The 56,394-nt window shown below is 53.6% G+C and overlaps 2 protein-coding genes and 1 pseudogene across 2 annotated transcripts; 1 reads left to right on the plus strand and 2 right to left on the minus strand.

Annotated features, from left to right (window-relative positions):
• Positions 1–5,637: 5,637 nt before the first annotated feature.
• LOC130258152 (hemicentin-2-like) lies at positions 5,638–7,636 on the plus strand. Its single transcript, XM_056501320.1, has 4 exons — positions 5,638–5,986; positions 6,065–6,151; positions 6,753–6,843; positions 7,546–7,636. Exons 1-4 carry the CDS (start codon positions 5,677–5,679, stop codon positions 7,634–7,636), a joined length of 579 nt encoding a protein of 192 aa, XP_056357295.1. The 5' UTR covers positions 5,638–5,676.
• Positions 7,637–12,912: 5,276 nt separating this feature from the next.
• LOC130257857 (Fc receptor-like protein 4) lies at positions 12,913–16,242 on the minus strand (annotated as a pseudogene).
• Positions 16,243–29,895: 13,653 nt separating this feature from the next.
• Positions 29,896–33,956, minus strand: LOC130259086 (Fc receptor-like protein 3). Its single transcript, XM_056503082.1, is given in 10 exon segments — positions 29,896–30,421; positions 30,500–30,814; positions 30,905–30,955; positions 30,958–31,173; positions 31,634–31,912; positions 32,349–32,351; positions 32,415–32,666; positions 32,925–33,147; positions 33,244–33,264; positions 33,927–33,956. Coding segments are annotated over 10 exon segments (1,485 nt in total). The 3' UTR covers positions 29,896–30,326.
• Positions 33,957–56,394: the final 22,438 nt, after the last annotated feature.

Genomic DNA, 56,394 nt, shown 5'->3' on the forward strand with positions numbered 1-56,394 from the left:
ACAACATGTTACCACCTATCACAAAACCCTAGGTAACTCAAGAGCTGTTATTCCTTTTTTCACCTTTCTCTCAATGCTCTCTGCCCCACGTCTGGGCACCAAAATCTGTCCTGGTTTTAAGGAAAGGTATTTTGCCAAGAAAGGCAGGAACTCCTCCTGAAATGGAGAATGTAAGCCCTCTCCCTCCTTATTATTATAATTTTGGAGTCAGAGACTTTCAAGCAGAGATATGGGAGTGGGAATAACAGCTCTTCACTAATATATTTAACCAGACAAACTGAAACAACAGCAGCTATGAAAATTAACAACAAACAGAACAAATAACTCAGTTCCAGCCCCTTTTCAGCTGCAGACACTTCCTTCCTGCCCTCAGTCCGGGTGGTGGAGAGCAGGGCAGGGCTGGCGCAGCAGCGGAGGTCGCAGGCTGGAGCGGGGAAGATGGCAGGGCAGTGTCCAACAGCACAGAACCTGGCTCCTGGTGTTGGGCTGGCACACAGGCTGGAAAGCAGCAGCCCCCAGACTGCCCCTCAGATCCTGACAGAGAGCTAAAGAGCAAGACAGCCCCCGCCCATCCCCTTGTCTTGAGCCATCAAGAGCTTGGGTACAGCCTGCCAGGCTTAGCATAAAAACGGGAAAAATTCTCCAGACAGAAGGAAGAAAAAAAGTAAGGGAAAAAACCCCACCCGCCAAGAGGCCTCCAAAATTCCCTGTATTCAGAGATTGTTCCTAGACAAAAGCTGCCATTGCCAACAAGTCTGGCTGCCTTTGGCTTCCTGACAGTCAACTCTCACCTGCCTTCAAGCACTGGGGCCTGAGCTATCCTTCCTATGGAAAAGAGCTGTCCTTCCGGCCCCGATATCCATGGCCATAATTGGTATTTCTCCTCCAAAATTCCCTATATCCAAAGGTTTCTCCCAGATGGAAAAAGCTGCCAGGACAGACAGGCCTGTCTGACCTTGGCCTCTAGTGGTCGCCTCTAATTTGCCCTGAAGTACTGGGGCTCTGTGCCTTCCTTCCTATGGGAAAGAACTGGCCTTCTTATCCAGGTGCTAATGGATGAAAATGGGATTCTGCCCCCAAAATACTGTACATCCAAGGGTTGCTCCCAGATGAAAGCTTGCCAGGACAGATGTGTCTGGCTGGTCTTGCCTCCGGTGGCTACTGCTCATCTGCCTCTGAAGCACCAGGGCTCTATGCTTGCCTTCCTAAAAGAAATGTCCTTCTCTCCATGTGCTCGTGGCCAAAATTAGGATTCCACATTCCATATTCTGTACATCCAAGGATTGTTCCCAGAAAAACCTGTCAGGAACGACATGTCTGGTTGGCCTTGGCCTCCGGTGGCTGCAGTTTCCCCCTGAAACAATGGGGCTCTGTGGTTTCCTCCTATGGAGTCCATGGTGACACTGTGGAGATGCCGTGGAACCAAGGACATCACTGTAGCTCTGCTGGGCTGCAGGGTCCCAAGGGGCCAGTGTGAAGCAGCAGGGCTTTGTGGAACCAAGAGGCCATTGTTGCATTACAGGGCCTTGTGCAGCCAAAGGGCCGTTGTGATCCTGCAGGGCACCGTGGATCCATGGAGACTATTGTGGCATTGCAAGGCCCCATGGAACCACGGAGACAACTGTGACACTGTGGGGCCCCACGGAACCAAAGGGCCATTGTGACCCTGCAGGGCCTCATGGAAGCAAGGGGCCATTGTGACACTGCAGAAGCAAGGAGAGCACTGTGACACAGTGGGGCCTCATGAAGCCAAGGGGAGATGGAACAGGTCTGATTGGTTTGGTCTCCCAGGAGTGAGCTGACAGATCCAGCTGACATGACATGTCGACGGCTGCCTCTCATTAGCCCCTGGAGCACTGGGGCCCAGTGCTTTCCTTCCTACGGAGAAGAACTGGTCTTCTCATGCAGGGGCCATGGACAGAATTGGAATCTGGCCTCCTAAATTCTATCTATTCAATGATTGCTCCCAGACAAAATAGCCAGAACAGAGAGGTCTGGCTGGCCTTGTTCCTGTGGTGATTTTCTTACACTATGAGGTGAATGTTTTCATTTGAAAACACCTTGGAGAGGGCCCAGAGATCTCCAGAGGTGGGGTTTGGAGCCACAAGCAAATATAGGGACAAAAGACCTCAGTGCTCAGTGGAGTGGGGACTGAGGACAGCAGAGGAGAGCCCTGAGAGGGATTGAAAGGCCATTTCAGAGATGGTGGATCATTTTGACATAGTGGAAAACAGAGAAAGAAAAGACTGATGCCAAGAACTGCTGAGGCAATCCAGACTGAACAAAAGGAGAAAGGAATTTCTCTCCAAAGGCAAGGCTGTGGTGCAACACGTCCCCCAGAAGGAGTCTGGAGCAGCCCAAGGCTTTGTGTGGCCAGGCAGAGGCAGGCAGGACACAGAGCTGTAGCAAAGGAAGGGGCCAGCCAGGTGGGGCAGCCGGGGGATGACGACAGCCTGCAGGGACAGAGGCGCAGGGCATGGACACCGTAGGACAGCCTGGGCTGCAGAGGGCACAGGGATGGGCAGCAGCTGAAAGGCCCTGCCAGAGCCAACTGCTGCAGCACTTGGGCCATGGCTGCTGGCCCTGGGCCTGAGGCCAGCAGGGGACAAGTGAGCCTTGCTGTGCTGGGGCCTCATTGCCTCCTTGTCCCTGCTCAGCAGCCTGGCAGGGGCCGCCCCATGGTCCTGCCCTTGGCATTGCACATCCCCAGAGCCCAGTGGCCCAGGAAGAGCCCTGAGCAATGAGGGAGGGACAGGATCTGCCTTGCCACGGGCTGGGGCTCACGCCTTGGTCCTGTGGATACATGAGACACATCTTTACTTTCCTTGTTCCTACCTGTCACCAGTGCCTCCAGTGTTCTGCTCTAACTGGAACCTTGGGGAACTCTCTCAGTCCTGTCTCTCAGTGGGACCCATTAAAAGTTCAAGAAACTTTGAAGTTTCAATTTAATTTTGATTTCTTGAGAGGATTTTTGAAAAACACTCTCTCAGGGAACTGAATCTGACTTTAAAAAGAACAAACTGCTGAGAGGGTCATTAAAGTCGTTGTGTTGTGTCTCCTGGCACAGAGGGAGATAATGGCAACCAGGAAAAGCTTCAAAAAGACATTTCTGCAGAGGAGCAGCTCCTCTCCCAGCCCAGCAAGGCTGAGGGCACTGCCTGCAGGCACTGAGGGGACAGGAGCCAGGCACAGACAGGCTAAAGGCAATCAGCACTGGAAAGACATTGAGCTGAGACTTCATTTGGGGAAACATCTTCACAGCCCTGGGTATGGTGAGTCTGTGGGTGCAGGACAATGTCCCCTGTGCTCCTGGAGGGATCTCCTGGAGCCAGCACAGCCCACAGCCTGGGGGATGTGTCAGGAGGACTCTCCCAGTTTCTCTGAGGCACAGGAGGAGGAGGATTTGCTGCAGAGTGGGGCTGCCCCATCACAGGGACAGGGAAGGATGGCTCCTGCTGCCAGGGACGGCTGCAGGGGCTGAAGCTGGGGCTGCAGCCAGGGCTGCCCAGGGCTGTCCTGCAGAGCAGCTCCTGCAGCCCTCAGGGCTCTTGGCCAGCCCAGGGGATGTGCCACCTGCCAGGGGCTGAGCTTAGCCTGCCTGGGAGCACCCCATGGACTGTGGGGAGAAGTTGGAGGTGGGAGGAGTGACCCCCATCAGGGCAGATTCCTCCTGCTGTGCAGATGGTGCTGCATGGCCAGGGCTGCTCTCAGCTTTCCCCTCAAGGGAAGGGAAAGGGGCTGTCAGGTGTGTCTGTGTCACTGAGACTCCTGCACTGTCCCACTGGGCATCAGTAGATCTGCCTCACATCTCCCTCACAAAGAGCCTCCTCACCCTCCTCTGCCTACAGACAGCAGCAGCAGCACCTTGGCTTGCAGCATCTCAGTTTGTCTTACCAAAAACTGAGATGCCGGGACCAAACTGGATTTTTCCTGGGCTTCCGACCAGCAGATGCACAGGGAGAGGGATACCGCGGTTCCTCCCGTCCGAGATGAGCCTGGCAGCTGGTTTCTGGCCGCTGTTCAAGGTCTCTTCTCCGCAGTTCTCTTTCTTCAGGTAGCTTCTTTCTTCAGGGAGTTTTCTGGATCGGAGCTCTTCTGTATCTACCTTTGTAGATCACAGCAGGAGCCTGGACGTCTGGGGCCGACGCCCACCCAGGGACGCCAGATATCACTGTCTGAGGGTCTCCTTGTGCCCAAGACCACTCAGATGGACATAGGATGGTGGTTTAAGGTGCAGGGTATTCTTGAAGCTGCCGAAGAAAGGCTGCAGGAGACAATCGTCCGGTCTCAAGGTCTGTTTTTTATTTCTTATCGATACAGTGTTCACACTCGCGAGCAGCAGTCTGATCAGCACCGTGTCCAGGACGAAAGTCTGCCCACAAAAGGCAGGACTTATCTTTTATACCTTAAACTATGTATTCTATGTTTACACGATCTTTCCAATACTACAATATCTTATTACTATGTCTAGTTTTGTCCCCAACCAATCTGTGATTCCCAGCATCCCTCACCAACATGGAGAACAAGAAGAAGAAGAAAGAAGACACCACACTTCAAATCCTCCATCTTGGCCTCGTGGCTGCTACTATAAACAATCCCAAAAACTACCTTTTCTACATGCTAACTATCTAATTCACACTCTAGATTCACTTAACAGTTGCATTTCTTCTCTGAGAGAAGGCAGATGTTCCCATGGTGCAGGACCCAGCTCTCTGACCCCCCTGGCTCTATTCGGGGGTCTTTCAGGGGTCTGACAGGGGGGTTCTCTCACCCACAGAGGGTTCAGAGGGACTCCCTGGACCCCCACACCTGTCAGTGCAGCCCCCCAGGGAGCAGGTGGCACTGGGGATCACCTGGTGCTGAGCTGCACAGTGGCCATTGGTGCAGGTCCCCTGTCCTTTTCCTGGCACCAGGGGGACTCCTTTGAGCCACTGTGCACCAGCCCCCAACTGGAGCTGCGGCATCTTGGGGACAATGACAGAGGCCATACCAGTGCTGGGCCAGTGATGGTGACAGCGTGGCTGAGAGCCCCATATTGAACATCACTGCCCTGGGTGAGCGGGACCATTGGGCTAAGGGTGATCCCACTCACAGCATCCCCAATTCCACACATTCCCATTCCACCTCGCCCCCTCACACCATCCCCAGCCCAGCCCAGCTCACAGCCCTCAGCACTGGATGTCACAGACCAGGGGAACTGGGACCGTCTGGCTCCAGGTATCCCCACCCAGGACATCCAAGGCATGCATCCCTATCCCAGCTTTCACATCCCCTACTGCACATCAGGTCAAAGTCACTCTACTCAGCCTGACTTTCCCAGGGCACTGAGACCCTTGGAATTGGGGTGATGCCCCCGTTGATGTGCCTCATGGCACCCATCACATCCCACCCACGCCATTCCACGCCCCCCACCAGGTGACGGCCATCCCCACCCTTGGACACAGCATCCCTCATCCCACCCTCACCTCACCCTCATCCCACCCTCATCCCCCACCCCTCATCAATCACATGCCCTCATCCCACACCACACAATGACCCCCAGCACCATGGGGTCACTGTCCTGGGTGAAGGAGGCTCTCTGTCACCAGGTGCCACCATACAGACTCCCTTGTCTCCCCACACTGGGTGCCAGCCCCTGTCCCCGGCCTCAGCCCTGTCTGTGTCCCCGCAGTGCCCATGGCCAATGCCACCATCACCCCCGGTCCCCCGGCACTCCAGGTGCGCCCAGGTGACCCCGTGACCCTGCGCTGCTCGGTGCAGGTGGGCTCAGCCCCTGTCACCTTCACCTGGCTGCACAACGGGCACGAGGTGGCCCAGGGTCCCCTCCTGGAGCTTGGGGACATTGATGTGGGACATTCGGGCACCTACCAGTGCGTGGCCACCAACCAGCTGGGACAGGACGGGCACCGCGTGTTCCGGGCACTCAGCCCAGAGCTGGCCCTGGAGGTGACACCACAGGGAACCACTGGACACCACTGGAGCACAGGTGGGGTCACACGGGGTCACTGGGGTGTTCATGACCCCCGGGGTTAAGTGACCCAGATGTGCCCCCCTCTGTCCCCAGTAGTGGCTGTGAATGTCGGCAGGACCCTCCTGTACCTGCTCCTGCTCCTGGCTGTCATCGGGGGCTGTCACTGGTGGCACCGCTGGGGTGGGCAACAATGGGGGAGCATGGGGGTCCTGGAGGGAGGGGAAGCCCTAGAATGGGGACAGAGATCAGGCAGCACCCAGGGCCCCTGGGCTGGGGGAAATTGAGCCCACAGTGACCTCGGCCGGGGGTCCTGGGGATCATGGGTGGAATTTGGAGAGTCTTGATGGGCTCCATGGGAATCCCAGGGTGCACTTTGAGGAACATTGGGGTGACACTGGGACCTCCTGCAGCATTTGGGGAGTTCATGGAGGGCTGTGCAAGCATGTTGAATGGATCTTGTTTGGATCCTGGGGGAGTGTCTGGGATGCCCGTCCTGGCCGGGTTTGGGGTTCAGAAGTTCTGGGACTCTGGGGGCATTTGGGGCATTCTGGTGGTGCAGAAATTCTGGGGGGCTTCAGCAGTCCTTGGAGTGTCCAGGGGGAATGAGAGATGTGGTGGGAATCAGGGCTGCAGTGGAGATTTGGGGGTCCTGTTGATGGTTGGAACTGCTGAGGTCCCAGGAAGGTTCAGGAGTCCCAGGTTCCCCACAGTCACCCCCTCCCCTTTTCCAGGACAGGTTAGTGGGGGGCCCCAGCTGGGACTCCCCTTTCTTTCTCTCCAGACATCACCCAGACCCCCCCTTATCCCCACAGGACTCCCCTGAAGGAGAGGGTGGTGCTGGACCCCCACGTTGTGTGCATCAAGAGTATGGGGTGGGGGGTGAAACAGGGACATGTCACCCATGGGTGTCACCCCCACCCAGGTCCCCAAGTCTGATGTCTTTCTCAGGGCCCTCCCACCACCCCCCCAGGTGACCCATGTGGAGCTGCCAGGACCCCACGGGTGACAGCAACACCCCAGTGTCATCTAGTGCTGTGACACTGGGGGCTCTGGGGGCACTGGATGTTCCTGCCCGAGGGCACCCCCCGTGTGTCCCTACCCCCCCTGCTCCCATGGATGTCCACTGTAGCAATATATTTGAACATCTTAGGCCACAGTGTGCTCCAGCCAAACCATTTTTAGGTATTCTTATCATTCACTCAGGAATTTGTCAAGGCTACTGAAACATAAATTTTGCTAAATTGGGAAAGAAAAGATTGAAAAACAGAATGCCAAGATTGCAAGAACTAAGGTACAGAAGGGCCTGGAAGCACTGGACTGTAACCAATCGTATTTCATGAGAGATGCGAACAGAGCGCGGGGACAAGTCAGAGGCACCAATCAAGAACTGCGTGATCCCATGGACAGTAGTTTTGGAATGTGTAAGTAGAGCATAATGTAAACAATAAAGTGGCTTCTGCTTAATCACACTGGTTAGCTGTTCAGAAGTCCTGAGTTCCTGCGTGTTGGTGACTCCACAATGTGATCAGCACTGTGATAATGAAGCAGAGCATCGCACCCTTTGGACTCTGCAGGGTTCTGTGGAGTGAACAGGCGGGAGGCCCGGTCGGAGACCGGCACTGCAGGACCGCGCTGGGGGAGTCGGAGGGCAGCTCCAAGGAGTAGGGGACAAAAACGGGTCCAGGGACAAAGGCTCTGGAAAAAATAGGTACACTGCAGTGGGGGCACTGGGAAAAGGGGAGCGGCCGGGGCTGGAAGGGTGGGAAAGGCAGTGTCAGAAGAAGAAGAGGCCATGCTGAATGTCCTCCAGCTTATTCTCTCAAAGAGAGCAGTGAAGTATGACACGGAGGTCTTAAAAAGACTCTTGTAATGGGGTCAGGAGAGAGGATTTTTTGCCACGTCCAGGAGTGTTCTCGACACCCTCAAGTGGGAAAGACTGGGAATAACTCTCTGGCATGCTGTAAGCGATGGGTCGAAAGAAACCAAGGGACTCAGAAACGGAATATACAAAGTAGCCAAAGGCTACGGCTACAGCCAGCCGCAGGATGGCAAGAAACGAGAAAAGGTCACTAACCGGAAAATATATCGCATCCTTGAGCGTGGGAGCACGGCCGAACGAGTTGTGGGGACAGTGGTCTCAAGAACCGTGGTGAGGGAACAACCGAGAGCCGGAAAAAAGAAATAAAAAAAAATAAAAATTAGACAAGACGCGGGGCACTGTCTAAAGTAGCGGGGAACATATGAGCAAAGCAGCCGTGGAGCCGTGATCTGGAATCGTGGGAGAAATACGGCCAGCGAGCCGGTGAGTCAGCGGCCATAGGGGATGACATGGTAGCTCCAAAATTGCTACCTGCATGGTGTGAAAAAAAATAATAAATTACAGACCACTGGAGGGAGCACGGTTTCCGCGGCGGCCCTCGCCGCACCCCCCCGAGGGTGCCGGAAAACTTTCAAAGAGTGCCCCCCGTATCTGTGGCTCTGTTTCTGTTCCCTTCACCCACGAACGATGGAAAGCTTACCTTTGAAGTCCGTTTTTCATGTTAAAAAGATTGTAGAAAATGGTATAGTCGCTTTTGAAGCTGCTTCTAATCCAGCCATGTGCAAACGCATGGAGAGGGTCAAAGAAACCGGGATCGGGAATTCAGTTGCGTGCGCCTGCAGAATAACTGGGGCGCGGTTTCGTTCCCCCGAGAGCGCGGGGCAGCCGCTCCCGCCCTCTGGGAGCCGCGGCGGTGCCGCAGCAGCGTCCGGGTCAGTCTTGTGCTCCAGAGCCCCCGAAGCTGCGCCTGGCCGCGGCTTTGCGCGGGCTGTGCGGCTCTGGAGCTGCTGGGGCCGGCCGGCATTTCCTGCGGCACGGCTCCTTTCCGGAGCTGGGGGCTCCGCTCGCCTTCTCTCGTGGGCTCGGGCCGCGGCTTTTCGGCGGAGCCGGCGGCTCTGCCGGGGCGGGTGTGGGGGGTGTGGGTGCTTTGTGCCTTTTTAGCTTTGCTCTGCATCCGTTTTCCGGTGTTTTATCCCCTCCTGTATGCAGTTTTAGGGTTTGTTTTTTTACTGCCTTTTCCCCTCCTCTTTTCCCCGCTCTCGTGCTCGGGGGTGCAGCAGCCCCGGGAGGGCTGCGCCGGGCTCGGTTCGGGCTCGGTGCCGTGGCGGCTCGGCGCGGCTTCCACCGCCACCTGCTCGTTCCAAATGCGGGGATCTAACCCCTACAAATATAGATGCCATACAGCAAAAGTTTCTTTTTCCCTTCCCCGCGCGGCGGCATTCCCCACTCTCCCCCCGTTCTCGGAGCGGCTCCCGTTTTCCCCGCGGGGGTCCCGGAGCTGCCGCCCGCCGTCTGCTGCCCGACTGCTGAGCCGCCTCTCTTTACCACAGCCCACAGGCGCCTGTGTCTTCAGATCCCTTCTAGCAGAAACAAAAGAAAACACAACAAAACAAACATCCCTCCCCCCGACCCCCCCCCCCCCCAAAAAAAAAAAAAAAAAAACCGAAAAAAGGGAAAGAGTGATTTTTTATTGTTTTTCTGGAGGAATTCAAAACTGTGTGCACTATGGCACAGTTATAATGGTGTTGGCTTTTACTATAATAATTAGAAACAGTATTTACAGACAGATAATGTTTCTGCCCCCTTAATTCGGGGGACCCTTTCTTCACTAATGTTTTTAAGTAAATGCCTGTAGAACAGCAGTTAATATTTAAGCCAAGGCTGAAAATTCTTTTTGCCATAAAACATGTATCAATATTTTGATTATGCATAGCTCTTTAGTAATTTAAGAATTATTAAAGCTGTACTTTGGAAAATCCTAATAAGACCTATACTTAATAATTGCAATTGCCATGATCTGTGCTCAAATCCCAATTACATAGAATCACAACATACTTATCATATCCTTTTTAATCCCTCCATCAAAATCATCCTGTTCACAGATCGTACGAACGTTTTACTGACCTTTTTTATTAACAGTATTATAATAAGTTACGTCTATAACTTGTAAGAGATGTTGGTTTCTACTCTTGTTAAGGGCCAATATTTTAATGTCCACATACATTCTATTAAGATTGACTAAGGCTCAGTTCTATTAGGTTAATTCTGCTCAAGTTCATTTCTGTTGAGTTTCAGTATCACTAAATTTAGACAACGTTCCAGTTTTATTTTGATCACGTTGTGTTTGGTATTAATACCGATTAACTGAATTCTCTTAAGGGTGCTTTTTGTTCTACTGAAGTGATGAGTCGCTTTGACTTGGCAATTTGACCCTATCAATATGAGAGCTGGACCTATTTTTGAAGTGCACTTGGGAATCCTTTTCCAGACATCTTTGTCTAGTTCTGCACTGATTTGACATTTTTCAGCTGTTGCAGAAACTGGAATGATGGTAAAATGTTCTAGTGGTTGGTAATTGTTATAAATGGATGTTTGGATATGTTCATTTTGTTTAATTAATCAAAACAACAAGGTTAAATTTAGCGGCAATTCATCAATAGCAACAATTGTATATAAATGAATACAATCAGAATATATTAGTTACAAAGATTTAAGTAAATACAAAATTTAGCAATGGGTAATTTAGTATAATTGAGGCTTGGTTCGAATCAAGTGTAAGCAAAACTGACTGGAGGATACCCTGGCTGGGGGTACGGGTAGGACCATTCCTCTCACAGTGTACAATATGCTTAGTGCATTATGCTTAGCATTATATAATTAAATATGTCTTCCCACAACAGGCCTTAGTCCTGTGTCCAATGCTTTGGAATCACCCCAATTTGGCCCAATTCAAGGCTGAAAGTTTTATTTCTAGATGCTGTTCTTAGGCCTATACCCTTACCATCCTCATTGCCACCAAACATCAGGAGGATGATTCTACCTGCTTTGTTTAACCATTTCCTTTATCCCTTTTTGCTTTATAACAATTAAATACAATTTTTCTATTGATTATAAAGCAACAATTTTGCTAATATTGTTCCAATTTAATTAGCACGAATCACATACATAACAGTAATCGTCTAATTTCATATGTTATTAATTATGTCTGTTATTGGAAATTTTTTTGGTTGATATATCCGAATTCTTCCTGACTGCTGTAAGTTTCTGGTCTCACTAGAACACATTGTTTTGCTATTCCCTTCATGTTCTTAGCAAAAGTCATATATGCTTTTAGGAAAACAGAAAGAAAGTGAAATGAGCTTCGAGAGAAGTCTGAGTAATGCAATATTTATATTAAAAAAATTTAAATGATTTTTAGGTAAGGCTCCTCAATTGAATGTATTGATAATTGCTAATCCCTAATTGATACACTAACTTAAAGAGAAAATATGCATGTATTTTTATCATCAGCAGGTTCAGAGTAGTCATCTATGCAATTGCCTCCAAGAAAATGAGGCACAGCCAGAGGAGAAATTACAGAACCACCATGCAGTTTTCATGACCCGAACAGGAGCAGGACTGCCAAAACAACCCTGTCTGGAAATTTACAAAAGCAACTTAGCAAGAAGCCTGCACCCACCCACTGCCTCTGCCATGTTTCCCGAGTTAGTCACAGCCAGGAGCTGCACAAGCCCTGCAGCCCCAACCTGCAGCACCAGCCCACAGCTGCCAGCCCAGAGCCACCAGTGCTGCACCACCAGCCCACAGCCACCAGTGCTGCAGCACCAGCCCAGAGCCACCAGTGCTGCAGCACCAGCCCAGAGCCACCAGTGCTGCAGCACCAGCCCACAGCAGCCATCGTTTGATGATGCCAGAGACATGCAGGTGCCACCACTTGGAAATCCAGGGAATTTGGGGAACCCTCTGGATGTAGTGTGAGCACTGGGGCCAGGGAATGGGGATGTCACTGAGGGTACTTGGAGCACTCGGATGGGGGTTGGGGAGTCCCTGCATGTTATAAGTACAGATTATATTATTGGCTTTTTGCAAGTATTAAAATGAATGCTATGTGTTTAATGTTGGAAAACTTTGCTGTATGAATATAGTTTATTTTAGATCTGTTATTAACAAATCTTCGAAATAATAGTGTGCTAAGTTTTTTTTTTTTTTTTAACTACAACATGGTGATGTAAAAAGCTTTTGTTTATGTAAGTAACTCAGGGAATGGTAAAAAGATAATCAGAAATTTCTTCACATTCTTGGATTATACTATCTGGATGAAGATAGGGATGACAAACACCAGAAGTCCAGGGAAAGAATTTGTGGAGCCAAAATAAAAGCTGATTTACAGATTGGGGAAATGATTTTGAATAATGCATGAAGGTCTATGAATATTCCACATGTTGATGCATTTAAGGAAGTGTTTTCTGAGTTAGTGTGTGCTCTTGGCTGAACTTCAAGCACTGGGACATAAGTATCTTTTGCTTTATTGACTTTGTCTCCTATTTGACTTTTTTTAATTAAGCCTTGTAAAATCTACTAGGAAAGTGAACCTCGTTTTTCCCACTGCAGATATGGGCAAGGGGATGGGGGAGCCTCTGGGGGTACTGGGAGAGGAAATGGGGAGCACAGGGTGCCCTGTGTAGCCTTCTCCTGGCTCATGACACCTCCCTTGGAAGGATGGACAACCACAGGAGCCATGGAGGGAGCACCCCGTGTCACCCAGTGCCTCCCCCTTCTCAGAGTGTCACAACTTTTGCTGTAGATTGCCATAGATGTCACTGGGTTCCCATGGTTGCCCATGTGGCCCCTGCAGCTCCATGTAGGTCGCCTGAGGATCCTCCAGTGGGGGGGCCCTGTGCGAATAAAGGGGTGTGTGGAAGGAGATGGGGGGATCTTGAGGGTTTGGGGAAAACCCAAATCATGGTCAGAGCCTGCACTCACCTTTCCTGGTGCTTTCTGGCATCTGCAAAGGAAACTGGAGGGGTGACTTTGATTCCCCACCCACCCCCAGAACCCTGAACCACGACCAGACCCTCAACTCCCTCCAGATCCCCCCAGTATCCCTGATGCACCCCAGGAACCCTGAACCACCCCACTGCCCCAAGACCCTGACCCCTCGGAACCCCAAGCCTGGCAGGGAGGGGCACCCTCAGAATTCCCAAAAAGCCCTGATAGAACCCCCAACATCCCTGCATGACCCTTCAGCACCTCCCAGACACTCCAGGGTCCTGAGCCCTGGTCACTGGGGGCTCGGTCCCTCCCAAGTCAGGCCCTGTGGGGGCCACCCTCCCCTTCTCTGGGGCCTTCCCAGCACTCTCCAGGACCCGTGTCCCCCATTGTCACCCACCCATGTGGATCCACCAGTGAAAGGCCACAATGACACCCATGAGGATCAGGAAAAAGAGGGACCCAATGACCAATGCAGGAAATACCCAAGGAGCCTCTGCAGGAAACAGAGGGGGATACACTGGGGTCATGGGGGTCACCCCAGAGGTTCTGCAATCCCAGTGACCTCATGAGTTCCCCTCCTGTGCCCTGTTCCATTTGTGTCACTGCCAGGGACAGAGCGGGGCTGACCCTGGGTCATCTGTGATCCGGGGATCTCAGAACCACGTAGGAACCCCGTGTGACCCCACCTGTGTTCCAGTGGTGTCCAGTGGTTCCCTGTGGTGTCACCTCCAGGGCCAGCTCTGGGCTGAGTGCCCGGAACACGCGGTGCCCGTCCTGTCCCAGCTGGTTGGTGGCCACGCACTGGTAGGTGCCCGAATGTCCCACATCGATGTCCCCAAGCTCCAGGAGGGGACCCTGGGCCACCTCGTGCCCGTTGTGCAGCCAGGTGAAGGTGACAGGGGCTGAGCCCACCTGCACCGAGCAGCGCAGGGTCACGGGGTCACCTGGCCACACCTGGAGTGCCGGGGGACCGGGGGTGATGGTGGCATTGGCCATGGGCACTGCGGGGACACAGACAGGGCTGAGGTGGGGGGGAGGGGCTGACACCCAGAGTGGGGGCAGGGAATGGGGCGAGGGAGTGTCAGATGGGGGGATGTGGGAGCCTGTGCATGGTGGCACCTGGAGACAGAGGGAGCCTGTCAGCCAGGAATGTGACTTATGGTGGTGTTTACCAGCCACCCACTGGGGATGTTGTGGGTGAGGCATCCAGAGCCAGAGGGTCCCGGCCACCCAGAACTGTGACCTGCAGTGGTGGGGCTGTGGCTGGTGTGGGATGGGGATGCCGTGGATGAGGTCACACCCAGGCTGAGGGTCCTGCTTACCCAGGATGGTGACATTCAGGGGGACACTCTTGGCCATGCTGTCCCCACTAGTAGTGGCTGCTGTCATTGTCCCCAGCGTGCCTCAGCTCCATGCGGGGGCCAGTGCCCAGTGGTGTCCCTGAGCCTCCCCCGTGCCAGGGGAAGGACAGGGGACCTGTCCCTTTGGCCATCACACAGCTCAGCACCAGGCAGTCTCCCAATGCCACCTGTGCCCCAGGGGGCTGCACGGGCAGGGACACCCCTGAGAGCGGGACCCCTGCTTGGGGACATGGGTGGGATGGGGGATCTGGGAAGGGTGAGACATATGGGGAGTGGCAGGAGGGGAGTATGATGGAATGGGAGGGGATCCCATTGAGGGAGAAGGGGACCCAGAGAGGGGTGGGGTTGAGGCAGGCAGAGATGAGGGACAGGGATGAGATAGGACAGAGGGGACCAAGGGAGGGATGTGGGGTGGCTCAGAGAGCGGTGGGGGGAGCCCAGAGAGGGACTGGGCAGAAGCAGGGAGGGTTGAAAGCAAGCCAGGTAGGAAAGGGAGAGCAGAGGATGGAGCTGGGAAATCAGAAGGGGTATGGGATGCCAGGCAAGGATGGGGGGGATCTAGACAGGGACCTGGACAAATATGGAGGGAACCAAGATGGACATGGGAAGGTCTGGGTGACCCAAGGATGGAAGGAAGGAGGGAGGAGGGACCCCGGCAGTGGTGGAGGAAAGCTGGGAAGATGCTGGGATTTCCCGTTCCCATTCCCACATTCACCATGTACTGTCACTGTCACTGTCACTGGTGCTGACTTCTCCCAGCACGGTGATGGCCCAGAGCTCACCCAGCCCCCGCAGCGATAGCGGCCACTGTGGTGCAGCTGCAGGGGGGACAGGGACAGCTCGGTCCCACAGAGGGGCCCCCCCAGATCCTTGTCCCCGTGGTAAAATCGTACTCCAGTGACCGTGGCATCCTGCCAGCCCCGGCAGCGCAGTGTCACCATGTCCCCCTCCATCAGCGCCCGTGCCGGCAGCTGCAGCACAAGACGCTCTGTGAAACAGGAAGGATCTGTCACATCTGGGGAGTCTGGGGGATCCCAAAAGCCTTGGGAGGCACCAGGGGTCCCCCACTGCAACAGGGGATCTCAGGACAATGGGATGCTCTGGGATGTCCCTGTGTGCAGGGGACGGGCTCTGGTCACATGAGGGGAGTGACCTGGGAATGGAGCCCACCCAGAACTCTCGGGGACCCGAGGGTGCAAGGGCAACAATCCCCCCTCACCATTTAACACCATCACAGGGGGGCTGAGCCCAGTGCCAGGCCTGTCACACGTGTAGGTTCCACTCTCTGTGACAGTGAAGTGTTCGGGTCCTTTCTGCCACCAGCGCCGCCTGTCCTTCTACCAGGTGGTGGCACCGGTGGTCCCTGAGCCCTGGCAGGTCAGTGTCACCCGGTCCCACAGCACCGCCGGCATCCAGGGGGGCTCCACCAGGAGCTGGGTGCTCTGGGCACCTGTGGGTGACAGGGGACACCAGCCTGCCAGGGCCACCACGGGGCTGGGGACAGCAGGGCAGGGACATGGAATCCCCCGAGGACTCACCAGCGAGGCCGAGGGTCTGGGCTGGAAGGGAGAAGGGACAGGGCTGGGTGGGGGTGGCCCTGCAGCGTCAACAGCACCTGGGGGCCACAGGGTGTGGTGTCTGTCCCCAGACTGTCCTTGTGTGGCACAGATCCCTCAGGGACAGGGACACCAAATCACCCCATGCTTCGGCAGGACATGGGGGCACGCTGGGCACCCCAGAATTTGGGCTGCCATGGCCACCCCGTGCTGGCACACGTCCAACAGCTCCATGATGCCTTGCCAAATCCCTGTCCCACCATTATTGTTCCCACACTCCTGTCCCATCTCTCCTGTCCCTATGGCCACTCCACAACCCCAGTCACCTCACACACTGGCTCTGCAGGCCTTGGGGACCTCATGAGACCCCACAGTCCCCCTGTGCCCCCTCCCCACCGCTCTCTGCCTCACCAGGGCCCATCCCCGTGTTGTCAGGCCCGTGCTCGGGGCACTCACCCCACAGGAGCAGCGCCACCTTCCCGGCCATCCCGGTGTCCCCGGCCATGGGCACTGGCTGTCACTCGCTGCTGTGGCCACCTGTCCCCTGGCTGGCGGCTCTTCGGATGAAGGGACAGGAAGCCAGCTCAGCTCTCATCCTCATGTGTAGGTGGCCCTTGGTGGGGGCAGGGTGGCCACAAGCTGGGGACAGGCTGTGGGCAGGATGGGGACAGGCTGGGGACAAGGCTGGGTGGCACAAGGTGGGACATGGAGTTCCCATGAGTGGAGGGCTCAGAGGATGTGGGGAGCCTGGGATTGGTGTCCAGAGGAATGGGTGTCCTGAGGAGTGGGAGTCACCAGAGCTGGGACGACTCAGCCATGGGAGTCCCAGGGGCATAGGGGCTGCAGGGATTTGGGGTCATGGATGGGGATCCCAGAGAAGATGGTGCCAAGGGAAGTAGGGGTCCTGGGAGAATCAAGGTTCTGAGGAAAGGGGGATTGTAAGGGCTGGAATTTGGGGAAAAGGGTTCCTTGATAATGGGGTCCTGGTCCATGGAGACCCTGGGGAATGGCAGTCCTGGGATGGGGGTCCTAGGGAAGGGGAGTCATAATGAATTGAAGTCTCTGTATTGGAGTCCCAGTAGAATGGGGGTACCAGGGATGGGCAGTGGCTGGGTGGGCCCATGGGTCACAGCTCCTTCCCTGAGTGCCTCAGTTGTTGTGGTGACCCAGGGCTCAGCAATGTCCCCCGGGGCACTCATGGTTTTGGGGGTTCACACAAACCCCAAAGGCAGATTCCAAGGGGCTCTTGGTCTGTGCCCCCCCCTCCCCTTGGCCCCCCCACACCCAGGGGCTTTTTCCTCTTTTCATTTCAATTTCCTTCTTTTAATTCCTCAGTTTCACAACACTACAGTCTGTGCCTTGGTGATCCTGGGGGACACCAGAGTAGGCAATGGGTTGGGGGAACCCCAGGGTAGGAGAAAAAGGGGGTACAGGGGGTGCTGGGAGGGTTGGGGAGGCTGTGGGGGACAGAGGCATTGAGCTGTGGTCCTCCCCCACACACTTTCACTTTCTCTCTCCTGTAGCAGAAGGAAGAGGTCCTGTCCTGGGGGATGGTGGCTTTGGGCGATTCCAGACTTCCCCAATCTTGCTCCTCCCCTGCAGGATCTGAGCCAGCAAGAGCAGCTGGGGAATGGAGCCCCAGGCAGGAAGGAGCTCCCAAACTCCTGCTCCTTGAAGCCAGTGGCCATCCAAGTGTGGGGCCCAGCCATGGCCCAGCCCCAGTGCACAGGGATGGGCACTGGCCAGCCCTGCTCTGGCCAGCCCCAGGTGGCAGCCAGGACCTGAGGCTCCCCCCACCCCCTTGGCTTTGATTCTCACAGCTTTTGAGCTGCTGCAAAGTGAGAATTCTTTCTGTGGGGAAAAGGCCTGGCTGTGGTTTGCTCAACGCTACAAGAAGCACAAAACCCAGTGAGAGCCCAAGCAGTAGCTCTGTGAGGGCCTTTGATGGTTTTCAGAGCAGGGCTGGCTGGAAACCCCCCTGCAGGGACAGCTGTGAGGGAACCAGTCCGGAAATGCAGCAATTGATCATTTGGTGCCTGTCCCCAAGGCACTGAGAGAGCCCCAGAGCTGCTGCAAAACCCACAAGGATCTGCTCAACAACCCGACTGGGACCCTCCTCCTTCCTGTCTCAAACTTGCAGACCTTTGGAACCTCCCAGAAAGAATGTTTGGGCTGCCAGATAAGAGGGAAAAGTGTGGAAATACCGAGCAGGGGCTCTGCCCTTGGCCTTGGTGGGGCTGTGGGGAATGACCCTGTCTGCATTGCTGGTGTCCCCAAAGCTGCTCCATCTCTGCTCTCCTCACCTGCACAGGACAGGGGAATAGCCAGGGTTCTGCCACACCCCTGCTCCTGCACCCTGGGGCTCCCCGGTGTGGTTCCTGTAAGAGCCTAAAATGAGGGATGCTGAACTCCAGGGGGCTCTTTAAAATGCTGTTTATTGTATCCAAATGATGCAGCAATTCACGGGTAGTGGGTGACATGAGCCCAGCCCACGGCCTTTTCAGACTTAGCTGTGGGTTTGTCTGAAAGCTTCTTCTGGTTACAATGCATTATATACTTTTCATTACAGAGCATCTTGAAACATGATAACCAATCAATACCTTTACTGTTACCTATAGCCTAACATAACTACTCACATTACCATATTCATGTTACTATTTTCCAAGCACAAAAATTTAGTATGTTACAGTTAAGCTAGAATTGTTTTTCAGTTTTCTTGCAGTGGAAAATTCTGAGATCATATCTCTACTTCCAACATGGCATTTTTTTTTTGTCTGTGAAAATCTTTCTGCTTGGTAAAAACAACATCTTTTGTTTGAGGTGGATTGATCCTTTGCTCTGAGTCATAAAAGGCCCTTCCAACTCACTTGCTCTTTGCCTTCTTAGTTACCCAGTAAGACTGGCTCAGCAATTCTACTACATCAAAACTTGCTATCATTTCTATATCTTCTTCAGATTCTACATTCAAAGATTTTTCTTGTATACATACATATCTGTGAGCCTTTCCTGTCAAATCCTTCTCCTTCCCAGTGCGGTCCCTGTCCCTCCATCCCGGCCCCTCGCACCCGGTGCCCCCCGGCCCCTCCGGCCGCGCCCCCGACAGCGCCGGCCCCGGCAGAGGCTCCAGAGCTCCGGGAGGATGAGACGCTCCCCAGGCAGCGCCGGCTGAGCCGGGCCCGGCTCCCTCACGCCATCCTTGCCAGCAGCACTCGGGCTCCAGCAGCCCGGGCTGATCCTTCGGGATGCTCCGTCCGCCCCAGAGTGCTGCCCTTTGTTTGGAACAAGCCAGGAGCACCCGAATCATCCCCAAGGCCGGCTCTGGGACCTCCTCTGAGGCTGTGCCTGAGTCCTGAGCGGCTTTGGAGCCCCATGGGTGTCACTGCTCTGTCCCAAAATCTCAGGGGAGCAGGAATGGCAAGGGATGCCCCACCATGTCCTGGCCCCCTGGGCCTCAGCACCCTGTGGAGTTCCCGGCGCTCCTGCTCCATCTGCATGGCCAGGTGCTGTTCCCGTGCAGCACCTGCTCCAGCCGCTCCTGCCTCAGCAGCTGCTCCAGCTCAGCCTTCCTGGCCAGCCAGAGTGAAGCACCGGCCACAAGCACAGGCTCTGAACCATGCCCAGCACCAGCAAAAAGCTCCAGGGAACCTCCCCGGCAGCCAAACCAGCTCCTTGTGGGCAGAGCTGGGGGCACCTGAGCTCCAAAATGTGTCCAGTGCTGCCACAGGGGCCCAAAATCCCCAGGAGAGGTAACAGAGTTGTGTGCGTGAGCACAGGGATGGTTTAGCAGCACGGCTGAACTTCAGGAGCCCCGGCCCTAATTACACAGCTTGTTAAGGGTCTGCTCCTCCTCCCTCTCTTCCTCCTGCCCCAGTGGCTGCTGTGTCGGGACCAGCAGTGACCCAGGAAGAGCAGCAGCTCCAAACATGCTGTGGAGCCCCTGAGGAGCCCTGGCAGGGTCAGCAAGGAGCACCTGCTTTCCTCAACATCCCAGGGAATTCAACATTCCCAGAGCTGCTGTGCCAGGGCTGAAGGAGGAAAAGGCAGTGAAAGGCTGAGGGTTTTCAGGAATTGTGGTGGAAAGGCACGAGAGGTGCTGCTGTGGGCCTGAGACCTGCCTGGGGTTCGGTGCTGCCTTCCTTGCGTTCCCATCGGGGAGAGCGGTCGCGGGTGTTGCGCAGGGTGTGTGCCTGGGCTGGGACACTGCTACGCTGCCACCGGGCACCAGGATCCAAGCTGCTGCCTTCGTCTCTTGTGCCCGGGCGCTGCCGGTGCTGGTGCCGGGACCGATTGGTGCAAAGCGTGAGTTTGCCAAAGGAGCGATTTGGCCTCGTCCCTCCCGCCTGAGGCCGCCATGGCCCCTGAGGGGTTGGAGCTGGCACCGGGGCGCCCCCTGCTGGCCGGGAGTGCTCCCTGCAGAGCCCCCTACTGGCTGTAGCCAAAAATGCACCCTAGAAAAACAAAGCCCTGAGCGGGTTGGAAATTTCTGTTCTTGTCCTGCTGTTTGTTCTGTTCTCTTCTATACATTTCCTAGTAATGAACTGTTATTTTTTTCCTTAACGTTTTTGCCTGGAAACTCCTTAACTTTCACAGTAATAACAGTTTGGAGAGACGGGTCCTCTTTCCATTCCAGAAAGGTTCCTTCTTTCTTTTTCACATATTTTTCTTTAAATCCAAGTTTCCAACTCCCGGTATCATGCATTGATGCGCCAGACACACCAAGAGAAGACAGGGTCAAACACTTGGCCACCTCATGCTCTGCATTTTAAGCTTTGGGGCCACCTAGGGCCTTCTGCCAAGGTGAGATGCCTGGTCACTTGGCCCCTCAGGACCAGGGATTTGCAGAAGAAAAGAGGAAGGGGTGACCATGGGAACTCCAGGATCCATGAACGTTCGTGGGACCTCAGGCAATCCAACCGCATACAACACACCCAAATCCACCTTGGAAACCCGATTCCCACCACACCCCTGATTCCCCCCAGACACTCCAAGCATCCCTGTACCCCCTAGAATTTCTGCAGCACCACAGTGTTCCCAACCCTGCCGGTGTCCCTGACCCTCTGAGCCCCAGAACCCCAAGCTCGGCAGGGAGGGGCATCCCGAAAATAACCCAGGACCCCAAACAGATCCCCCAACTTTCCTGCACCTTTGTCCATGAACTCCCCAAATGCTTCAGGAGCTCCCAGTGCCACCCCAATATTCCTCAAAGCACATCAGGGATGCACCTGGAAACCAGCCAAGGCCCTGCAAATTCTCCCCACAACCCCCAGGACCCCCAGCTGAGGCCACTGTGAGCTCAGTTTCCCCCAGCCCAGGAGGCCTGGGTGCTGTCTGATCTCTGCCCCCACTCTGGGGTCTTCCCCTCCCTCCAGGACCCCCATGCTCACCCATTGGCACCCCCCCCCAGTGGTGCCACCAGTGATAGCCCCCGATGACAGCCAGCAGCCAGACCAGGTCCTGCCAACATTCAGAGCCACTGCAGGGGACAGAGGGGGAAACACAGAAGTCACCCTGAACCCCTGGGGTCCTGAACACCCCGGTGACCCCATGTGACCCCACCCTTGAGCCAAGGTGAGCCAGGGGTCATGTCCAGGGCCAGCTCTGGGCTGAATGCCCGGAACACGCGGTGCCCGTCCTGTCCCAGCTGCTTGGTGGCCACGCACTGGCAGGTGCCCGAATGTCCCACATTAACGGCCCCAAGCTCCAGGAGGGGACCCTGGGCCACCTATTGCCTATTGCACAACCAGGTGAAGGTGACAGGGGCTGAGCCCACCTGCACTGAGCAGCACAGGGTCATGGGGTCATATGTTACCTGTTTCACTGCCACCCATGCACCGCATCCATGTGGCACAGATGCCTTGGGGACAGGGACACTGTGGCCACCCTGGGCTGAGGCAGAACATGGAGACACTGTGGACACCCTGGGCACAAGGACATCACAAACACACCCCATGCTAGCCAAGGTCACCCTCCCCAGCTCATGATCCTATCCCCATGACCGCATCCCTACAGTCCTTGTCCCCCTACTGTCCTTGCATCCCAGTTCCCATGTCCCTGTCCCCAGAGCTACCTGAGCCCAAAAGTGCCAGTTCCCACATTTGTGTCCCCACATCCCCATTCCCAAAGTTTTGCTCTCCATTCCTGTCCCCAAAGCCACCCTGCATCCCTGGTCTCACTAAGGTCCACTGTGGGTAACACAGACTGCCTTTGCCACCTTTGCCGCCCCCCTGTGCCCTCTCCCTGCTGGTCTCTGCCTCACCAGGGCTCATCTCCAGGGTGTCAGGCCTGTACCCAGGGCACTCACCCCACAGGAGCAGTGTCACCTTGCAGGCCACTCCAGTGTCCCTGGCCATGGGCACTGGCTGTCACTCACTGCCATGGCCTCCTGTCACCTGGATGGCGGCTCCTTTGCCAAAGAGGAAGGAAGCGAGGTCAGGTCTTACACTGATGTGTTGGTGGCCCTTGATGGGGGCAAGGTGGAGACAGGCTGTGGGCAGGGTTGGGATCATTGTGGGGACACGGTGGGACATCATTTTCCTAGGACTGGGGTCTAAGGGGAGCTAAGGAGAGGTATCCAGTGGAATGGAATTTCCACAGCAATGGGGGTCAGGTGAATGTGGGTTTTTTACCAGACAGGTTACAGGGGATTCGGTCCAAGGGAATGGGGGTCTCCATTGTTGGGGGTGCTGTAGGATGGGGTAACAGGTATTTGGGGTATGGAATGGTGTTTTGGGTGAAAATGCTCTGGGAGAACTGGGGTACTGGGGTCCTAGCAAGGGGGATGTTGAGAATGGAGGTCCTGGGAAATGGAAGTCCCAGGACAGGGGTGTCAGGGAAGGGAGGCCTAAGGAATGGGGATCCCATACTAGAGTTCCCAGGAGAATGTGGGTCCCACGCTTGGGGAGTGGCTGGGTGGGTACATGGGCTGCAGCTCATTCACCAGGTACCTCAGATTTTGGGATGACCTCAGGGTCAGGTCAGCATCCCTCAGGGTCCTTGTTGCTTGGAGGGTTCACCAGAGGGATTCCTGGGGGCTCTGGGGGGCTGCAAGGCTCTGCCTCCCACCCTTCACGACACTTTTTCCTCTCTTTATTTTTAATTTATCCATATTTTTCTCACTTTCATACACACCCCATTTCCGCCCCCCCCCCTCCCCCCCCCCAACAAGTTCCCGGTTTCCTGATCCCAGGGAGCACTTGAGCAGGTACAAGTTTTAGGGAACAATGATGAGGAGGAAAAAGAGGGTGAGAGGGGTGCTGGGAGTAGTGGGAGGGCTTTAGGGGATGGAGGTGTCTGGCTTTGCCCCCTGTTGGGGGTTGGTTCCTTTTTCCCTTTTTTCGCTCAGGGCCTGTTGAGTACACCCTAGCATGGATGGGGGGTGGGCAGGTAAAGCAAGGGGGGGAGCTGCACTTGCTTTTGTGCTCACTTACTCACCTGGCTTGGAGAAGGGTCGCTGAAAAAACCCTGCTCTGCCACGCTGACGCTGGAAGCTGCCTTTCCTCAGCTGGGGGACCCTGCAACCCCCTGCCCAGGATGACCTCCCACCTCCACCTCCACACATCCATTTAGAGCACCAGGACCGACACTGCCTCCGAGATCCTTGAGCAGCGTCTCTCCTCCGCCCTTCCCATGCAGGACACAGCCACCATCACCCCCAGCGCCCCTGCAGCCAGGTGGGACCACTGAACCTCCCCCTGCACCCTGCTCACCAGGAGCCGGCTGGTGCTGCCTGACAGATAGGACTGTAACTGCACCACAGGGGAAAGGTGCCCACAACCAAAAGAACTGTTACTGGGTTCCTGTTCCATTTTGTTGTCAATTTCCGAGCTGCTGTTGTTTTGTTTGCCTTGATACATATATATATATATATATGATCATATATATATATATACCAGTAAAGAACTGTTATTCCTAATTCCCTATTCCTGTTATTCCTAATTCCTAATATCTTTGCCTGAGAGCCCCTAAATTTCAAAATTACAATAATTTGGAGGTAGAGGGTTTACATTCTCCATTTCAAAGAGAAGCTCCTGCCTTTATTGGCAGACACCTGTCATCCAAACCAGGACAGATTTTGGCACCCAGATGGTGGGACCTGAGGCCATTGAGAGGAGATGGAAAAGGAATAACAGTTCTTAAGTCACCTAAGGTTTTGTGTTAGGTGGCACCATGTTGTCCAGCTTAATCTGGCTTGGGCTCCATGCGGCCACAGATATCTCTCTCCCATTTGCAAGCCCTTATTTGAACTTGGATCCCTCACAAAAATTACTGTTGCTATTATCCAATTCATTTGGTGGCTTGATCATGTGAGGAACTCATGGGGTTTTTACTTCCTCTGGAACATAGCCACATGGATCCAGAGGTTTTGCATTCTAACTGTGTGGTTTTGGGATTACTTCAATAATGGTACTTACTGTGAAGAAGTGACAGCAGGGGAAATTTTCTCCCAACACATCACACAGTTTTTTGAGTCCACCCTACCAGATTTCAAGGAGTTCTGATCTGCTCTAAATGCTAATGATATCATACAGTTGCTGGCGCTGCTGATAGGCCTGTTCTATTTAGCATTCAAAGATAAGGGGGAATTGACTGGGATAATCACCCTGATACCTACCCCAGAAAATAGGGATGCTGCCCCAGAGCCAGACCCTGCCCCACAGCCCACCGCAGAAAAGAACCACCCAGATTGGGTGGGGTTTCTAGTGAAGGAGATAGGCAGATGCTGAAGGAGTACCTTTCCCCAGCTGGTGAGAAACCCTCCCCCTGCCCTAAAGAGGGAGAGTCTGATGGTGCTGCAGTGGAACCCACAAACGTTCCATCTGTCCAGGTTCCAGCTGGATCACAGGCGCAGTCACAGCCAGCAGCAGTTGTCCCTGTGGAAACTAGAAAGCCTAAGACGAAAACAAGCCACCTAGATAATGAGGATCAGCAAGGAGGGCCCTCAAAACCAGCAAGGAAGCCAGACATTGAAATCATTATCAAGTCCCTGTTGTACGAAAGTCTCTGTAATCTGCAGAAAGACGTTGTATGACAGAGCCGTGAGGCTTTTAAAACTTGGTTACTTTGGGTATTGGACCTTATGGGAACAGGTGTACAACTGGATGGTACTGAGGCAAGGAATTTGGGATCCTTGACCCAGGACTCAGGTGTGGATCAGGTATTTGTAAGGGAGCCAGGCCCCCTTCCCGTCTGGGAACAGCTTTTAATGAGTGTGAGAGAGAGGTTTATCCACAAAGAGAGAATGCAGGAGCACCACCATAGAATGCATTGGAAGACCCTTGAGGAAGGGATCCAGCAGCTGAGAGAAGCGAAAGTATTGGAGGTACTCTTTGGGAGGGATGGAAAGCAAGACCACAGCCACCCCAGTGCTGAAGTTGCCGGTGAGGGCGCTGCTGGAGGGGGACACGGTGACACTGCGCTGCCGGCTCAGGGAGAAGGAATCGGTCCCTATAGTGCGTTTCCATGGCAGAGGGGAGAAGGATCAGTCGTGGCACTTCCTGGGGACAGAGCTTTCCCTGTCTGCCCTGCAACTGCACCACAGTGGCTGCTACTGCTGCACGGTCTGGGGGAGCACCGGGCCGTCACTGCGGGATGAGTTGGTCCTGGTGACAGTGCACGGTGAGCACCTCCACACCTCACACCTCAGCACCCCCACAGCCGCTTCACAGTGGACTCAGAGTCACGTCCCCCCCCGCCACTTCTCATTCCCGGAGCTCTTCCTGGTGCCGGTACTGGAGGGTTCCCCCGAGCTCCCCGAGGGGTCCCCCCTCAATCTAAACTGACTCAGCACTCCCAGCTCCCTGCGGCCCCCAGCCCCCCTCCTGTACAGCTTCTACCGGGACGGGCAGTTGGTGGGGGGTCCGCAGGGGTCCCCGCAGCTCCTGTTGCCCGCCGTGGGGGTCTCCCACTCGGGGAATTACAGCTGCGAGGTGCGCTCCGAGGGGGGGGGGGCCGTGTGGAAGAGCAGCACCCGGCTCGGCGTCACGGTGCGCAGTGAGTGCGGGGATGGGCACGGGGAGCCCCCACAGCCCTCCCAGGTCTCCTCAGCCCTTCCTGGGTGCACCTCTCCCTCTCTGATGTCCCTCCATTGTCCATAGGTCCCACCATGCCTGTCTGGTCCCGAAAATCTTCCCTTTCCTGATGTCCCTCTCTGAATCTCTCATTCTCCCCTAGAGTCCCTTCCAACTCTTTCCAAGCCTTGCCCACATCTCTGGCTCCCCTTCTTCCTCACTGGGACCACCCCACCTCTTTCTCATTCTCCCCTTTCCTGATTCCTTCATAGCTTCTTCCCTAGCGGATGCCAGAACCTCCCTCTGACCTCAGCCCTGTCTGTGTCCCCGCAGTGCCCGTGGCCAATGCCACCATCACCCCCGGTCCCCCGGCACTCCAGGTGCTCCCAGATGACCCCGTGACCCTGCGCTGCTCGGTGCAGGTGGGCTCAGCCCCTGTCACCTGTCAGCAATCCCTCCACAACAACCAAGGGCCTTCCCCACCCCTCTCCCACTATCAGCATTGGTTCCCCATTCCACATCCAAGTGCTCCCAGAACCCTTAGACACACCCCCATTTCATCTACACAGTTCTCCCAGTGCCCCCAAGGTTTTCCTATTTCCCTTCCTAGTGCTTCTCCATTGCTTCCAGTGCATCCAAGCTGTTCCTATTCTCTCTCCCAGTACCCCTGTACTCCCAGTGCCTCTGCAATGCCCCTCTCAGCACTCCCAGTACACCCACGGCTCCTCACCTCTCCTCCCAGTGCCCAGGGAACACAAGACTCGTTGCCCTCTTATTGGCATCCAATGCAGCTTTTTCGTTCAAGTGGCAGGGATGTTGTTTCTTTTTTCAGCTTTATCAGGCTTTAGAAATGGGATGCTCTAATTTTGGGCTGCCACTACAGACCAGTGTTCTGGATTCCCTTCTGCCCTGTCTCAAACCCCTCCTGTGACGTGTCCCCCAAATGATGATGTCACAAAGGCCCTGGAGGGGTATTGGAGCCTCACCCTTTTCCAGGGCAGTGGGGATCAGGCCATGGCACAGGGTGGGGTGTCAGAAATAAGAACAATTTGATGTCTCGAGATATTTTGGAACGCCTGACTGTGGCTGGGCTGGGTCAGGCCTTGCTTTTTGTGACACAGGGTGCCCTGTGTCAGTCAGTCTGTCAGCCAGACTGGGGACAGTGTGATGCTCTGCCAAACCCAGCTCCTGAGTGGCTAAGGAACCAGGAGTCCCAACTTGAGACAGGGCCCTGGAAGGCCCCAGTGCTTCAAAAGCAGAACATGTGGTGGCCAAGTGTCTGACTCGGTCTTCTCTTGGAGTGTCTGCCTCATTCATGCTGAAACCTAGAAGCTGGAAAGAGTCTTGGTTTAAAAGAGAAACGTCTGCCAAGGAAAGCATGAAGATACCTGGAATGGAAAGAGGATCAGTCACTGTAATTGTTATAACTGCGAAAATTATGGGTCTTCCAGACAAAAATGTAAGAAAAGGAATAACAGTTCATTGCTAGGAAATTTATAGAACAGAACAAACAGTAAGACAAGAACAGAAATTTCCAACCTGCACAGGGCTTTGTTCATCTTTGGTGCAGTTATGGCCACGGCCAGCAGGGGGCTCTGCAGGGAGCACTCCCGGCCAGCAGGGGGCGCCCCGGTGCCAGCTCCAACCCCTCAGGGGCCATGGCGGCCTCGGGCGGGAGGGACGAGGCCAAATCGCTCCTTTGGCAAACTCACGCTTTGCACCAATCGGTCCCGGCACCAGCACCGGCAGCGCCCGGGCACAAGAGACGAAGGCAGCAGCTTGGATCCTGGTGCCCGGTGGCAGCGTAGCAGTGTCCCGGCCCAGGCACACACCCTGCGCAACACCCGCGACCGCTCTCCCTGATGGGAACGCAAGGAAGGCAGCACCGAACCCCAGGCAGGTCTCAGGCCCACAGCAGCACCTCTCGTGCTTTCCACCACAATTCCTGAAAACCCTCAGCCTCTCACTGCCTTTTCCTCCTTCAGCCCCGGCACATCAGCTCTGGGAATGTTGAATTCCCCTGGGATGTTGAGGAAAGCAGGTGCTCCTTGCTGACACTGCCAGGGCTCCTCACGGGCTCCACAGCACGTTTGGAGCTGCTGCTCTTCCTGGGCCACTGCTGGTCCCGACACAGCAGCTGCAGGAGGCAGAGGAGGAAGAGGGAAGGGGGAGAGGAGGAGGAGCAGGAGCAGAGTTAGAGCCTCAAAGGCTCTACAGCTGCAGCTGGAGCACAGGGACAGCGTGGGCTGGGTGCAGTGCCTTGGGAGGGCAAAATGGGGTGAAATTGGAGCTGGTTGGGCCAATGCCCCTGTTCTGCTCTGGGTGCTGCAGAACTTAAAGAGCTCTTGCAATCAGGGCCAGGGTTCCTGAAGTTCAGCTGTGCTGCTAAACCATCCCTATGTACAAACACAAGGCTCTGCTGCCTCTGCTGCCTCTGCTGTGGCTTTGGGGCTACTGTGGCAAATTTGGGCATATTTTTGGGCTCAGGTGCCTCCAGTTCTGCCCTCAAGAAGGTTTTTTGTCTGCCAGGAAGGTTTTGTGGAGTTTCTCACCTTGGCCACTGCACAGGGATGGGCATTGGCCAGCCCTGCTCTGGCCAGCCCCAGGTGGTAGCCAGGACCTGAGGCTCCCCCCGCCCCCTTGGCTTTGATTCTCGCAGCTTTTGAGCTGCTGCAAAGGTGAGAATTCTTTCTGTGGGGGAAAAGGCCTGGCTGTGGTTTGCTCAGCCCTGCAAGTAGCACAAAGCCCAGTGTGAGCCCAAGCAGTAGCTCTGTGAGGGCCTTTGATGGTTTTCAGAGCAGGGCTGGCTGGAAACCCCTCTGCAGGGGAAGCTGTGAGGGAACCAGTCCGGAAATGCAGCAATTGATCATTTGGTGCCTGTCCCCAAGGCACTGAGAGAGCCCCAGAGCTGCTGCAAATCCCACAAGGATCAGCTCAACAACCTGACAGGGACTCTCCTTCGTCCAAGCTGCTGTTCTGGGTTGGTGTTATGTCTGCTCCTCTCCCGCCCCCACACCTTGCTGTCTGCATGGAGCTGCCGCCGGTGCCCTTTTCTTCCCCCCCTGGGGGGGTGGTGCCCCGGGGGTCTGGGCTGCTTGGCTTGCCCTGCTGCCCCGGCTGCTGCTGCTGCTGCTGCTTGCTGCTACCCCAGCCGCTGCTTCTGCCCCGCTGCTTTTGCCCTATTGCTTCTGCCCGCTGCTGCTGCTGCTGCTGCCCCGGCTCTGCCCTGGCTGCTGCTGCCTTCCCCTCCCCCCTTCTCTCCTTCAGCTCCAAGATCTGTACCGGCTCTGGACGGGACCTGAGCATCAGAGACTGCCTCCGGAGCCTGCCCAAGAAGCTTCTCGCCCTTCCCAGCAGCGACCGTCTCTCACTTTGGTGAAAACAGTTCTTTTGTCATCTGGGATTGTACTTTCCTGTTGCTGGGAAGTGTTTTTTTCTTGTGTTTGTTAATAAACAAGTTTTTTCCACTTTTCCCCCCGAGTAAAATTCTCTCCGAGCCCAGTGGGGGGAAGGAATTGTGAGGGGGGTTTATTTTGGGGGGCTCCTTTGGAGGCTTTCCCCCAGTTTTGTCCTAAACTTGGACAGCAGGCAGAGCTGAACACACAAAAACTATTCCTCCCAGGTTAATTCAAAAGCTGTGTTTTATGTCCAATAAGAGGCAGAAGGATCCTGTGCCCCCTGGCAATGGGGGTGGAAAGGGGAGCCCCTGGAGGTACTGGGAGCACTGGAATGGGGAGCTCTGGGCAGCCCCATGTGGGGACTCTTCATTTGTGGCCACCTCTGGGCAGCCATGGGAACCGAGGGATCATGGGGCAGGGATCTCTAGTTCCCCCAGTGCCCCCAGTGGCCCGAGTGTCACAGCACATTCCCGTAGATGTCCCTGCATTCCCGCGGTCGCCCATGGGCTGCTGGCAGCTCAGCGTAGGTCACCTGGGGATCCTGGAGTGTGGTGGCACGGGGGGACGCTGTGAGGGACACTGGCTGTGGCATCTGGGCAGGGGACACTCATAGGTGACGTGTCCCTCTGTGTGTGTCCCAGCCCGGACTCACCCCCCGTCTGCTTGGTGCTCACGACGTGGGTGTACAGCACCTCCCCCTCCTCTGGGGGGGCCGGGGGCTCCATGGGGGCCCTGAGGGAATAAAGGGGATGTGTGGGAGGGAATGGGAAACCTTGGGGTTTGGGGTCAAAGGCCAGAGTGTGGTTTGAGCTCCCCATTCACCTTTCCTGTTGCTTCCTGTCAGCTGCAAAGGGAAGAGGGGAGGGGTAACTGTGGGGTCCACAGGGCCCTGACCCCTCTAAGGAATCCTCAAACCCCACTGCACCCTCAATTTCCCCCAGCACCCCTGAGCATCCTTGGGGGCCCTCCGAACCACTGAACCACCCCAGTGCTCTGCATCCCCTCTGCTGCCAGAATCTCAAGCCTGGAAGAAAGGCTCAACCTCCAAATTCTTCCCAGGACCACTGAAGGAACCCCCCAAAAAAGGCCTTCCAACACCCCCACAAAACCTTTAGTACCCTGGGAAAGACTCTGAGCTCAAGTCACAGGCTGTGGGTGCTGCCTCATCACCCCCACATTTTGGTGGTCCCCCAGCCCTCCAGGGCCCCCATTGTCCCCATTGTCACCCACCCATGTTGTTCCACCGGTGCCAGCCCACAGCTCCACCCACGAGCAGGACCAGGAAGAGGAGGGACCCGCCAAGGCCTGAGGCCACTGCTGGGGACAGAAGGGACACATCAGGGTCACCTGTCACTGCAGGGCTCCTGCAATCCCAGTGACCCCGTGTGACCCCACCTGTGATCCAGTGGTGTCCAGTGGTTCTCTGTGGTGTCACCTCCAGGGCCAGCTCTGGGCTGAGTGCCCGGAACACGCGGTGCCCGTCCTGTCCCAGCTGGTTGGTGGCCACGCACTGGTAGGTGTCCGAATGTCCCACATTGACAGCCCCACGCTCCAGGAGGGGACCCTGGGCCACCTCGTGCCCATTGTGCAGCCAGGTGAAGGTGACAGGGGCTGAGCCCACCTGCACCGAGCAGCGCAGGGTCACGGGGTCACCTGGGCACACCTGGAGTGCCGGGGGACCAGGGGTGATGGTGGCATTGGCCACGGGCACTGCGGGGACACAGACAGGGCTGGCACCTGATGAGGGGGGGATAGGAATGCTGTGGGTGGGGTCACCTTCACTCTGGGGGTCCCACTCACCCAAGACGGTGACATTCAGGGGGACACTCTCGGCCACACTGTCCCCATTGCGACCCGGCACTGGTAGTGGCCGCTGTCATTGTCCCCAACGTGCTGCAGCTCCAGGTCAGGTCCTGTGCTTAGCGGTGTCCCCGAGCCCCCCCGGTGCCAGGAGAAGGACAGGAGACCTGTCCCCATGGCCACCGTGCAGCTCAGCACCGGGCGGTCCCCAACTGCCACCTGTCCCCCGGGGGGCTGCACCGACAGGGACACCCCCGAGGGCGGGACCCCTGCGGGGGGACACAGGAGGGTTGAGGACATGGGAGAAGTGGGGGACACCAGGGAGCAGTGAGAGACTCACGGATGGTGAGGATAAGAGATGGGTGGGGCATCTCAGTGAGGTAGAAAGGGGCGCAGTGGGGAGGAGGCTTGGAAAGGGATGGAAGGGAACCCAGAGAAGGATGGGACATGCAGAGAGGGGAAACAAGGAGAGGGTTGAAGCGAACCACAGGGAAGATTTTGCGGACCCAGTCAGGGATGGCGGGGCCATGGACAATTGAGGTACATCAGAGAGGGAGAGGTGCATCCAGGGAGAACTGTGGGGACCTGGTGGGGGATGCAGGAAGCAGCGAGGGTGATGAGAGGACCCAGGGAGAGAGCTGGGAAGGCAGGGCAGCACAGAGAGGGTTGAGCAGGGATGGGAGACCTGGGAGGGCTGTGGGGGCTCCCCGTGCCCATCCCCGCACTCACTGCGCACCGTGACGCCGAGCCGGGCGCTGCTCTTCCGCACGGCCCCCCCCTCGGAGCGCACCTCGCAGCTGTAATTCCCCAAGTGGGAGACCCCCACGGCGGGCAGCAGAAGCTGCGGGGACCCCTGCGGGCCCCCCACCAACTGCCCGTCCCGGTAGAAGCTGTACAGGAGTGGGGCTGGGGGCCGCAGAGGGCTGGGGGTGCTGAGGCAGCTGAGATTGAGGGGGGACCCCTCGGGGAGCTCGGGGGAACCTTTCAGCAGCAAGACAGGCTTGAGCTCTGGGAAGGAGATGGGGGTGGCGACTGAAACTCTGAGTCCACTGAGAAGTGGCTTTGGGGGTGTCAGGATCTTGGGGTTCAGGCGTGGGAGTGCTCACCGTGCACTGTTGTCGGAGAAAGTGAGAGTGCGGACACCAGATGGTTATCAGCAAAACTCCGATTTATTGATAAAACAGTTCTGCTTTTATACACTTCTTAATTAGCTTCATACATATTACAAAAGCAAAGCTCATTATTGGTTATCTTCATCTTGCCTAAGTTAGTTTTGCAATATTCTGTTTTTAACTGCTTCTATATTTCTGTGGTTTACTGTTATATGTCTGCGGTTTTTAGTTCTGTTTTAGTTCTGTTTTTTCTTGCTGCGATAACCATTGTCACCACAACCCCCTTCTCACAAGGACCTTTGTCCTTGGGCTAGCCTTTGCTCTACTTAGACCATCTGCAGTAACTCTGCTTGACTATGTCCTCTCTCAGCTAACCAAGTTTGAACAATACTCTCCACACACTGTCACTGTCACCGGTGCTGACAATTTTGCTCCTGTTCCCACCAAGCCCCCGCAGCTGTAGCAGCCGCTGTTGTGCAGCTGCAGAGGGGACAGGGACATCTGGGTGCCTCTGAGGGACCCTCTGAGCTCCTTCTCATCCTTGTAAAATCGCACCCTGGTGACAGGGTTGTCTGGCCAGGCCCGGCAGCGCAGTGTCACCGTGTCCCCCTCCAGCAGCGCCCATGCTGGCACCTGCAGCACCAGCGGCTCTGTGGGACAGGAGGGTCCCGTCACACTGAGGAGCCCGAGACAGGTCCAGAGTGGGTGCCCAAGGCACCGGGGACGTCTGGGTGGAGTGTCCACTGGCCGGGAGGATCCCAGGGACACCAGGAGCAGTCCCATGGCACAGCTGTCCCTGTGAGCAGGGGACAGGCACTAGGCACACGAGGGATGTGCGTGTATCCAGGGAGTGGAGCTCACCCAGACCTATTATGGAGCCACCCTGAGCATTTCAGATCCCTCCTCACCATCTGACACCTTCACGGTGGGGCTGAGCCCACTGCTGGGTCTATGACACGTGTAGGTTCCACTCTTGGTGACAGTGAAGCTGTCGGGTCCCTCCTGCCACCAGCGCCGCCTGTCCTTCTACCAGGTGGTGGCACCGGTGGTCCCTGAGCCCTGGCAGGTCAGTGTCACCCGGTCCCACAGTACTGCTGGCGTCAAGGGGGGCTCCACCAGGAGCTGGGTGCTCTGGGCACCTGTGGATGACAGGGGACACCAGCCTGCCAGGGCCACCACGGGGCTGGGGACAGCAGGGCAGGGACATGGCATCCCCCGAGGACTCACCAGCGAGGCCGAGGGTCTGGGCTGGAAGGGAGAAGGGACAGGGCTGGGTGGGGGTGGCCCTGCAGGGACAGCAGCACCCGGGGGACCTGGTGTGGTGTCTGTCCCCAAACTGTGCCCACAGGAACACTGGTGCAGCACGGAGGATTTGAGGACAGGGACACCTCGGTTACCCTGAGCTGAGACAGGAACAGGTGACACTGTGGACACCCCATGCATGCACAGGTCACCTCCCCCAGCCCTACACCACCTGTCCCCATGGCCACATCCCCATGGCCCTGTGCCCGTGATCCCATTCCCATGGCATCTGTCCCCATGGCTCATGTGCATGGGACGTGGCCCTTCTCCCTGACCCTGCATCCCTGTCTCCCTGTCCCTGTCCCCACAGCTGCCCCAGCCCCAAGGTTCCTTTTGCCACATCCTTGTCCCCACATCTCGATACCCCTGTTCCCATCCCCACATCCCAGTTCCCCTGTTCCTCTCCCCCTGTTCCTGTCCCCACGGCCACACCACAACTCTGGTCACACTGGGCTCCATGCCCATGCCCTGGCTCTGCTGGCCTTGGGGACCTCATGAGACCCCACAGCCCCCTGTGTCCCCTCCCCACTGCTCTCTGCCTCACCAGGGCCCATCCCCGTATTGTCAGGCCCGTGCCCGGGGCACTCACCCCACAGGAGCAGCGCCACCTTCCCGGCCATCCCGGTGTCCCCGGCCATGGGCACTGGCTGTCACTCGCTGCTGTGGCCACCTGTCCCCTGGCTGGCGGCTCTTCGGATGAAGGAACAGGAAGCCAGCTCAGCTCTCATCCTCATGTGTAGGTGGCTCTTGGTGGGGGCAGGGTGTGGACAGGATGGGGGCAGGGTGGGGACCTTGTGGGCCATGGGGGTGATGGTGGGACATGGTGAGGACAGGATGTTGCTGGAATTTGGAGGCTGAGGTGTTGTAGAGCTACGGTTGGGTATCCAGGCTATGTGGGTCCCAGGCTTGGGGGTACAGGGGGAAATGCGGGAATGGGGGGTCTGGGGGAAGAAGCTGCCCATGGGATGGGATCAAGGCAATGGTGGTGCCAAGCAATGGGAGAGCTGGGGTGGGGGTCCCCAGGGAGGAGAGACCAAGGAAAAGGGGGTGTCATGGTTGGGTTCCCATGGGAATGGGTTTACCATGGTTTGTTTCCCAGGGGGTCACAGGGATGGGCAGTGGCTGGGTGGCACAGGGGTCACAGCTCCTTCACGGGGTGTCTCAGATTTTGGGCTGACTCAGAGCCCAGCACAGCCCCCACAGGGTGCTCATGGCCAGGGGGGCACCCCAGGCTTGTCCTGGGAGGTTCTGGCTCTCTGCCCCACACACCCCTGGACTTTTCCCCTCCCCTCATTTCCTGGCTCACACATCCCAGGGAACACCTGAGCAGGTCATGGCTGAGGGATCCCAGGAGGGGGGAAAACGGGTCTGAGGGGTGCAGGCAGTGGTTGGGGGGCTGTAGGGGATGGGGCTCTCTGGCCGTGCTTCACCAAGATTTTTGTTTTCTCTTTCCTGCAGCAGAAGGAAGAGACCGTTTATGCTGAGGCCAGGACGTGGATTCTGTCCTGGGAGCACATCCAGAGGGGTCCTGCCCTGAGGGAAAAGGGCTCCTCTGGGCTGTTGGCATCCGTGTTTAACCAGGGGTGTTGTTCCAGGGGGCTCCTTGTTCTGGGGGTGCCATGTCCTTGGGGATTCCTGTCCCAGAGGTGGCACATCCTGGGCACCTCTGTCCTGGGGGGCCCTGAGCCTTCCTCCTGTCCCCAGTGGGGCCCTGGCATCTCTGGGGTGCCCAGACTTAAGGTGATGCCTGTTATGACCTTGCCCTGATGATGGGAAATCCCAGGTACATTTGGTTCCACAGCAATCTGTGGAAATGCCCGTATATCCCTCAGGCTCTGATTCCCTGGTAAATGCACTGCACCCTGCCCTGAATTCCCCTGTCTGGGCACTCCCTGCTCCTGCTGTGACACGCCTGTGCTCCAGAGCCTCGTGTGGAGCCCCTGCTCCATATTTCCACACTTTTCACTCTCTGCTGGTGTCCACATCCAGAACCCAGACATTCTTTCTGGGAGGTTCCAGAGGGCTGCAGGTTTTGTTCAAGGAGGAGGGTCCAGGTCAGGTTGTTGAGCAGATCCTTGTGGGATTTGCAGCAGTTCTGGGGCTCTCTCTGTCCTTTGGGGACAGGCACCAAATGATCAATTGCTGCATTTCCGGACTGGTTCCCTCACAGCTTCCCCTGCAGAGGGGTTTCCAGCCAGCCCTGCTCTGAAAGCCATCAAAGGCCCTCACAGAGCCACTGCTTGGGCTCACACTGGGTTTTGTGCTTCTTGCAGGGCTGAGCAAACCACAGCCAGGCCTTTTCCCCCACAGAAAGAATTCTCACCTTTGCAGCAGCTCGAAAGCTGCAAGAATCAAAGCCAAGGGGGCGGGGGGAGCCTCAGGTCCTGGCTGCCACCTGGGGCTGGCCAGAGCAGGGCTGGCCAGTGCCCATCCCTGTGCACTGGGGCTGGGCCATGGCTGGGCCCCACACTTGGATGGCCACTGGCTTCAAGGAGCAGGAGTTTGGGAGCTCCCTCCTGAAATGAATGGGCCAGGAGACCTGCCTTTTTATAAGGCCTTTATTAGACATCAGCACTGGATGGGAAACCTGAACAGCTGCGCACACCACTGCTGCTTCCAAATGGCAACACGGAGGAGTGGGAATACAGCTCTGTCTTCACAGCCAGAGCTGGGTCTTTCATCCTCAGGGCTCCCTAGAAAGACAGAAATTATTCTGTATCATTATTTGGGCTCATTATTTTAGGGGTTTGATCTCTGAATGCTGTCCCAGCATTCTCTGTGTCTTTCATTTGCATGTACTCCACTGACGTCACTCCTGCTCTGTCACAGGCACCATTTTAGGGAATCAGTGAGTACATTGACCCCACGAGAGGGGAAAGGGATATGGGATAAGACAATTGGGGCCAAAAACAGAGTGAGGCCAAGAACTTAACAATAACAATTAACATTACAGACAACCGGGAACATTTATAAAAACATACAACTTTAACCACTGTGGGCGATGCCCCAGGAATTTTTTTTATCCCTGTGAAACCACTTGCCCTGCCTGGGATCCCAGTGTGGGGCTGAAGCCACGGGCAGCATCCCCCTCCCTCCGCAGGAGCAGGAATGGTGTCGGGGACGGCAGCGAGAGCAGGGATGGGGCAGGGCCAAGGACGGGAGCAGAGACGGGAGCAGGAGCGGGGCTGGGTCCGGCGGCAGGGACGGGAGTGAGTGCGGGATCAGGAACGGGGACGGGAGCAGAGCCAGAGGCAGTTCCCCAGGAACAGGAGTGGGGAGCAGGGATGGAACCAGAGACAGCAGCTGTCCCGCAGGGACAGGAGCAGGGAGCTGGGACAGGAACAAGACTCCCATTGAAGGATTTATACACCAAACTTCCTGCCTGGGGCTCTATTCCCCAGCTGCTCTTGCCGGCTCAGATCCTGCAGGGGATGAGCCAGAATGGAGAAGTCTGGAACAGGATTTCTCCCCAAACCCAATAAACCCAAAGTGTCCCCACCCCTCAGGACAGAAACCCAGTGGGGGGATTGTGGGGAGCAGGAGAGGGAGGGGGAAGCCCCCCAAGAGCTTCACAAGTGCTTCATGGGGAGGGTCTCATCCATCTCCTGGTTGCCAGCACTGAGGGCCTGCAGGGGTTTTGCGTGTGGAGGTGGGCTTTGGGTGTTTTTGGGGTGTCTGTGTCCTCCCTGACTGACACCATCCCATTTCTATTCCCTCCCTTCACCCCCACTGGGGTTTCTCCCCAACAGAATGATCTTGGAGGGCTGTGCAATGGGGCTGAGGTGCTGCACCTGTGAGGGTTCCCAAATGGGGATTGAGGGCTCCCAGATAGGCAGGGGCAGCCAATGAGGGGGTGTAGAGTGTGTGGGTCACACCCCGAGTTGGGGCACCCCAGAGGTCACAGTGGTCACAGTGCCCACTGAGGACAGAGGGGGTTGGCAGGGCCCCCCCTGCCTGGGACAGGGGTCTCCAGAATGTGCCCTACTCTGGACAGGGACTTGCTCAGGGAATGTGTCCAGGGACCCTGCTCAGAACTGCCATCCCCCAGGGCAGGATCTCCACCAATGGGATGTGTCAGCACTGGGACAAAATCCACCCAGAACGTGTCATCCCCAGAACAGGATCCCCTCAGGCAGGACCCCCTGGATGTGCCCCCCAGAACAGAACCCACCCCGTGTGACTCTCAGCACAAACGGCCTCTTCCTACTGCTGCAGGGGAGAGAAAGTGAAAGTGCTGGCAGGGAACAACCAGACACCCCCATCACCCACAGCCTCTCCACCCCTCCCTGCAGACCCCCTCACCCCCTTTTCTACCTCTAAGAGTCCATCTAAAAGCCTTTCGATTGTTCTGCCCAGTGACCCTCGCCTGAGGCCTAAAGAACTGCAGTTTAAAGGCGCTGGCCAGGGAAGAGAGGAATGCCAAGTGACTGTTCTCAGGTGGTGCTCGTTGACAACCAGGGCAGGTCTGCTCCCACAGGTGTGAGAACAATGGACTGGTCACGGTGCGCTGCTCTTACGCAGACTACTTGCTGCAGAACTGGTCACAAGGACTGTTGGTGTGCCTGGAGCTTGCCATGGTGCGCTGCTTCTATGCAGGCCACTTGCGCACCGTCCTGTTTCCACCTGCTTCTTGGAGCAACGATCTCCACATACAATAGTCCATAAATCTTCCCACCTTTTGGCCAGTCGTCCGACGCCTTGGAAAAGACTATAATAGACACTCTCAAACTAAAGACCCCCGAGATCTCCCCGGAGGCAACAGACATCTATTGGCTGGTTCCACGAGGATTGTCTGCCCATCTGGTAGCTATAATCCCAACCCCTTTTCGCTCTCTCTGTCTCTCTCTCTCTGTCCCTCTATCGCATTTTGTTGGCACTAAATAAAAGTGCATCTTTTGCAAAAGTAAACTGGTTTTGTCCCCTGCTGTGTCTTTTGTGCTTTGAGATCCCTAAAAGAACCTATCAGGACTCCGCATGTGGTGTGGACCCTGACAAGGGTACAGTCAGTTGAGTGGTGTTGGGGATTGAGTGTTTTCCTATTACTGTGTCAATTTAAAGAATTTTTCCCATTATCATGCCAATGGAGCTGGCCGGTTACACCATGGAACTTTGATGACTCTGGACAAAAGGGGTAGGTGGGAGCTGGGCTTGAGGAGGGGCACTCGTGCTTCCAGAGAGGACCCGTGCTTCCAGAGAGGACCCGTGTTTCCAGCGAGCTCAGAGGAGGATTCCCCCAGTCTTGGAGCCACGTGGCCGAAGGCAGGAGAGCCAGACCCTCTGCGATCACCTGCCCTGCATCTGCCCCGCTGCAGCCTCCTGCCTTTGCGGACACAGTGAATCACCCGGACACCTACGGTGAGCGAGGAGCTGCCGGCTCCAGCCGCTCCCCTCTCAGACTGGAGCGGACGCGGCCGCCCGGTCCCGCCTCTGCTCCTGCTGAGAGAGAGTGTGCCTACAACTAAAGAAAGGACTGGAACTGAGTTATCTGTTCTGTTCTGTTAGTAATTTTAACAACTGCTGTTGTTTCTGCTTGTACAGGTAGATATATTATTAAAAGAGCTGTTATTCCTACCCCCCTTATTTCTGCCTCAGAATCCTTGATTCAAACGTTTATAATATTTGGGGGGGAGTGGAATTCAGGTCTCTGTTTCAAAGGAAAACTTCTGCCTTTATTGGCAGACACCTGTCCTTCAAACCAGGACAAGTGGTCAGTGTGTTCAGTTGGGTGGTCAATGGATTGTGGGCAGTGAGTGTGGGCAGTGGGTGTGCTCAGTGGGGATGGTCAGTGGGGCCTGGTGGGTGGGTGTGGCCATTTGAGGTGATCAGTGGGGTGTGGGAAGTGGGCTGTGGTCAGTGATGATGTGGTCACTGCATGTGGTCACTGGCTTGGTGAGTGCAGGTGGTCAGTGGGGGTGTGGTCAGTAGGGGTACATTAAGTTGGGGATCATTAGGGTGTGATTAGTGAGTGTGATCCATGGGTGTGGTCAGTGGTTGCGGTCAGTGAATGTGGTCAATTCGGTAGTTGGGTGGGGGTGGTAAGTTCGATGGTCAGGGGGTGTGGTCAGTGGGGTGTGGTCATTGGTGTATTGGAAATGGGTGTGTTCACTGGGTGTGGTCAGTGCGTGTGGTCAGTGGGTGTATCCCTTTGGGGTGTTGAATGAGAAGCTGCTTGGCAAAGGCAAAAGGAGGCTCCCTGTGTGCCCTGCTGCCCTCTCCCTGAGCTCCTGAGAGCTCTGCAGCCCCTGCTGCCATCCCATCTGCCCAGGCCAGCACAACAGCCCCGGCCTTGGGGCTCTGCAGAGCTGCTCCTGCTCCAGGCCCAGGGCCCATCCCGGAGCTGGGGCAGCCACAAAGCTGTGCCCATTTCTGTTCATTCCTGCTCTGATGAGGATGGATCCTCAGCCACTTGGAGTTTGCTGATGAATTTTACTACTTCAGACGCCTCTTGTTTCTTGAACTCTCCAGTTCAGGAATTCACTGACAAGGACTCATAAACATTTGTTCAAAACACTGGAACAAAAAAAGCCTCTGGGAATAATTGAAGTTTTCAATTCTTCTGTGGTTAATTAGACAAATTTCAGAAGCATATTCAAAATTAATATTCTATATCAAAAATAATGCAGAGAGAACAGTTTTGTCTTGTTTTTTTCCTGTTTCTACATTGATATCAGCCATGTCCAATTGATATTGACCCCCAGCAACTTTTAATGCAATCTGAAAAGATATGAAATTCAAGACCCTTCATGGCTGACAGTCAATCACACTTTGTCCCCAGCATTTCCTTCATCCAACCCCTGGGACTCCTATGGATCAGGAATGGTGTTGCCAGCAGGACCATGGCATTTGATTTCTCCCATGTGCTCGGCATTCTTTGGGAAGAGCCTTAAGTGCTGTGTCCAGTTCTGGCTCCCCCCTATTTAGGAGGGACATGGAGGGGCTGGAGTGTGTCCAGAGAAGGCAACAAGGCTGGTGAGGGGTCTGGAACACAAGTGCTGTGAAGAGTGGCTGAGGGAGCTGGGAATGTTAATCCGGGAAAAGAGGAGGCTCAGGGGAGACAAGGTGATGTCAAGACACAGGTTGGACTTGATGATCTCCAAGGACTTTTCCAGCCTTGCTGATTCTGCGACACATTCTGTTGCATTTGATTCCACTGTGTCAGAATGGATTCTGGTTCCAGGTAGCCCCAGAGTCAAAATGGCCCTTGGCTCTATGGGACTCTGCTTTGTCACAATGGACCCTTTGTTCTATGACGTTCCACTGTGTCACAATGGAATCCTTGGTTCCAGGGTCAACCCATGAACTGTTACTGAATCTCCAAAACATCAGAAAAAGACTGCTTAACATTAATTTGGTGTTACAGAGGGCATAATTTATTCAGGCCTGAGGTCCAGCACAGGATAAAACCAACCTTACATGGACTCATGATTCTAAAAGCATATTGCTTATATGCAGCTGCTACATGTGTATTACTCATGATTTACTCATTTCCATAAAAGCCACCCCAAGTTCCCAACTTCAGTTCTTCCTTTTACTATCACTGAACCCTTGAGTCAGCACAGGGCATGGACACCGTAGGACAGACTGGGCTGCAGAGGGCACAGGGATGGGCAGCAGCTGAAAGGCCCTGCCGGAGCCAACTGCTGCAGCACTTGGGCCATGGCTGCTGGCCCTGGGCCTGAGGCCAGCAGGGGACAAGTGAGCCTTGCTGTGCTGGGGCCTCATTGCCTCCTTGTCCCTGCTCAGCAGCCTGGCAGGGGCCGCCCCATGGTCCTGCCCTTGGCATTGCACATCCCCAGAGCCCAGTGGCCCAGGAAGAGCCCTGAGCACTGAGGGAGGGACAGGATCTGCCTTGCCACGGGCTGGGGCTCACGCCTTGGTCCTGTGGATACATGAGACACATCCAGGTTTGCTCAGCATCAGAGACGTCTTTACTTTCCTTGTTCCTACCTGTCACCAGTGCCTCCAGTGTTCTGCTCTAACTGTAGAAGAAGTAGTAGTAGAAGAAGCCTCTGTGAAATGGCTGAATGTTCAGGCTAAAAAGCATCTTTGAGTACTTGAAAAAAAAATGCAAACGGTAGAGAAAATGTTTAAATATTTGGGATACATTTTGACTGAATTTTGTGGTGTCTTGACCCTATAGAGGGAACAGGGAACCTCAGAAGTAACGTTACCCAGCACTAATATGGAGCTGGGACAATTCTGAGGATTCATAGGGAATTGCTTGACCTGGATTGCAGATTTTCTGTTCCAGAGAGAACATTTTATGACTTTTTAAATCCAGATAGCCTCAATGTTCTGGTATGGACACAACAAACAGCAAAACATCAGAAGACGAAATAAAACCAAAATGATTGTTGCCCCAGTCATGGTTCTTCCAGACTCAGAAAGGAAAGGGAATTAGACCAAATGCAGGTTTACCGCCCACATGGTCAGCTCAACCGGCGGAGCTGTGTGTGCTTGGAAGAACTTGGCACTGAAATGACCTGAGCAGGAAGGCTCAAATATCTGCTGGTGACAGCATGGCAGCTAACAGGGTGGCTAAAGCAATTCTGACCTCTTCAGCAATCACTGGATTGCTCATTAAGTTTTTTCAAAAACAAATAATTCCAATATAAGGGATTGTGAAAGCAACCGACTCAGAGAACTCATTTTATAGAAAAGATCCTTCAGAGGGTTATGGCTGCTTTAGGAATACAATGGGACCTCCACAAGCCCTGGCACCACCACAGCTCAGGTCAAGTAGAAAGAAAGAATGGGGAAATAAGGAAACTCCTTTGGAAGCTGGTGATAAAACCAAGATGTCACAGGTACAGCTTTTGCCATTGGCAAGTGTAAGAGCCAGACCCAGGGCAGATAGTCAATTATCTCCCTTCTCCTTACCCTGGTCATTCTTCACCTAGTAGAGGGGGGAGATAAGGGATGTGTATTTCAAACACTCTGCGGCCACAATCCTGTCTCCTGTGAAATCTCTCCCACGGGAAGCTGGGCTGGCACAGAGCCTGCCTTGGCACTTTGCTGTTCCCAACATCCAACCAGGACATTGGGTCCTGCCTGAGGAGAGCAAAGAAGCACCAATGGTGGCCAAGTGCCATGGCCCATTCCAAGTGTCCCTGAGCACAGAAAAAGCCCCAGCACAGCTCAGCACGGGGGGACCCCTCACCCTGGGCTCAGGGGCTCTCAAGCCCCAGATTTGCACTTCCCGGCTGCAGCACCAGCATGGAAGGCCGCACTGAGCCTGCACTGAAGGCAACGCAGCAGCAGCCAGGGCTCCACAGCGGGGGAAGCCCCTGGGCCTGCCCACACATCCTCTGCTCAAATCCTCTGCCTGGGCACCCTCCTTTGGCATCTCCAGCCACTGGGGCCAAGCCTTGCTGCCACTGCTGCAGCTTCGCTGCTTTCTGTGCCTGCACTCCCACAGCTGCTGGGGAACACAAGGGCACAATTCCACTCTGGCTCTCAATTACACTCACACAATGGGCTGGGGGAGATTGGAATATCACACAAAAAATGGGCTGGTGCTGGAACATATACTTAGTTTAATTTTTTTTAAATTTTCTTTCCCTACTCAGGCTTTGTTTGCCTGTGTCTTGGAGAAAGAAATTTTAAAGGGTTTTTTTAAGGGATGTTACACCACTCAACAGAGATGAGTTTAACATCTCCACACCCACCCCAGACAGTGCCCTGGCCTAGCTGGCAACATCTGCTCTAGATTAGGATGAGAAGGTAATGCCGAAGTTCAGACCTAATTAACATCAGAGGAGAAATCCAGGTCCAATAGGAAACCAAATAGGAAGAACTACACAACTTGAAAGTTATGAATAATAAACCAATGGATTTCAATGGATTCAGACTGCATGAAGTTTAGAAAGAGTCTAGTAAAACTCACGTGCCTTGGAATCATTTTCTCTGCATACCTTGGCTATGCGAGGATGAAATTATTTTTGTTGCACATCTTGGCAAGAATCAAGTAATGCCTTGACTCTCTAATGCTAAAGATATCAAGTTAAAAGCAGATAGTGCGTGGGGGGGGGCACCCACGTGAGTCATGCAATGGCTGCTCTGCAAGAGAAGCATCGGTTTCAGGCTGTGAGTGAATGTGAGTGAATGAATGAACGTATACGTACTGTTAGTTAAAAGTTTGACTTTATTTTCTGAGAAATTGTATTGTTAGAAAAGTTTCCTGTGCTGTGGGGAGGGTACATAATGTTTAAATTACCAAAGAAACTAGTAAAAAGAAGGCAAAGGTCAGGGATAAACAAACTGGCAGATATTCCCTGGGACGCTTAAATTTGCCAGCCCTTAAATTAATTCATAAATTCAGAAAAAACAAGTAATCCAGGGAACGGGGAGTATGCCATGTGTCGGGCAGGAAACACAGAACACCTAAGGGTAAAAGGTTTTAAAATATCAGAACCCCCAGACACAGAACAAGAAAAGAAAAAAAAAAAAAAAGGGCTGAGACCCTCTAAAAATACTGCTTACCCCGTTAGCATCGGGTTTCCCCAGCCCCGGAGTTTCCCCAGTCCCAGAACCGAACCTCTGGCGGCTCCTCCCCAGCCTCAATCCCGGCTGCCGCAGCTTTTTCACCGGTTGCTCTGGCCGTGGCCCCACTGCCCTGGTCGCCCGGGCTGCGCTGGCCTCCCCGCCTGTGCTGGCACAGCCCACGCCGGTTCCCCTGCCCGATCCCTACCCGGCGCCATGGGCTGCGTGTGCCCATCCGTGCACTCATCTAACAAAAAGCTCTTTGGCGGTTCCGGCGCCAGGCTCCACCCCCGACACCTCTACTTTGGAGGATCAAATCTCGATCTCTCCCTAAACATTCGTGTTTTAGAGACAAGGAGAGGGAGTGAAGGCTTAACACAGTCCAGATACCAAGAGCAAGCTAAGGATGCCTGTTTGTGCTGTGAAAATAAAAAAGTGTTAAGATTTATAGTAAATAAAAGGATAAAAAAACCTTTTATTACAAAAATATGTAAGGTGTATAATAACAACAGCAAAAAAGAAAAAGAATTTAAAGTCCCTATCATTAAAAGTGTAACAATTAAGAATGAAACAAAAGTGTAAAAAAGAAATGTCTTGCTGGTTCCTAAAATAAGTAATAACATATTGGGTTTTATTAATAGTAGTAGACCATCTGACTTACTAAGTGAAAACTGTGGAGTGTGTACAAGCTAAGAAAAAGAATAATCATGTAGTGCTTATTGCAACTGTAGACAAGGTAAAAAAAATATAAATGCTAGATGTAAAAAATTGTGTGTGCAAACAGTTAAAAAGCTGGGATCAAACTTCTAGAAAAGAAATAATTCTTTACAGTCTGTCAGTTCCAAGAAATACAGCATAACATTAAGTAATGATCAAATGCGTGTTCTGTGTATAGTTGTGCTTCTCAAATGCTGTAATCCTAACTGCCCAGCCACCACCTGGAATGTGCTGCACTTAGTGAATCATAAAAATCACAAGATAACAGAATGTGTTGAGTTGGAAGGGACACATCAAAGTTAAGTCCAACTTGTGTCTCTGTACAGGACACCCCAACGTTCCCACCACATGCTGAAGAAATTGTGCAAACTTCTTAAACTCTGTCAGGCTTGGTGCTGTGACCATTTTCCTAAGGAGCCTGCTCAGTGTACAACTACCCTCTGGGTAGAAAACGTTTTCCTGATATCCAACCTAACCTCTCCTGAGGTTTTAGCCTCTTTCAGCTTCATGTCATTGACTAAAAACAGTCCTGGCTTTTGTGTAAGGTTTGCAATTATTTGCTAAGTCTTCTGTGAGTGCAATGCCACAGATAAAAGTAAATAAATGTGCTGTGTCGTGTGTTCTAAGGACACCCTCCCCGAGCAGGGAGACAAGACCAAATAACCCACTGTGGTTCCTTCCAACCTGCCACATTCTGTAATTCTCTGATTCCTTGAAGCGTTTTAATGTTTACAGGGGAGTGTGTGTAGAGCACAGTAGCATCTAGTGCTCTGTGAGCACATCAAACTGATATGGCTTATCCTGAAAACAAAATTAATGCAATAAACAAGACAATGCTGAAACAAAAGTCAGCAGCAGCTGCCCCAAGTGAAGATACATAGAATAAACCATTATAAGAAGAATTTAAGAAACAGCAGTTAAAATTAAGAAAGATCTCTGAAGTGTCTTGCTCCTGGCAGCGTGCAAGAAAGTAAGAAACAGGAGATGTTGCATTATCTTGACACACCTGCTACATATAAACTGTGATGGCTAATTTAAAAAAAAGTCACTTCAGCAGCTTTTGTAGTAGTTAAAATTCTAAACAATTAGTGTTGTTAAATTCTCATTTTTTGTGTTGTTTTATGTGTATTTATTTACTATTTCAAATGTCTTTAGCCTCAGTGCTTGGGCAGCCTGCCTGTTTTGTGTACAAACAAAAACACTAGCAACTGAGTTTGAGCTTTTGCATCTGACGAAAGACTCTTCCTCTTTCAAACAAGAAGATCAGGACTGTTTCGGTCAGAAAGCTCTCATATTCTGGGCTTAACGTGTCGCTTATATAATAACCTTGCTTTGAAATGGGAGTTTCTAGTGCCTGTCAAATGGAAAATACCTAAGAAACAGTAAAAATCTACAGTTGAGAAGTGTCAAAGATTTACCTGAAAATTAGCAAAAAGTGTATCCATATTGTACTGAGTTGTGGTGGTGTCATTCCAATGGTGGGTATCTCCCATTTGCATTATGTGTCCAATGTAAAGAAATGAATATAAGGAAACTGTTAAGGTACTTAATACCCTATCAGCGCAAGGAAAAATCGAAACTGATGATCATAACTGGAGGGAGTTATTTAAGAATGGAACAAGAGGAAAGAAGAAAGCCAAAGCAGAGGTACTGGCAAAAGAGTTCCAGAAAGGGTTGCGTATACCGTGCTGTTACTGCTGTACCTCGTACTGGAATGTTACAGCTAAAAGCTGGGACAAAATTAAGAAACGCTACCAAAAGAGGAAGACAAAGTGGGAGACTCCAGGACATACTCCCTGCTGCCGAGAAGATTGAACAAACCTCGGCTACTGGTAGCAACCCCGTAGGCCTTGAGGGAGGTAGAGGGATGAAATTAGTCATGGAAGTCATCCTATTGCTAATTATGATAAAAGGAAACAATGCTGATGCTTGTTCCCAGTGTTACCAGACAATCAGGTACGGCAGACACATGGTATCCACCCCTGCCTTCCGCATGCATATTAATTGGACCCGCTATAATAAGCACAACTTAGAAAGCTGCACTATCATGGGAAGAAATTACTGGGTAACCACCAGTTTGGGAAAAGGAGGGTGGGCTCCATTGGCATGCCAAAGTTGCCCAGTAGGAGAAGCATACCTCTGCTTCACAAAAGAAGGTATGTGAGGATATTCAGATCAGGGAGGAGTGCAAGATCACTACAAGGAGGAATTGATAAAGCGTTAAAGGGAACAAGGACAAAGCGTGACAGAATTTTTAACTTGTACAAGAAACTGAAACAATAACTCAGCAAACGGGCCTTACCCACCTCAGGAAATAATGTATTTGTAGAATTAATGAAAGAAATTACTACTGAAATGAACTGAAGTCACTGTTGCATCTATGGAGGAATGCAAATGACTGAACAATGGCCACGGAGAGGGGAGGGATTAGACCCAGAGCAGTTACTGGAATCAAATGGAAATATTGAGGGGAACCAACAGACCTGAAGGGTGGGTTCTAAATCATGAGGTAATAGGAGAAGTATGTATAACACATCAGGGAACTAACTTTACCCAATTTGTGGGGCACATTCCCTATAAGACCATACTGATTACAAATACAAGCAGTCAGTCTTGGTGGCCTGAAGCTCCAAAAGGATATTGGGGAAAGTTAAGTAAAGGTAATTGTATAAAAAACAATAGTACAGGTCTATGCTGGTATAATAAGAATAGAGCTAACCCATATGAAGAAGTAAAAAATGTAAGCATCTACCGGCAACAACCTAAATCAGTTAAACTAAGCTGGAAAGCCCCAGACAAAATGTTTTGGAGCTGCAGAAAAAGAGCTTATAATACCTTACCAGAAAGATGGTGAGGGACGTGTACTCTAGGGATTATCCAGCATGCATTTTTTACATTACCGAAAGAAAAAGGTAATAGAGTGTTAGGAGTTCCCTTGTATGAAAATTTGTATCAAAACAAAAGCAGCCCTGCCATAGGGGGAACACAAATCTCAAATGACAATGAAGGGCCCCCAGAACGAATTATCGAGTACTAGGGACCAGACCTGGGTTCAAGATGGGCTATCTCACTCCAATTTATTTGCTAAATAGAATTATCAGACTACAAGCTGTAACAGAAATTGCTTCCAATTGAACAGCCTGAGCAATAGAATTGAGAGCTAAACAACTTACTCAAACTAGAGCAGCAGTATACTAAAATCAACTAGCCCTTGACTATCTATTAGCTGAAGAAGGAGAAATGTGTAGAATTCTGAATGCTGCTCAGAAATTGATAATAATGGTGAAGTAATTACTAAAATTGTGGAAGGAATAAAACAGCCCATGTACCTGTACAAAACTGGAACTCCATGCTTAATAATAATTAGTGGAATAACCTATTAGGGAGAGTGTAGTGAAAAAAACTAAGTTTTATGTTAACATGTGCATTATTAGGACTACTGTTCATCCCTTGTCTTGTTCCACGGTCCATTCGACTAATCCAATCGGTGGTTCAAGGCATGCAAGTTGCTACAATACCAATGGATCCTGAGTTGACAACAAAACTATTGGCAGGGAATGGATTATATATAGCACAAGAAGTACTGAAAAAATTTGAAGCCCAAATACAAACCAATGGGATAAAAAAAATGAAGTGGGGAAATTGTGACAATTTCATAAAAGTATTCGGGTTTGTATAAACCAGAATACTAGGGTCGGAAGTGAAGCATAGACACTAGATAGAAAAAAAAAAAAAAAAGACTAAATAATTCTGTTTTAAATCCCCCATTACGAATGTTACATTTTCTAAATAAGTTGTATCTAGTACCAGTTTGCAAAATCAGACTTTCCAATAGTCTGATAGATTTTGCAAGCTCAGATTTCTTGTCTTTGTTTAATCAATGCTGCCTATCTACAAAGGGCAGACTTCCAGATTTTTGCTTTGTTTTATCTTTGTAGATAAAACCAAGACCAGATTGTTATCTATGAGACTGACTATCACCCAGAGACTTTACAGATGTTTATTCAACCACCACTGCTTACCTGGCAAAATTATGACAGCAAAAAACCCAAAAGTTATTGATTACAAGGAGAGACCATACTATAAGAAGAGGCTGCAAACCAAGGTTCAATGGAGCGTGGAGTGGGCGGTGACGCCTCACCTTCCCCAGCGCTGCATGCTCCGTCTATCCAATATAAAGGAATCTAAATTTTACTGAATATCAGCACTTCTTGTTTCTCATTTATAACACCTGCGATTATAGTGCTCTGGTTTATCTGATGATAAGTTAAATTAATTTCCCAAGGTCAAGTGTTGGGCCCGCGACCAACTGTCCCCAGCCTTATCCAGACCCTCGAACCTTTCATTATGTGCTCTGTTCCCCGCCCAGCGTGAGGAGGGAAGTGACAGATTTTGACCTCTCACAGGCATCCTTTGCTCCGGCCCGGACTGCTGAAAAGGCTGCAGGTGGGTCCCGGCTCCATCCCGGACTCACCCCCAGCTCCCACCGCCCTCAGCTCCCGCTCACCCCAAGCTCCCGGCGGTTCAGGGCAGCAGCGGTTCCTTGGCCCGATGCCCGGGCCGGGCCCAGCGCGGGAGCCGCTCCTCAGCCGAGGTTTCCGAGAAATGGAGGAGCTCGGGGAAAGGGACGGGGAGACCGTGCCGTGTGCAGAGCCCGCCCCTCGCTGCCATTGGCTGATTCTGCTGTCACTCCTCGGTTCGACCGCGCGGATTCGGCAGAACAGAGAAAAGCCCGTCCTGGGGCCGCTATTGCCAGAGCGCCTGTGCGGGCCCGGAAGCAACCGGAGTGCGGTGAGTCGCTGCTCCGGCAGCGGCTCCTGCCGAGGCCCCAGAGAGAACGAGACCGCGGGCAGCCGCTCCCGTCGCGCCCTCAGTCCAGGGGAAAGACGGGCCGGGCACGGCACAATGAACCCGCCAGAGCCCCCTGCCGCCCCCTCCACCCGCAGAGAGCCCCGAGCCCCCGCAGAACCGAGCGCGGCTCCCACCTGCGCTGGGACCGCCTCCGAGCTCCGCCGGCGCCTCACCGGGCTCCGGCCGCTGCCGCTGTTCCCGGGTCCGCAGAGAAACTCCGAAAATGGCGCCTTTGGCCCCGGGGCCGGGCTTGTCCCCGCTCTGCCCAATCAGCGTGCGAGAACCGAGGAGTGATAGCAGAATCAGCCAATGGCAGCGAGGGGCGGGCTCTGCACACGGCATGGTCTGCCCTCCCTTTCCCCGAGCTCCGCCATTTCTCGGAAACCTCGGCTGAGGCGCGGCTCCCGCGCTGGGCCCGGCCCGGGCATCGGGCCAAGGGACCGCTGCTGCCCTGAATCGCCGGGAGCTTGGGGTGAGCGGGAGCTGAGGGCGGTGGGAGCTGGGAGTAAGTCCGAGATGGAGCCGGGACCCACCTGGAGTCTCGGCAGGAGCCCGCGGCGCGCAAGGGATGTTTGAGAGAGACCCCGGGGCTGTGCGGGAAAATTCATGTGGCCAGAGGTTTGTATGCACAAAGGAGACAGAGTAAAAGTGCCTTTATTCATGAACAATGGGAGTGGCTATGGGCATTTGCCATGCGGTCTCTAAAACGCAGCTTCCTTTTTATCCTCATTTTCCCGGCTGCATCTCCCTCTCCCTTTCCCCACTGGCTGAGGCACTTGGAAGGTTCAGATTTCCCCATCCGCCTGCTGCATGTCCCCCTTAATGTGCACCCCTCCTTTAGTAGAACATCCGATATTCCCGGCTCTGTTAAGTGTTTCTCGAAGTTCAGGAATTGAGCAGGATCTTAGCTGAGCAGCAGTCCGTGTCAATTAGTAACATTTCTGAAACTGAAGATTTCTTCCATTGCTTCCCCATGTTCAAGTTCCTGGCCCCATCTCCAAACACTCATTGACTCTATTTTTTTTCTTCCTGGTCCTCTTTGTTTTTGTGATTATTCTCAGTGCCCTCGCTCCCTGTCCTTTTGTAGCCGTTTGTGGATCAGGAGGCCTGGCTGCCACCTGCATCCCCTTGCTCAGCTGCTGAATGACCTGCACTCAACAAGGTGTCGTGCATGGTAAAAAGATGAGAGTTGCTGAAGCACATCAGAGGAAGAGCAGCATTCGTTTAAGCCATGGTCTGCCACGGAAACACGAAAATGTGTCCCATTCCCATCCCTTCTACATTTGGGCTGGAATATGAGCAACTTTAGTATTTCCTTTGTTTTTCTTTGGTATTTTCTTTGGTTTTTTTTACCACTCTCAGTTATCATCTATGTGCAAACAGCATTTAGTTTTCCACCAAGGTTGCCTTCTTCCTTGGTGATTCTGTGAGGAGCTGCACCTGTCTGCTTGGTTATTATTTAGAGAACATCTTGTAACCTAATTCTGTAATTCAAAGGATAAATGGGTACTTTGCCCCAGCCGTGTTAATCTGCATTTCTAAAGCTCCTCCTAGAAGATCCATGCATAAACAAGTCTCATCAATCTCTCCTAGCCTGGCTCTGGAGCTCTGTCACTTGAATGCAGCCATGGGTTTGTTCCCAGCCCCTGTGCAGGCTGTTCGAACAGGAGGCTGGGTTAAACCCTTCCCCTGTACTCAATTCTAAATCCTCCTGTGCCACTGAACAAGTTTCATTCTGTAATAACTGAGCACTGCTCATCCATGTAGAGGCTCTTCTGGTTATCAAAGCTTTAACTTGGTGCCAGACTTGAACTACAGGGAATCCTCCTGCCATCAGTTTTTGGGGCTCAGGTCCCATTAAAGCTGTGGCTTCACAATTCTGCAGACAATGAGGTCACCCTGGCCAGTGGGTTAAACATTTTAGCTTGAGAATTCCTTTTGCATGGCCCTGTTTAACATCCGCATACAATTCAAATTTCTTTTCTGAGTCTGGAAGAGCCATGGCTGAGGCATCAATTACTTTGTTTTTTCTTTTTCTCAAGTTTTGTTGGTTTTTTTGTGTCCCTACCACAACATTGGACCTATTTGGATTTAAAAAGTCATACAGTTTTCTGGCTCTAACAGAATTCTCAGTCTCCAGGACATGTAATTCCCTATTAATCTTCAGCTCCATTTCAGTTCTGGGTACCTTTACTTCTGTGATTCCCAGGTCCTCCTCTGGGGCAATACCCCAGAAAATCCAGTTTAAATATGTCCCAAATATTTAGCCTTTTTCTCCATCATTTGTGCTATTTTTTCAAATACTCAAAGATACTTTTTAGCCTGGACATTCAGACATTTCACAGGGGCTTCTTCTATCACTTCTTCTTTTTGTCCTTATTGGAGCAAGTCATCCACATCCTGCATTAACCCCATCCATGGGGGTGGGGTAAAATCTTGTGATATTTTCTGCAAGGCTTGCCCCATTAAGACTGGTGCTTCTGTGCATCCCCGCAGAAGGACCGTCCATGTCTTGACCATTTTCCCTTCTACCTCTTGTTCCCATTCAAAGTCAAAATACAGTTTACCATGCTTTGTGAGTGGGCATCCTCAGAAAAGCATCTTTGACCTCAGGTACTGAATGGTGTCAGTGTGAGGAGGGAACCTGGTTCAAGGATTTAAGGATCTGGGGCCCCCTTGGGCCCTGGGGTTCATCCCTCAGGGACTGTAGAAACTCTGCCATGGCCTTTGCCTTCACCTTGGCCTTTTCCTCATCCCTTCTTGCTTTCACCTCTGCGCCCGCTCCTGCTGCTCCCCAGCACAGAGAAATCCCCTGAAATCCTGATCTCCTTGTTTGCCTGTCCTGAGAACTGGGGATACAGAGGATCTCGATCATCTGGCAACTTCTGAGGATAAAAGTGTGCTGAAAAACATCCCCATCCTCAGTATTTTTCTCTTCCTCCTCTTTTATATCATTCTTTTTCTTACTACATGGATTGCTCCTGCTGCTTCTTGCCTGAACCATATTCCTGCTCATTTCCCCTTCATCCAATCTCTTCCCAGCACACCAACACCATCCATCCCCTGTTGTCTAAATCCCTTCTGGACTTCCCTTATTGGCCCCTTGGTTGTCCATATCCTTCATTACCCCTGGGAAAGTGAAAACTCCCTCAACCTGCTCCCAAGGGACGCTTCAGAGGTATTTTGAAATAATCATCCCTTCTGCTGGGAGCTGGAGCTCCCAGTGTTCCCACCTGGACCCCACCTGCGACTCCCCCAGGCCCCAGCACCCCCACAAGAGGAATTTGGGGAGGTGGGAGGGGGGCAGTGCCAAGGCTGGGAGCTCTGTCATGTTGGGAGCGGCTGCAGTGGGGGCCGAGTGTGGGCGGGAGCAGCCGAGAGCCCAGCGCTGCCCCAGCCCGAGCTGCCCCAGCTCCATCCCTGCCCCTGTGCTGGGGTGCTGTGGGTCTGGGGGGAAGAGGGAGCCGGCAGTGGGTGCTGGGCCTGGGGGCAGCAGGAGAAGGGAAGGAGAAACAGGGTTGAAGAAGAAAATGGTGAATGGTGGGAGGAAAAGGTAGGATTGTGCACGAGGAGTGGGAATAGTAGGAAGAATTGGAGTGTGAGGGAGAGTAGGAACACAGGAGAAGGAGGAGCAAAAACAGGGAGCAGCACAAGGTTCCACCCCTCCCTGTATTTGCAGCCTCTCCCCAGCACTAGGAGTGTTGCCCCCCCCATATGCAGCAGGTGACCAGAGAGGGTGATCCACTATTTTCACAGAGGTGAATCTTTGTGTTTTGGAAATTCATTGAGTAAAAGGTTTGTGCTTTGTTTTTTTTGCAGGGCCTGAATCTTTGTATTTTGTAGGGGTTTTTTGCCGAATTTTGCTGTTTGCGCTGAGTTTTTTTTGTGTTTTGAAGATTTGGAGAATTTTCAGTTGGGATCTTGGTGTTTTAGAAGTTCTTACGGATACAAGATGTTCAGTGATTTCTTGAGATGGACTTGGGCATGGAGGAATTCCTAGTCCATGGAGCTCTCTTCTTGTTTTTTCCTCCAGAACCAGCTTCTTCATTCCTAAGGCATAAAGGGATGGAGAATGACGAAAAGTCCCAGAGATCCCTCACAGGAACGGGTTGCAAACCCAGCCCAGGGAGCTGCGAGGAGGAAAGACCCTCCCTGAGCCGGGAAGGCGGCCAGAGATCCAGGCAGAGCTCAGAGCTAGTGGAGAAGCCCCACAAGTGCTTGGAATGTGCCAAGGGTTTCAGCTACAGGTACATGCTGATCTGGCACCGTGTGGCCCACACTGGTGAAAAGCCCCATGAGTGTGGGGAATGTGGGAAGGGCTTTAGAGACATCTCCCACCTGATGCGGCACCAGATGATCCACACTGGGGAACGGCCCTATGAGTGTGGGGAATGTGGAAAGGGATTCAGAACAGCTCTGTCCTGCTCCGGCACCATATTATCCACACTGGGGAAAAGCCCTATGAGTGTGGGAAATGTGGGAAGAGCTTCGCCGACATCTCCAATCTGATGCAGCACCAGGTGATCCATGCAGGGGAACGGCCCTTCTGCTTGGAATGTGGGAAGAACTTTGGGCAGAACTGCAACCTCAGAAACACCAGCACATCCACAGCAGGGAGAGGCCCTACGAGTGTCCCGAGTGTGGGAAGAGGTTTCAGACCAGCTCCAATCTCCTGAGACATGAGCGGATTCACAGAGAAGAGAGGCCCTTCCGCTGCCCTGAGTGTGGGAAAGGATTCAAGCAAAACTCTGACCTCACTGTCCACCTGCGCATCCACACTGGGGAGAGGCCCTATGAGTGTCCTGAGTGTGGAAAAAGCTTCTCACCGAGTGGGAACTTGACCCAACACCAACGGTGGCACCACTAAGGGAAGCCCTGTAAGTGCCCCAAGTGTGGGAAAAGCTCTGTGGAAACTCTTCCAGAAAAGTTTCTTCCCTCCCACCCAAGCTCATGGATCCTCGGATGGCATGGACAAGGAAATGCTTTTCTTCTCAACTTGATTTGCTTTTTATTTCTCTTCATCCGTTTAAAACATCCAACACTAAAAATAAAGACACTGAACTAAGACATGGGTGGCGACATGGAGGCACATAGACGTGGTGGAACACAGACACGAAGAGTGGGATCACATGGACATGGAAGGGGACATGGCCGTTCATGGGGTCATGAGGGGACATGGCCATGGATGGAGATGTGGGAGACAATGAAAGGGATGGAAAGATGCTGGGGATACAGCCATGGGTGAGGATATGGTGGGACATGGCCAGTGCCATGTGGGAACATGGCCACAGCCAGTGCCATGGGGGAAACTTGCAGGGGCTGTGGGGGATGCTGGGTTTGTGGGAGTTGAGTGTTCCTGGGACGGACTTGGGGCTTGCTGAGGGCTTTGGGGGACCCCGGGCCGAGCGGCTCCAGCTACCCTGGGAGACCCTGGTGGAGGTTCTGGGGCAGCAGCTCAAGGATCCCCTGCCCTGGAGCCCCAGCCAGGCATTGGGCTCCTGGAAGGGAATGAACGTCCTTGTCCCCTGGAGGCAAGTGCCAGCACCCCCAGGGTGTCAGGGGCAGCTCAGAGTCCACAAGAGGGAGGAGAAAGCCAGACAGAGCTTTCTCCTTCCAAAACTATACCCTAAAAATCACAGACCTTAGGCATTCCTCCCAGGAAAAAGCGGCAATTAGGTGCCTGAATTGTGAGATGGGGTGTATGGGACCTCCAGAGTAAGGAGGAGGTGTGTGGAAGCCCCAAAACCAAGCATGTGGGTTGCGGTGGTGGAATGGGGGTCAGTGGAGAAGGGTGGAAGAGCATGGGAAAATAAAAGCTGGGACCCCTCCAGAGTGGGGGAGGGGTCTGGGACCCTCAAATTGCATTGGTAGGGGTCCCACTCGTCCTTTCTAGTCTTGCCTCCTCTTTCTGTTCTTTCTGATTCTTCTTCCTTTGCCCTCCTCCTCCATCCCTTCTCTTGTTCTGCCTGGGCCCAGCGCCCACCTTTGGCCTCCTTGTTTTCCCAACACTCTCGCATCCAGCAGGAGGAGCTGAGATGGAGCCGGGGCAGGTTGGGCTGGGGCAGTGCTGGAGTCTTGGCCCAGCCTGGGCACCTCCCATGCGCCACCTCCCCAAATTCCCCTGGCAGCTTAGGGGGTTTCTGGCACATTTGGGGTTGGCCTGGTGCCATGTTGGGGTTCAGATTCCTCCCAAGGCCCCTCAGAGCGGGGTGAGAATGGGGGAACACGACCTTTCCTGGGGGTCCCCATTCCCAATCCATGCCAGGGCCTGTTCTGCGCCCCCCTTCCCCGATCGTGGCTCTCCCCATGGAGTCCCTCCAACTTCTTCCCCACTGGCCCAAATAAACAGGACCAGGATAACTGGGAGGCTTTATTGGGAATACTGGGAGCAGCCGCTCGGGGGCAGAGTGACACCTGGCTGGGGGTCCCCAGGGGGAGCACGCACGTTCACCCAAGACCTGCTGGTCCCCAGACAGATGAGCTCCCAGTACCACCAGTACAGCCCCAGTTCCCCCGACACACCCCATCCCCAGCAGCCGTGCTGTGCTATAGAGGGGCTCTCGGCAGCCCCGCCCGGGCGGTGCTGGGAGCACAAGTCTAGACTGTTCATACTATGGGCGGGGCATAAGAACCCGTACAAGTGAGTCCATTACAAGCCATTTAGAACACTCAAAATTGGCAGGAAGCATCAGAATTCTCCCAGAAAAGGGGTCACTTCCGCCCATAAACTAACTGGAAATTCCCCAAAGCCCCTCCAAAGTTTATAACCCCCTAAAACTGGTGAAAAGCTGCAGGATCTTCTCTAATATGGGTTCCCCATGTCCTTCCCTGTGGGGCCCCACTCCAATGTCAGAGCCTGTTGGAGTGCGTAAAATACAAACCTCTCTGACTCCCTCAGAGAGAGAGAAGAATGCAGGGACTGAATTAAATCCTTCAGAGAAATTAAAATAAAGCCATACAGACGTGAAGTGGAAATGTTAAGTTTTAAGTAAATAGGGATATTATTAAGTCACATAGATATGCAGT

Source organism: Oenanthe melanoleuca, chromosome 1, assembly GCF_029582105.1.
Source record: "Oenanthe melanoleuca isolate GR-GAL-2019-014 chromosome 1, OMel1.0, whole genome shotgun sequence".
Taxonomy (NCBI): domain Eukaryota; kingdom Metazoa; phylum Chordata; class Aves; order Passeriformes; family Muscicapidae; genus Oenanthe; species Oenanthe melanoleuca.

What these genes read in the sequence shown, in the direction of transcription:
- LOC130258152 (XM_056501320.1), top strand. Translation starts at nt 5,677, where the DNA reads ATGGCCAATGCCACCATCACCCCCGGTCCCCCGGCACTCCAGGTGCGC. An exon ending in TGGACACCACTGGAGCACAG is followed by an intron (nt 5,987 to 6,064) that starts GTGGGGTCACAC and finishes CTCTGTCCCCAG; the next exon opens with TAGTGGCTGTGAATGTCGGC. An exon ending in TCACTGGTGGCACCGCTGGG is followed by an intron (nt 6,152 to 6,752) that starts GTGGGCAACAAT and finishes CTTTCTCTCCAG; the next exon opens with ACATCACCCAGACCCCCCCT.